The 72,089-nt window shown below is 37.4% G+C and overlaps 2 protein-coding genes and 1 pseudogene across 3 annotated transcripts; 1 reads left to right on the top strand and 2 right to left on the bottom strand.

Moving 5' to 3' along the window:
• Nucleotides 1-19,842: 19,842 nt before the first annotated feature.
• LOC100807478 (DNA ligase 1) lies at nt 19,843-26,439 on the top strand. Of its 2 annotated transcripts, XM_014773744.2 has the most exons (6): nt 19,869-20,118; nt 20,434-21,200; nt 21,330-21,754; nt 24,596-24,706; nt 24,901-25,050; nt 26,087-26,439. In XM_014773744.2, exons 2-6 carry the CDS (start codon nt 20,444-20,446, stop codon nt 26,231-26,233), a joined length of 1,590 nt encoding a protein of 529 aa, XP_014629230.1. In that variant the 5' UTR covers nt 19,869-20,118; nt 20,434-20,443; the 3' UTR covers nt 26,234-26,439. The 2 variants fall into 2 exon arrangements, with proteins under 2 accessions (XP_006573167.1, XP_014629230.1); XM_006573104.3 differs by having other exon boundaries at nt 19,843-20,118; nt 20,434-21,754.
• Nucleotides 26,440-36,886: 10,447 nt separating this feature from the next.
• Nucleotides 36,887-37,608, bottom strand: LOC106799479 (uncharacterized mitochondrial protein AtMg00860-like). Its single transcript, XM_014778130.1, has 2 exons — nt 37,359-37,608; nt 36,887-37,251 (listed from the first exon to the last, which is right to left on the bottom strand). Exons 1-2 carry the CDS (start codon nt 37,606-37,608, stop codon nt 36,887-36,889), a joined length of 615 nt encoding a protein of 204 aa, XP_014633616.1.
• A 34,474-nt stretch (nt 37,609-72,082) lies between these two features.
• Nucleotides 72,083-72,089, bottom strand: part of LOC100806412 (probable protein S-acyltransferase 7) — a 3,356-nt pseudogene continuing 3,349 nt past the window's right edge.

The following is a 72,089-nucleotide window of genomic DNA, read 5'->3' as shown; positions in this document are numbered from 1 at the left end:
TCTTCACTTAGGCTCTTGCAAGAGTTATGACTACTATAGGCGACATGTTTTTCTCTTTTCATTTCTTTCATTATTTTTCTTCTTTCTTCCTCTCTTATTTTCTCTCTTTCATCTTGACTTATTTCTTCCACTCTTTTTTTACCTTTTTCTTTTCACTATTGTTTTTCTTTCCACAACTTAAGGGATCTCAACTCATCTAATATCTTATACAAGGGGTCCTTAGGAGTAGAACCCTCACCATTAACACTAGATGAAGAATGAAGACTCATGTTGGTTCCTAAGTTATGGTTCTTTCTTGTTGGGAGTTTGAAAACAAAAGGTAAAATAAACTATGGTTGAAACTAGCCAAAATAAACACTAAAAGAGGTGTGAAAGATAAGGTAAAAACTAATTGGTAAAAGGCAAGCTATCTAGGCGGTTTGACAATGGAGGGTAAAGGAAATAAGCTATGAAAATAAGCAAGAAATTAAAGTGCAAGAAATGCAAACTAGGCGGATCCTAGGAGTGTTTGGATGACCTCATTTAAGGTTCCCAACAAAACACTCACTATCCTAAGGGGAAATTGCCTAAAATTATTACACACAAATGGAAGTAGGGTGACCTAGCGGAGGCTCCCAACTTACTTCCAATGAAAGGCCTTTTTGTTACAAAATTTGAAAGCAAAGCAAATTGCCAATTACAAAATTACAAAGAAAAAAGTCCTCAATTGTGGTGGCTATTCTCTCTTTAGTGTTTCACTCAATTTGGAGTGCTTCTTAGTCCAATAGCTCTTAAGGTGGTTGGCCCCTTGCTTCTTGACTCAAATTCTTCAAGATATGGCACCAATCCTCCTTTCCAATTCCCTATATGGCAACTCACAAGCAAGGAAACAAAGAGACAAGCAATAACCAAAGACCAAAAAAAAATGAAATGAAAGCTAAACCAATAGAGTTTTAACAAGACAAATTTCCAAGGATTATTCAACAATTAAAGCAATGAAAAGCACAAAAAAGCAAGCTAGGACTCAAAGAGAAACCTAGAATGGCTCTAGAGTAGAGTAGAAAAACTCTAAAAAAAAAGACTCAAGAAACCTCTAGTTTTGGCACTTGTTTTCACAATAATTTTCAATTGAAATTTCAGAACTAGGATTGGTATAAAATAGGCACCAATTATAGAACAAAGTTTGAGCCAAAACAACAAGCACACTTTCCTTTCACTTTTTTTTTTCCTGGACACTGATTTTTCTGCCAACTTGTGAGATTTTTCTTATTTTTTCCTTTAATCCAAATCGCTTGGTTCTTTTTTTATAATTTTGGTCCAGATGTCTAAAAAATTCAGTAAAATATTCAGCTCAAAAAACGTAGTGACCAATTCCCAGTAATTTATACAAGTTTGTATGTTCAAGCTGTCAGCACCAGCGATTTCAACCTAGAAATCAAGAGTAGTGTTTATGTTGCTTAAGGCTTGGATAGTTACAATTTGTGTTTGCTTATGCTCAATTATCTTGAATAACACAATTAAAGAGAGCTTAAGACTTATTTTGATTCACAAATCCAGCCACAACTCAGCACCACAACTCAACTTCATCATAGGCATCATGTAGGAAACCTAGAAAGCAAAAAAAAAAGTTCAAGAACAAGACTACTTCTAGGAATTGATTTAGAACATGTTATGAACTAAATAACATGCATGCATTAGACTCAAAATTAAAAAGATAGGCTAAGAGTGACAAGAATACATGAACAAATGTATCTAGAATTCAATCAACAAAATAAAATTCAAAACAAACTTAGAACATAATGTGACAATTACTATGACTAAACATGACTCTAAGACAACATAGATTAAGTGATTTACACTTAGATTTTTGTGTTTTTTTTTCTAATCAATATTTTGGAACAAAATTTAGATCTAAAGGTTCAGCACAAGAATATTATGAATGAAAAATGATAGAACCTAAAATCAACACAAAAACAAAGATTCAAGAGTAGATCTACAAAATTTGAACCATAGAAATGCAAGAACAAGTGTTGATCTAAGATTTAATCGGTTTTTTTTAATCTACTCTAAACAGCACCAAACCACAAGACAATGGAGGATATACATGGAGAATAAGATGAAGAACAAGGAATTAAAGAGAATTCACCGAACAAAAAGATAGAGGAAGCAAAAGAACATCACCTAGATGAAGATGCTCTTGATACCACATGATGCAAGCTCCATTGGAGCTTGTAGGCCTAGGATCTTCTTCATCAATGGATTCCTTTGCTTCTTGGAAGATGAATGGCAGCGGAATGGAGAAAGGGAGAGAGAGAGGAGACGCCACTTCAAGGAGAAGATGAGTCTAGAAGAAGCTCACCACTATAGGAGGCCATGGATAAGAGCTTGGAGGAAGAAGGAGATGAATGAAGGGAGAGGGAGAGAAGAGCACGAAATTTTGTGCTCTAAATGAGCTTTGAAATCTGAAGTTTAATATTCAAATTGAAATTCTGATACTGGGGACAGATGTCGTACCGGATGTCACGACATCACGCTTCAGAACATGCAGATTATGTGTGTCCGTATGAACAGATTAAACAAGTAAATAACACAAGAGAATTGTTAACCCAGTTCGGTGCAACCTCACCTACATCTGGGGGCTACCAAGCCAGGGAGGAAATCCACTAAATAGTGTTAGTTCAAGGTCTAACAGCCACTGTTTACAACCTTCTCACCTAACCACTACCCGTGCGATCTCTACCTAAGAGCCACTCTTAGATATGAGAAACCCCGCTCACTCCCTCTCAAACACTCTCCCGTGTTTACAATTAAATCAAAGACACACCAGAGATCAACTCTGAACAAAAGAGATCAACTCTACACACTAGAGATCAACTCTACACACTAGAGATCAACTCTACACACTCAGGTCCAACACTTGATGTTAGGGTACCATCAAGGTGGCTCACAAAACACTCAAGTCCCAAAACTCACAAAATAACTCTTCAATCCCGGACTTGGTACAGAACTCGTGCAGCCTCCATGATTATATAGCAATGTGCGTTTCTGGGCTGCAACGGCTTGTGCTGGAGGAGATCTATCATTCTTCCTGAAAATCTGCAGTTAAAGAACTAAAAGATATAGTTTGATCTTTTAGTTTTTATCTTTAATCTTTAATCCCTGAACGAACTCTTCTACTTTGAAATTCGAACTTTAATTATCTTTTAATTCGTTCCAGAAGATAGATCATCTAATCTCTTGCTAACTGCACAATAATCTGTTAAAGATATAACAGATTTATGTGTCCAGTATTTTCGGGCAAGATGTCAGGACATCGTATCCGACATCGTGGATCCTGCAGCTTCAATGCTTCATTTGACATTTTATCTTGACTTATGCATTGTGCAACAACTCCAGTATTTTCGGGAAGGATGTCAGGACATTGTATCCGACATCGTGGATCCTGCAACTTCAATTCTTCATTTGACATTTTATCTTGCCTTGTGCATTGTGCAGCCCGATCTTATTCCTTGACATAACGTTGGACATTATGTGCAGCAACTCCAGCTTTCCTTCATTGTCTAAGTGCTTATGTTTTAACAAAATCTTAGCCAATCTTTTAAAACTCCGTAGAGCTAAGCACTAACAATCTCCCCCTTTGGCAAATTTTGTCTAAAACATACTTAGACACTTCCTGAGCAGGTACGAGCAGTTATGCAAGTGGGATCAGCAACTTTCATTATCAGAGTAATCAAGCACAGCGGAAATTCTTCAAGTTGCAAATCTACAAGTCTTCTCCAGGATGTCAAGACATCTCACGTGACATCAGCTTTCTGCTTCTGCTCCCCCTGTCTTCATGCTTACTGCAGCATCTTCTATCAGCTACTAGTCTTTTCCAGGATGTCAAGACATCTCATGTGACATCCGCTTTCTGCTCCCCCTGTCTTCATGCTCTTACTGCAGCATCTTCTATCAGCTTCTAGTAGCTTACATCAGTCATCATCAGCAGCAGCAGTCTCCCCCTCAAGATCATATTCATACAACTCCCCCTCAAAATCATGAATCATGCATACATCGTATCCTACTGTCATACATCATACATAGTATCCTACTACTCAAAATCATGCATAATAGCAAGCATAATACTATTACTCCCCCTTTTTAGACAGAATTTGACAAAAGTAGAATGCATGAACTTAAGGTGCAAATATTACAGACCAATAGTAAATCATTGTTCAAAGGGACATGCCCTTATAGCTAGTAAAAGCAAAAAAATAAAGGTCTGATGGTCATGGGGTGGCTTCAGAATCATCATCTGAATCAGTATCCTCTGCTGCATCTTCCTCTTCCTCAGCAGCTTCTTCTTCTTCCTCGGCTGCTTCTTCTTCTTCCTCAGCTGCTTCACCATCATCAATGCCACTTTCTGAGAGCCTTTTGATCAGCCGTTCTAGCTCCATTTTCTTCTCTGTGGTGGCTTTGATGGTTGCTTCCAGCACCTTGCATGTGTCCTTGAGTTCAGCAATCAAGGCATCCTTGGACACAGCACCTGAAGCAGCTTTCCCTGATGTCGAGACAATGTCTGGGACATGTGTCCCCTCAAACAATTTGTAATGCAGGGATAGAGGAGATTCTCTCTTCATCACAGAGTCAGTGTAGTTTAACATATTGGGATGTTGACTCAACATAATGCCACACAATACAGTTGGGAAGGCAATGGGTAATTTAACAGCAAATGATTCTGAATGCTTAACAGTTTGATCAAAAATATAGTTTCCAAAATTAAATTTGGATTTGGTTCCAACAGCATACAGAAATTTACCCAAACCTGTGGCAACAGTGGAAGTATGATTGGTGGGTACCCAGTTTGCAGCGCCAATCCTATGCAGAATTGCATACTTCACACTCAGCTTCCCTGCAGAAAGCTTCCCTTTCTTTGGCCAATGCTGGACTTGTTTGGCAGTGATTTCCTTGGCAATTTGATGTTCAGAGACAGTAATATCAACCACTCCTTCAGTAGGTCTGCCCAGGTACTTGTTGATCACAGCAGGGGAGAATCTAACACACTTTCCTCTGACAAACACCTTTTGATACTCATCACTCTTTCTGTTTGTTATGTCAGAGGGAATGTTGACAATGAATTCCCTGACTAGGCTTTCATAACAGTCTCCCAACTTGGTAACTGTCTTCAGTAGTCCAGCAGCCTTGATGAGTTCCATGGTCTCCTTGCAATCCAAGGCATTTCTTCCCAGTTCTCTTTCAACAGCAAGCCTTCGTTGATATACCAATTTCCACCTTTCAGCATTGCCAATGGAGTGGAATGAGATGTTGTCCAATGGTGCATCAGGGACATTTTCAGGCACCTTTTTCCCAGATTTCTTGGCCCTCTTTGATGTCGAGACATCTAGTTCGACATCATCATCAGAATCAGATGAAGAAATTTCTTTCCTCTTCTTGGAAGGGATTGCAACTTTGCTCCATCTGGATGTGGTAGGAGTGATTGGTGTGCTCTTCTTCTGTGCCATAGTCTTGATTCGTCCAGACCTCTTGATGGGAGTTTTACCCTTTCGGCTTTGTAACCTTTCTGCAATGCCAGGTGCCAACCTGTTGGCAATGGGTTCCTCATCAGATTCTACTTCTTCCAGGTCAATGAGGTCACCTGGAGCAGGTTCTGGTGCCCGTGGTGCAGGGGTCTCCTTTGTGGCTGGATCCTCTTTCTCTGTTGATTCCTCTTTGCTGGGTGAAGAGACGGCTTCAGCATTTGGTGTGGAAGATGTTGGAACATCTTTCTCAGCATCAGGCACAGAAACATTTGGGGTGGAAGATGTTGGAACATCTTTCTCAGCATCAGGCACAGAAGCATCTTTCAGAATGCTACTCACAATACTCGGATCTTCTTATCCATCTCCGGGTTTACTTCCCTAGGACTTGTTGCAGGGCTAGGGTTTTCAGCAATCTTCACTCCCTGTTGTCTTCTGGGAACCAGTTTTTCAGGACCAGGGGCTTGACCAGGAATCACTTGTATGGGTTGGATATGGAAATCAGGTTGTTCCTGGATTGATGGTGCTTTGGTGGATGATGGAGATGATGGTACAGCGGGTGAACCAGGAGCTGAAGTTTCTTTTGGTGAGGTAGCCATGGAAAAGCAGAGCGTTTGGAATGGTTTAGCAAATTTCTGAGAGCTGTTGGGGAATGCTGAAAACGAGATTACCACGAAAATATAAGTTTGAATGAGGAATGTAGAGGGACGTGTGAAGCAACGGTCGAATTTGCTTTGGTTCAGTAGTGAACGTGCTATTAATGTTAAGTGATTCGTTTGGGCACGTTCAGATATCAGTAGTTGCTACAATTCCTCTAGCAGACAAATGCCCAGCTTGCCCCTCAGTTTTTCAAACTGTTTTGCATCCAATGCCTTTGTGAAAATATCTGCTATTTGTTCCTCAGTGTCAACATGCTCCAGTGTGATAACTTTATCATCAACAAGCTCTCTGATATAGTGATGTCTAATGTCAATGTGCTTGGTTCTGCTGTGTTGCACAGGATTTTTAGAAATATTAATAGCACTCAAGTTGTCACAGTATAATGTCATGACATCTTGTTCGACATTGTACTCCTTGAGCATCTGCTTCATCCAAACTAGTTGTGAACAGCTGCTTCCTGCTGCAATATACTCTGCTTCTGCGGTAGATAGGGACACACAGTTCTGCTTCTTGCTGAACCATGAAATAAGATTGTTGCCCAGATAGAAGCATCCACCAGAAGTGCTTTTTCTGTCATCTGCACTTCCAGCCCAATCAGCATCACAATACCCAACCAGCATTGAATCTGAACAATGACAGTACATAATCCCATAGTCACTGGTGCCATTTACATATTTCAGGATTCTCTTTACTTGAGTCAAGTGACTTATCTTAGGATTGGCTTGATATCTTGCACAAACACCTACTGCATAGGTGATGTCGGGTCTGCTAGTTGTTAAATATAGTAAGCTCCCAATCATGCTTCTGTACAGACTTTGATCAACACTGGTGCCAGCTTCATCTTTTGACAGCTTCAAGTGAGTAGGTGCAGGTGTTCTTTTATGGCTGGCATTCTCCATCCCAAACTTCTTGACAATGTTCTTTGCATACCTGCTTTGTGAGAGGAATATGGAGTCTTCCATCTGCTTCACTTGGAGTCCCAGAAAATAAGTCAGCTCTCTAACAAGACTCATCTCAAATTCAGATTGCATCTGTTGAACAAAATGTCGAAGCATCTCATTCGACATCCCTCCAAACACAATGTCATCAACATATATCTGTGCTATCATCAAGTTATCAGCATCATGTTTGACAAAGAGAGTCTTGTCAATTCCTCCCTTCCTATACCCTTGCTGAGTAAGGAATTCTGTTAGCCTTTCATACCAAGCTCTTGGAGCTTGCTTCAATCCATAGAGAGCCTTCTTGAGCCTGTATACATGATCTGGATGAGTTGGATCTACAAATCCCTTTGGCTGCTCCACGTAGGCTTCTTCATTCAAGTATCCATTCAGAAACGCGCTCTTCACATCCATTTGGTACAGCTTGAATTTGAGGATGCAAGCTACACCAAGTAACAATCTGATGGACTCAAGTCTAGCAACTGGAGCGAAAGTTTCATCAAAGTCTACACCTTCAATCTGAGTGTAGCCTTGAGCAACAAGTCTGGCCTTGTTTCTGGTTATAACACCTTCTTCATTGGTTTTGTTCTTGAAGATCCACTTGGTGCCAATCACATTAGTTCCCTCGGGTCTCGGAACTAGCTCCCAGACTTCATTCCTTTTGAATTGCTCCAATTCTTCTTGCATAGCATTGATCCAGAACTCATCAGTCAGTGCCTCTTTCACATTCTTGGGCTCAATTTTGGAGACAAAACATGAGTTGGAGACAATCTCAATCTCCCTTGATCTTGTAGTGACTCCTCTGTTTGGATCTCCTATAATCAGCTCCTTGGGGTGCATCTTCTGGATTCGAATGGAGGGTCTCTTGTCAGGTTGGTTGATGTTTGATTCATCTGTAGCAGAATCAGAGTTTTCTGCATTTTCTACACTTTTAGCTGTATCTGCTACATTGTCTCCCGATGTTCTGACATCTTCTTCGACATCCTTCTTTCTTGCTGGAGTTAGATCATCAACAACCACATTGATGGATTCCATCACAGTTCTGGTTCTGGAATTGAATACTCTATATGCTCTGCTGTTTGTAGAGTATCCCAGGAATATTCCTGCATCACTCTTGGGATCCATCTTCCTCCTTTGCTCTCTATCTGCCAAAATGTAACATGGACTTCCAAAGATGTGGAAGTGCTTGACTGTTGGCTTCCTCCCTTTCCAGATTTCATACAGTGTGGTTGGAGTCCCTCTTCTCAGTGTGACTCTGTTGTGGATGTAGCATGATGTGTTCATGGCTTCAGCCCAGAGATTATAGGGAAGTTCTTTGGCATGAAGCATGACCCTAGCAGCCTCTTGCAAAGTCCTGTTTTTCCTCTCAACTATGCCATTCTGTTGTGGTGTAATGGCTGCAGAGAACTCATGAGTGATGCCTTCAGATGTGCAGAATTCAGTAAACCTGCTGTTTTCAAACTCTCTGCCATGGTCACTCCTGATTCTCTTGATGACACAGTCTTTTTCTCTTTGAAGTCTTAGGCTCAACTCCTTGAATACTTCAAAGGTGTCTGATTTCTCTCTGATAAAGTTGACCCAGGTAAATCTGGAGAAATCATCCACAACAACATAGGCATACCTCTTTCCTCCAAGGCTTTCAACTTGCATAGGCCCCATCAAGTCCATGTGAAGTAGTTCCAGCACCCTGGAAGTGGTCTGATGTTGAAGCTTCTGGTGGGACATCTTGACTTGCTTTCCAATCTGACATTCACCACAGATTCTGCCTTCTTCTATTTTCAGATTGGGAATGCCTCTAACAGCACCTTTGTCAATGATTTTCTTCATGCCTCTTAAGTGCAGATGTCCAAATCTTTGATGCCATATTCTGACTTCATCTTCTTTGGAGGATAGACATGTGGAGGAGTAACTGGTTTCTTGAGGTGTCCATAGGTAGCAGTTGTCCTTTGATCTGCTGCCCTTCATTAGAACTTCACTCTTCTCATTTGTCACCAAGCATTCTGACTTTGTGAAGTTTACATTGAATCCTTCATCACACAGCTGACTGATGCTGATCAAGTTTGCAGTCAGTCCCTTCACCAGCAGTACTTTGTCCAGACTAGGAAGTCCATCATGAGCTAGCTTTCCCATTCCAGTGATCTTTCCTTTAGAGCCATCTCCAAATGTCACATAGCTAGTGGAGCAAGGTTCAATGTTCACCAGGAATTCTTCAACTCCTGTCATGTGTCTGGAACAGCCGCTATCTAGGTACCAATCTTCCTTAGCTGATGCTCTAAGTGAAGTATGAACAACAAGACTAACAGTCTTGTGTTTTGGAACCCACATCATCTTCCTTCCACTGCTGCTCCCTTGAGTTCCATGATGTGGATGGCCATGTAAATGATAGCAAAAGGGCTTTATGTGACCATACCTGCCACAGTAGTGACACCTCCACTTCTTTCTTTTGCTCCTTTTCTGCTGTGTTCCATGATGTCGAGACCGATGTTGTGACATCGTGGCTCCAGTGCTGTTTTTGGCAGGAACAAATTCTGTCATGGTTGTTCTGCCAGCAGACTTAGGATTAAACCCAAGTCCTCTCTGGTTTCCAACATTCTTCCCAAGCTGTAGCACCTCATCAAGCACATCTGAGCCTTTATTCAGCATCTTTATTGACTTTGTCATATTTTCCAGTTTAGAATTCAGAAGGCCAACTTCTCCTTTAAGCTCAGAGATCTCCTCTTCATGTGCCTCCTTTTCAGCCTCCAGATTTGCAATGACCTTCTTCAGTTGTGCTTCTTGCTGAAGAATCTTCTCACTTTTGATGCATAGTTCTCTATAGGATGTGGCAAGCTCATCAAAAGTGATTTCACTGTCTGTATCACTTGAATCTTCAGCAGATTCAAATCTCCCAGTGAGTGCATTTACATCTCTGTCAGAATCACTTTCTTGTTCACTCTCTGTATCATCAGACCGACATACAGAAAGTCCTTTCCTCTGCTTCTTGAGATGAGTGGGACATTCAGCTATGATGTGTCCATAGCCTTCACACCCATGGCATTGAATTCCTTTGCTGTGACTGGGCTTTTCATCTGACCTTTTCTGGTATTTGCTACATTTCCTGATGTCGAAAGGGATGTTCTGGACATGTGGTTTCTGCCTCCTGTCCATTCTGTTTAGCACTTTGTTGAACTGCTTTCCAAGGAGCACAACTGCCTTAGTCAGACCTTCATCAGTATCCAGGTCATACTCATCTTCTTCTTCATCATTGGACACGAACGCCAAGTTCTTGCTCTTCTTTTCAGCCCTATCCGAGAGTCCTAGCTCAAAGGTTTGAAGGGAACCAATGAGTTCATCTACTCTCATGTTGCAAATGTCTTGGGCCTCCTCTATTGCAGTGACTTTCATGTCAAATCTCTTAGGCAAGGATCTGAGGATCTTTCTCACCAGCTTTTCATCTGTCATTCTCTCTCCCAAGGCAGTGCAAGCATTGGCAATTTCAAGAATGTTCATGTGGAAGTCATGAATACATTCTTCCTCCTTCATCTTCAGATTTTCGAATTTTGTAGCCAAGAGTTGCAATCTGGACATCTTCACTTTGGAGGTTCCTTCATGAGTGGTTTTCAGGATCTCCCATGCATCTTTGGCCACTGTGCATGTGTTGATCAGTCTGAAGATATTCTTGTCAACTCCATTGAATAGAGCATTCAAGGCTTTGGAGTTTCCAAGTGCCAATTCGTCTTCTTCTTTAGTCCAGTCTTCTTCTGGCTTCAATTCATTAGAGGGCTTTCCTTCTGTGTCCAGCATCTTGGGATGTTCCCAGCCTTTGATGACAGCTTTCCAGGTTCTGCTATCCAGTGATTTGAGGAAGGCCACCATTCTTGCTTTCCAGTATTCATAGTTGGTTCCATCAAGAATTGGTGGTCTGTTCACTGGTCCTCCTTCTTTCTCCATGTTCATCAGAATTTATCTCCCTAGATCTCACTCAGTGATTTCGAGTGCCTGCTCTGATACCAATTGAAATTCTGATACTGGGGACAGATGTCGTACCGGATGTCACGACATCACGCTTCAGAACATGCAGATTATGTGTGTCCGTATGAACAGATTAAACAAGTAAATAACACAAGAGAATTGTTAACCCAGTTCGGTGCAACCTCACCTACATCTGGGGGCTACCAAGCCAGGGAGGAAATCCACTAAAATAGTGTTAGTTCAAGGTCTAACAGCCACTGTTTACAACCTTCTCACCTAACCACTACCCGTGCGATCTCTACCTAAGAGCCACTCTTAGATATGAGAAACCCCGCTCACTCCCTCTCAAACACTCTCCCGTGTTTACAATTAAATCAAAGACACACCAGAGATCAACTCTGAACAAAAGAGATCAACTCTACACACTAGAGATCAACTCTACACACTAGAGATCAACTCTACACACTAGAGATCAACTCTACACACTCAGGTCCAACACTTGATGTTAGGGTACCATCAAGGTGGCTCACAAAACACTCAAGTCCCAAAACTCACAAAATAACTCTTCAATCCCGGACTTGGTACAGAACTCGTGCAGCCTCCATGATTATATAGCAATGTGCGTTTCTGGGCTGCAACGGCTTGTGCTGGAGGAGATCTATCATTCTTCCTGAAAATCTGCAGTTAAAGAACTAAAAGATACAGTTTGATCTTTTAGTTTTTATCTTTAATCTTTAATCCCTGAACGAACTCTTCTACTTTGAAATTCGAACTTTAATTATCTTTTAATTCGTTCCAGAAGATAGATCATCTAATCTCTTGCTAACTGCACAATAATCTGTTAAAGATATAACAGATTTATGTGTCCAGTATTTTCGGGCAAGATGTCAGGACATCGTATCCGACATCGTGGATCCTGCAGCTTCAATGCTTCATTTGACATTTTATCTTAACTTATGCATTGTGCAGCAACTCCAGTATTTTCGGGCAGGATGTCAGGACATTGTATCCGACATCGTGGATCCTGCAACTTCAATTCTTCATTTGACATTTTATCTTGCCTTGTGCATTGTGCAGCCCGATCTTATTCCTTGACATAACGTTGGACATTATGTGCAGCAACTCCAGCTTTCCTTCATTGTCTAAGTGCTTATGTTTTAACAAAATCTTAGCCAATCTTTTAAAACTCCGTAGAGCTAAGCACTAACACAAATCATCAAAGTTGAAAAAAAAATGCACACACATGACATCTATTTATAGCCTAAGTGTCACACAAAATTGGAGGGAAATTCAAATTTCACTTGAATTTGAAATTGAATTTGTGGAGCCAAAATTTCACTAATTATGATTAGTGAATTTTAGTTATGGTTCAGCCCACTAATCCAAGATCAATTCCAAGATTCTCCACTAAGTGTGCTTGGGTGTCATGAGGCATGAAAAGCATGAAGGACATGCACAAAGTGTGACTATATGATGTGGCAATGGGGTGTAGTAAGCAAATGCTCACCTCCCCCTCTAAAATTTAATTGGATTGGGCTTCTACCAATTCAATTAAATTTATTTCCAACCACACACATCAAATATCCACTTAGTGCATGTGAAATTACAAAACTACCCCTAATACAAAAACTAGTCTAGGTGCCCTAAAATACAAGGGCTGAAAAATCTTATATTTCTAAGGTACCCTACCTACATTATGGAGCCCTAAATACAAGGCCCAAAAATAATGAAACCTTAATCTAATATTTACAAAGATAAGTGGGCCCGTACTTAGCCCATGGGCCCAAAATCTACCCTAAGGCTCATAAGAACCCTAGGGCCTTCTCTTGCATCTCTGGCCCAATCTACTTGGAGTTTTCTATCCAATGCCCTTGCTGGGTAGGATTGCATCACTTGAGAGATGGAGTGATACACAAGAGAGAGAGAGTGATAATTCTAATCAGTTAACTATTTATGTTTCTCCTAGTGTTCAACCCTTATTGCAGAAATTTAAAGATGTTTTTCCCAAGGAGATTCCTCATGGACTACCACCTTCAAGAAGCATAGAACATCAAGTTGATCTCCTTCCAGAAGCTTCATTGCCTAACAGGCCAATTTGCAACAGCAAGCCCCAAGAGACTCAGCATAAAGATGCACAGGCCAAAGTTAAGTATGTGAAAAGATTGTATGACCAAGTGAAGGTGCAAATTGCAAAGAAGAATGAAAGCTATGCCAAGCAAGCCAACAAGAAAAGGAAGGAAGTGGTACTTGAACCCGGTGATGATCCTGGACATTTGAGGGCAAATGTTTTCCAAGAAGGAGGGAATGATGAGAATCCTGAAACTGACCAAATACAGGCTAAAGGCCCAAGTGGAGAAGGACAAAGCCCCCGAGTGGAGAAGGATGAAGACCCAAGTGGAGAAGGATGAAGGCCCAGAGGCAGAGACACTATCAAGACTATTAATTGTTGCTAAAGGCCCAGATTAATTTGAAGGCCCATAATAAATATGTTCTAATTTTTTATTTATAATTTTTTTTGGCCCAAACTGTTTTGAAGGCCCATGTCTATTTTTATCTTTTTGTTCAGATACACTATAAGTATTGGTTTTTGTTTTCAATAAGAAACTTTTGGCATTTTCATAAAATTTGGTGAGAGCTTCTCTCTAGGTTCCTTGTTGAACCAATCTTAGACTTATCAAGGTAATCTTTGTGGCGTCTACCCTGACTTATCTTCCTTCACTGGAAGTGGCGTCATCCAAATCTTCGTAGCCTGTATCAAGCGATCCGCTCCTAGTTAGAATCACATCAATTGTGACCCCAGCATGAAAGGCAAATGAGTGTTTAGCTTTTGAATTCTATGAAATGAAGCTTGCCTTAATTTGATCTCTTCTTTATAGGTAAATAGCTTCATTCTAAGCGCAAGTCCATGGTCTGATAACTCCCAGTCTTGAAAATTCAAACTTTCTTCAAGTGCCTCCAAGATGATCTTCGTTGTCTGAAACATCTCTCCAATCTTGGTGCAATCCCATGGAAGAACAACATTGAGGGCACAAATGAGACCCATCAACTGCTGAAGATCCATGGGAGTTAAGAAATGCATCCCAGCAAACTTAGCCTCTCTACTTTTCCATATGCTTGCACCATGAGGATACACCTTTCTGTCTATAGGTTGATGCTAAAACATCATACTATTAGGGTTAGGAGTAGCATTCTGCCTTGGAGGGAACTCTTTGATCACTGGTTCCCGATCTCCATATACGCCCAGTGCATACTCTTCTTCTTTAGAAAAGATATCCTAAGATGAATAAGAGAAATGGTCAATACCTAAAAAACCTACCTTCTAGATCTTGGTGAGATCGAGCTTTTCCAGCTTCATTTTCTACATCTTTGGATGAAGAATGTGAGTCCTAATGTCACCACTTTCTTTCCAGACTTTGTTGCAAGTTTGCCATTCCAGAACTCTGTATCCTTTGAAACCATGATACCATATGGTGTGAAGATTTGGATGCACTTTAATGTCTTGTTGCTTCTGAATAGGTGGTCTTGAAGGCAAAATCCATGTTGTGGCTTCCTGTTCAGCTGGCTTCATCAGTCTGTAGTTAAGTCTATGAAAGAGTTCTATGAACCTTATGGGCTTTTCAGACATCATCAACTCTTTCCATGCCTTTAGCTGCTCCTTCATTACTTTTATGGAGACAGATTCTGGTGCTCCATAAATTTCTTCTAATCGCTTGAGCATGTTTTCATTTGCTATATCGGATTAAGCAACAAAGAGTTGTTCATCAACATCAAATACTAGCCTAGGACTAATAGGAGTAGCTCCAGGGTTTTTCTCAATGATATCATCATCCAACATTTCTCATAATCTGAGTGAATAAAATTCCAAAGGGAACAAGGTTCCTCTTTACCTTGGGGTTGAACCTGTCCTTGAAGGCCTGCATCCAATAGAAGAAGATGATTTCAAGCAAATTCACTTTTCCTCCTACCATGACCCTGTACATGCAGAATCTGTCCTTGTCACTCACATAGTTTTGCAACCTCAGTCTAGGCATCACCATGTTAAACAAGAAATTATGAATCAGTCTGCACATATAAGTAAGATTTGCAGTCTTGTGAAAGTTGATCATCACCTTTTTATCGTCTGTTACAGGTTGTGGAGTACCATAAAGCATGATATTCACAGACTTCTGGGTTATTTCCTTTTCCTAGTCCTTGTAAAAAACTAGACCTTCTTCAACATAACTAGACGTAGCAACAATGGTTGTTGGCAAGATCACCACTTCTTTCCCTTTGATGGTGCCTCTCATATTAACATCATTTTGCCTTGCAATCCCCCATAACAAGGCATATTGATCATAATGCCATGAACTAAATTTCTCAAGGAAGCTAGTCCATCCAACATGATCAATCAGTCCTTGATGGGGAAATCCTCTTCTTCTAGTTTTTGAAGTCCACCCATTGTCCAGGAATGAAAGAATACAAAGGGAAGACATTCTTGGCCTCATCTTCAGTGTTGATTCCAGGGATCACAACAGCTTCACTCCTTTTTGGTGCCATTATTTCACAAAGATAAAAAAAATTTGTAAGCAAAGATGAAATTTTTGAAAGTTTGAGTTCTTAGGTACAAGTAAACAAACAAATAGCTCTGAGAGTTCAAGATTTCAAAAAAATCTCTTGAATTCCAGCCTTTCATATGTTTGCAAAAAAGCACAATAATAGATCAAATCGTATTTAATGTATTTCAAAAATTGTTTCTCAATCATGGTGAAAAGGGCAACACACGTCTTTTAAGAGAAGGAAAAATATTTTTTTCTTTATGAACATGCTTCCTCTTCCATTTGTACACTTGAACACATGTTAGATCCAACTTATAAAAAAGAGACTTTGAGATTATGTTATCATCTGAAACAGTGTGGCATATCTTGTTAGTTTGATAAGGTAACCATATTCAAATGTTCTATTATATAAACAAATTGATCTTTAGACAAAGGCTTAGTAAAGATATTGGCCCATTGATGATCTGTATCTACAAACTTTATATCAAAAACACCTTTTTGTACATAATAATGAATGAAATGGTATTTTTATCTTTGTATGTTTAGCCTTTGAATGTTATATATGGTTTTTAGATAGATTGATTGCATTAGTGTTGTCACAATATACTGGTATATTATTCTCAAAACTAGAATAATCCTCTTACTGATACTTTACCCACAATAGTTGTGAGCAACAACTTGCAACAAACACTTACTTAGCTTTGTTCTAGATAGAACAATGAAGTTCTGCTTCTTATTTGTCCAAGATATCAAATAAGGTCCAATATAATGACATCCACCACTTGTACTTTTTCGTTCAACTTTATTTGCTGCATAGTTTGCATCACAGTATCCTACTAACATGAAATCTTGATTTTTCTTAAAGAACAAACTTTGGTTAGTAGTACCTACTAGATAGCATAAGATACTCTTAACAACTTTGTGATGTGACTCTTGAGGATTAGACTGAAATCTAGCACACAAATATACACTATACATAATATCGGGTTTACTGATAGTCAGATATAGAAGTGAGCCAATTATACCCCTGTAGATTGTCTGATCTGCCAGTTTACTTGATTCGTCTCTGCTTAGAGGATTGGAAGCATGCATAAGTATTTCCATTGGTTTGACACCTTTCATCTTGAACTTCTTCAGAAGCTCTTTAGTGTATTTTTTATTGATGTATGTATATTCGTTTACTATCTTTCTTGATTTGAAGCCTAGAAAGAACTTAAGTTCTCCCATCATGCTGATTTCGAACTCACTCTTCATTAGATCAGAGAAATCCTTGCATAGAGATTTCATTAGTAGCTCCAAAAATGATACCATAAACAATTTGAGCTATAATGAAATCTTTGCCAACTTCTCTTATGAAAAGAGTAGTATCTATCTACTTTGTCTCTCATAAAACAATTTTCTAAAAGAAAAGAGCTCAGTTTGTCACACCAAGCATGCAGTGCCTATTTTAAACCATACAAAGCCTTTTTGAGTTTGAAAACATGGTCTGGAAGTGTATGATCTTCAAACCTGAGAGGTTGTTTCACTTACACTTCTTCTTCTATAAAGCCATTTACGAAATCACTTTTAACATCCACTTGAAAAGGCTTTATACTTTTATAAGTAGCAAAGGCAAGCATGATTCTTATAGCTTCAAGTCTAACAACAGGAGCAAAGGTTTATGTGAAATCTATACCTTCTTGCTAGTTATAGCCTTAAACTACTAACCTAGCTTTGTTTCTTACCACTTTACCTTGTTCATCTAGTTTATTTCTAAAACCCATCTTGTCCTAATGATGCTTTTGTTTCAGGTTTGGGAACAAGTGTCCAAACATCATTTTTGGTGAATTGATGAAGTTTTTATTCCATTGATTCAATCATCATTTGTCGGTGCTTCATCTATGGTCTTAGGTTCTATTTTAGACACAAGAGCACAAGAAACAAGAGCACAAGACACAAGATCTTTGAGATAGACTATGAGTTAGAAGATGATGCTCCTTTTTCTAGACCTAGGCCAGACTTGTCATGAGGATGTTGATTGAATTTTAACAGCATGGTTAAAGTGTTAGAGCTTTCCAAAAACTTCCCAAAATCTTTAGTAAGACATGGGATCTCCTTTCTTAGTTTTTTAATTGTTGGCTAGCTTATCGTCTGAACTGCTACTCTTCTCATTCTGAGTCATCCTAGGTGACCATCAGACTTTTCTTTCTCTTGTTACCAAAGTGTTTCTTTCTCTTTAATTGAAGACACTCAACCTTCATAATTAACCAAACGAAACCTAGCAACAAACACAAAAGCGATAAGAAGTACTATAGAAGAAGAAAAAGAGACCTTATAAAGATTAATGAGATTCTTCCACTTACATTTGCATTATTTTGGGCTTCTCCTGAAGCCTTTCTCCCCTATCTTTGCACTTACCACTTCCCAGAGCATCTTGTTCCGTGTAATGCCCTTGATTGTTGATTTCTCAACTTCTTGGTGGCTCACACACTAAGACACTTCACATGATGACATTTCATTCAACATCCTTATTGGTCAAAACCCTTTATAGGTAACCATTTATGAGACCTTGACAATCAACTCTTCTTCTTCTTCCAGGGTCAATGACTATTCCCACAAGCCAATAGTGAAATTTTGAGCATGCTTTGCCCTCACTCACATGCGCGGGAAATTTCCCAGAAAGCCACCCATCCTATAATTATTCCATGACAAACATGCTTAACTAAGGAATTATTAAGCGATGATCTATCTAAAAGTATATGCATCTTGTTGGTATAGGTAATGCCAATTAATTCCTTTAAGACATCCTCAACTGTATAGTCCCATACCTGTATAACCACTAGATCTCTCTCATTCCGGTGTGATTCGTTTGAGGCATTACACACTAGCTTATGCTTGGTTCGTTCTCAGACTATACTGTACTGGGAGAAAGGTTTGCTCTTCTGCCATTTGTAACATGCTTAATTGTCAACTTCTTGGCGGCTTACACACTATGACACTTCATATGGTGTTACTTCACTCAACATCCTTGTTAGTCAGAACTCTTAATAGGTAACCCTTTTTGAGACCTCAATATTCAACTCTGGCTTCTTTCGAGGTTAGTGATTGTCCCCACAAAGTAACATGACGCTTTTCAGTATGCTTTGTTCTCATCACACGCTTTACAGAAAACTTCTAGAAGGTCACCCATTCCATTATTGCTCCAAGCCAGACACACTTAAAGATGAAATTTTTAAGTGATGGGCTACCAAAAAGTAGATGCATCTTGTTGGCATAGGTAATACCAATTAATTTTTTAAGTCATCCTCAACTGTACAATCTCATACCTACATAGCCTCTAGATCCATTTCATTCAAGTGTGATTTGCCTGGGGTGTTACATTCTGCTCCAGAGGATCCCTTAGAAAAAAGTCAAAGACTAATCCCTCAAGGTACTAAGATTCATCTAAGTGGTTGTTCTCTCTCAAGAGATGCTAAATTTGAATATAAAAAATCTAAAAAAGGAAAAAATGAAATTAAGGGATCTATTTTTTAGATTAATTTTTACTTTTTAATGCATTAATAGTGTAAATTTTATTATTATTAACTAATTAAAAATTATTTCAATTATAACTTTTTTATTATAAAAGTTTAATTAATTAGTATAAATAAACTTTACACTATTAATATATTCTAATTAAATTGTTAATTTATACATACATCCAAATTATATTTAACACTCAAAAAAAAATATTTACATCAAAATTAAGTCTATATATTTCAAAATCAACCGATTCATGTAAGATATTGATATGTGTAAAAATAAGTTGGAATAAAAAAAACTAGGGATAAAGGTTAATCCCCTAGGATTTTACACCGTGCTTACGTTATTCGAAACCAACTCTCTAGCGTAACCATCCCCCTCATGTAGCAACCCTTCTTCTTTAATTCCCATTCTCAATTTCTCGTCTCAATGTAAATAGATAATTATACCATACAAATAATTGAATAAATCAAAATCGAAGAGGAAATACAAATGAAATAATGGAGAATGGTTAGTGAGTGGTGACATGATATTGGTTAGTAGGTCAATTTTAATATGTATAATGTTGTGTTATTGTAGTAAAAATTAATTTAGTGGGACTGAAGTAAATGCAAAACAGAAAAAAACAAAGATTAAAGAAAATTAATTATTATTACTAATTGAATATTATTAAAAATAAAATAGTCTAAAAATATGGAGAACAAAAGCACATAAACATAATTGTATCTCCTTTATACATTACATTGATATTGATATAAATATAGATATTATAAAATATAAAAGGGTGTATACGTTTGCGCGTTAGAAGAAAAACAAAAATCAAGAAGCGTGCTCGGAAATCCAAAGCCAAATTTGAAATTACCTCATGTGTTCGCGTTCTGGGTTGACCCACCCCTCCTTCCGTTTCCAGCACAATCTCTAGTTTTTTTTTTCTTCGCTCTATAGCCAATTTGCAATTGAAATTGCAATTTCACAATCTCTCTCTCTTCTCGTGAGCTTTCTACGGTTTCGTCGATCAACCCCTCTTGTTTTATGGAGGTAGGGTTTACGTTTTCACTCTTTATTCTCCCCAATTCCCTCGAATTTGTTCGATTCGATGCATATTCTACCTTTTCACTCTAGCTTAATTAGGGTTTTGGTTCGGGTTGTTTGAGTAGATTATGGTCGATAGGGTAACGGATAGTGTGTGGAATACATGAACGCGTGATGAAACCGTTAATTTCTTTCAAGTAGAATTTTGATATGACCAAGTATTTGTTTGCTTTATTACTTTGATTTTCTGATATTGTAGATTGGAGAATGGTGATGATTTGCTGAATAATTATTTGTGTAATTGTGATGCTTGGTGTGCAGGTATAGATAGATGATGGGAAAACATGTCTCAAGAGAGCACTTTCAACCCAGGGCGTGTTCTGGGAAGAAAGAGAATTTAAAACATACCGTGTTTATTGATGTAGATGATCAAGTTGATGATGTGGATGTGGATGTGACGATCATAGATTACGAAGAGTTCATGTCTAAATTGCATGGATCTAGTGCGCCGAGTACAGACAGGGTATGTACGCCACAGAGTGTTATTAGCATTGATGATGACGACAGCGACGATGAAAGTGATGATGCAGAGATTCCCGGAGTTGTTGCTGGAGGTGTTGGGGAATTGGATAGCGATGCCTGTTCTAGTGAAAGGTCTTCTCCTGACCCAAGTGGCATGCGGAATTCTGTACACGTGGATGTTGATGATGATAGTGGTGTCTGTGAAAAGGTGACTGAATCTGACAAGCTAAAAAGTAGGAAAGCAAGTTCTGCAAATGGTATTGGCGGATGTCGCCATGGTATTGATTGGGGTGACAGTGAGTCATCAGAGAGTGATTGCTCTGATTGTGAACTCATGGATCGTGAACAGTGGGAAAAGATTTCACTTAAGAGAAAGCGCAGTGCGTTTAATGATCAACCTTGTTATGATGAGCATGGTAGTTCTTCTGGATTACATTGTAATAATAATGTATACGTTGATGTTGATGAGGAAAATATGACTGAAGAGAATGCTGGAGGCCCAGCATATTCTGGTCCCACCCATGGTGAATATGTTAAGGAGAATCAATCTTCCTTTTCTGTTAGAGGTGATAGTCAAGTAGATAATCAATCTTCCTTTCCTGTTAAGGGTGATAGTCAAGTAGAAAATTTTTTCATGGATTCTGATGAGAAAGCCGAGTGGGAAACTTTTAAATCTTCTTTGTTTGAATCTACAGAGGAAATGAAATCATTGCATCAAAGTTCTGATATTGAGCATGGAAGAAGTACTAGAAGCAAAGATTTCTCTACCTACACCCAGTATAATAATAACTACAATTTCTGTAGAGCTGTTACTGGTGTTTCAAGGAGCCAAGAAGCATGTGAAAGGCAGTTTAGCAATACTGGATCTACACTGAAGAGCAACTTATTTGATTTGAATTCTGAATGTGCCTCTGATGATGAAGGACAGGTTAATTGTGATGGGCTTGCTTCAAGTGATCAAGATTGTGGTCTTATTGCTTCAAATGATCAAGATTGTGGTCTTACTGCTTCAAATGAGAAAGATATAATTAATGAAAGAGAAAAGCTTAAGGAGACTGATGAATATAAACAAGCAATGGAAGAGGAATGGGCATCTAGGCAGCGACAATTGCAAATTCAGGTGATACACATATCCCATTATTTAAATATTTTATGAGCATTTTTGGGTAAGAGGTTTATAAACAGTTATTGAATAAGAGCTTATGAGTATAGTACTAGTGTTATAAGCACTTTATTCAACAAGTTTATTTTGATGGGACAAGCATAGGAACATGACTTGTGACCTTCTTATAAGCTATCTTTGATAAGTTCCACAAATAAGCTAAAAGGCGTTTATGTTCAAGTATTCATAACTCATAAGCCACTTTCACTAGCTTAATCAAATGGTTTGAATTTTAAGCTTAGGTGCTTATATATGATAATCCTGGTGGGGAGCCCTTCCAAAGCAACCCTTCAATTTATGCCCTTAGATGCATTGGTCCTTCAAATGTGAGTGCTTAGTGGTCTCACAAATTGAGGAGGGGCAGATTGGTTGTACATCACTATCTGAGTCAAACACTTTTTCAGCTGAAGTGCTTATATGATAAGATAAGCCCAAATTAGCTCAATGGAAACTCTTCCAAGTGCCCCCTCTATCTGTTTCAATTTATGCCCTTAGATGTCTTGGCTCTTTGAAATGTGTCCCGGGGGGGGGGGGGGGGGGATCTCACAAGTTGACGAGGAGCCAATTGGTTGTGTAAATGGCAATTCCCTTTAAATGTCTAATTTATTGTTTAGAGAGATCAATCTTCTTTACATTTTAAGCTTTGTTGGTGTTTGGACTTCAGATTTAGTGCATGTTTGGAAGTGTTTATTTATGGAATGACCACTTATTTTGCATAAGCTCTCTCACAAAGCTGCAAAAATAGTGATTATTTTCTCAAGATAAACTGAACCAAACATGCGCTACAAAGAGAAAAAATTGCTAAGGGAAGATAAGTTTCCTTAGGGCTTGTTTGGATAAAATTTTTCAAAAACAATTATAGGAGAAGAAAATAAGAAAAAAATATGTGAAAAAGCTTCTCCATAAGCCAAAATTAACTTATGCATAAGCTAATTTGTAGAAACTCTCATATTAGCTTCTCCAAAACTTGATTTTTAGCTTACGTATAAGTTAATTTTAGTTTATGGAGAAGCTTTTTCCTTGTTTTCTTCTCGTGTAAGTGCTTTTAGAGAAGTTTATCCAAACAAACCCCAAGTCCTAAACAATAAAGTTGAACGGAAAACAACCAAGTAAAAAGGAAAACAAGTGGAGCTAGGTTGCATAGTTGTCATGTCTGTAATTTTGTTTAAGAAATCCCACTAAAAAGGCCATATGTGTTCATGTTATCAAAGCAAAACACTTAATCTTCCCAAATTGAGTGTTGGGCCAAAGAAACCTTAAAAATGTAGAGTTTAATCAAATGCACCAAAGTGTGGCATAACTGCATGGTATAAACTCTTGCTTTTATAACTGCATCATAATATGCAGGCCTTCTGAAATTGAATAAACGGACTTTCCAGTTGTTAGAACACACGCTCACAAAACAGAGTAAAGGGAGAGAGAGAAATGGGTGCTGAACAGAACTTTATTTCTTACTGTTTACCACATGTACATCATCACTATAGTACACCGTTACAAGTAGTTAGTTAACAACCTACTAACTACCTAACTAACATATAACACTAACTGAATTATCCACAACACCAACAGTTAGGGGTGGCCACCGATCCAGATCAATCTAATAACCCAGTGATTCCGAACCGATCCAAACCGAAAAGTCTGGATTGGTTCGGATCGGATTGAAAAATTGCAAATCTGATGAGTTTGGATTGGATCTCGAATTTCACTTTTAAAAATCCGATCTGATCCACCCGATTACTTAGTATGTTTTGTTTTATTTTATTTTATTTTTTTAACCTTAAGAGTTTAGGCTTTTTAGCCCAACCCAATTGTATTGTGCTTTTTCATTTGAAAGCTACAGATTAATTATTATTACAATTATAATATAAGACATGGTTTAATTTTTAACTTGGAATGAAATATGTTTCATATTAGACTAGTAGGTAAAAAATAGTTTTTGAGTTAAATGTATTAAATTGCATACTATTAGAATCACTTTCCCAATTTAAAAAAAAAAACCATTTTTTTAATTATTTTAATAATACATCTGATGACCCGATTTGATCCCAACTGGTTATACTCGGATTGGTTCGGATCAGATTGCAAACTTAAAATAGGAAAAATTCAATCTAAACCATTTAAAATTGATTGGATCAGATCAAAAAATGCCACAGATCCTTTCCAGTCTGACCCGTGGCTACCCCTACCAACAATGCCCTTTTAGGTTACTGGATACAAATATGTTTGACAAAATGAAGTAACCATGGTTGGGACATACCAACCTAATGTGTTTTTTTTAATGGACATATCTCGCCCAGCCAAGTTTACATTTGCTTTCAGAACCACCAACCAGCGTTGTTCTTGTTTGTTTCTTTTTTCTCTTTCTATTGTTATAACTAATCGATATGGTTTAGGGGGCATTTGGAAGAGCTTTTATGGAGCTTATTTGAGCTTATGAATATGGTTTATGACTTGTATAAGTTCTTTTTAACTTATTTCAATATGTTTCTTGGTGAAGCTTATCAAAATGATGAGACCTCTTTAGTTTATTTCAATAAATTTCAATTTACTTCATGGTTAAGTTTATTAAAGAAGTTATCATGTGATAAGAGGTTATTGAATAAGCACTTAATCAAATACTTATCATTAATCTTTTGTCATGTCTACCCTAACACTTTCTACATTTTGGATGTTGCTCACCTAGTTGTACTATACTTGATTTATCTATAATTGCTTATGTTTTGGACACCTTGCTATTATGATTATGATATAGTTGTGTATTTCCTTAAACTGAGATTATGTGTGCTTATTCTTTTACAGGCAGAGGAAGCACAGAGGTTACGCAAAAGAAGAAAGGCTGAAAAGCGTTTACTGGATATGCAAAGAAGGCAAAAAGAACGCATTGAAGAAGTGAGAGAGACACAGAAGAAGGTTGCAATTATGTCTTTAATTTATATTGAAATTGTTTCTGTTGTTAATTATCCTTCAGTTTACCTTTTAGAATTTCCTTTCTCTTCTAATTATTTGACCAGTTGAATGTCTCCTTTGATGCTCAGTGTGGACATAATGGAATCATGGAAAGTTTGTAGTAACTGATTATTTCTCTTTCAATCTGCCAAATTCAGGATGAAGAAGTTATGAACCTGAAAGAGCAATTGCGGGTTGAAATACAGAAGGGGCTTAATCAATTGGAGATGCGATGCCATGATATGCCCTCACTGCTTCGTGGCTTAGGAATACAAGTAGGAGGAAGCTTTATCCCTTTGCCAAATGAGGCAAGTTGTGTTTATATATTGTTTTTCAATAATATATTATTCTCTATCTCACTTAACAGTTTAGAGACTCTGCATTGTTTGAGTGCTATGCTATATTTTTATATTATTCAAAATGAAATTACTTAAACATACAAGTAAATTTTGAGATCATGGGTGCTATTAAATATTTTCTATTAAGAAAACTAGTCAGCCAATACTCCTCTGACAAAAATTGTACAAAAATTCTTGCCTTTATGCAAGTTACATTAATTTTTGCTTCACTGATGCTTTGGATGCTATTAATACTTAAGCTAGCCCTCCTCCTAAAACTGTTGTAGTAAAACTTTTTGTCAAATTTCATTATCACGACCCTTCCCCACCTAAACTTTTTATATTTTGAATTAATGGCCTTTGGCATCATTATCCATTAAAGAAAAAACTTTGGGCCTTTCTTAAAATGATTTTCAAGAGACAAATGCAAATTGAGAAAGGGTAGTGAATCTGTGGTGGTGGTTTTGTAAAGTTCAGTGCCTGCTGGCCATCTTTCTTTAAGTTTCATTTTTCCACATTTGGGGCCATTTTGTTTGAACTTAACATAAGCAAATTTAAAATAAGCGCTTTTTCAAAAAGTGCTTATTTAGTAGGCAGATAGGATTTGCTTTTCAAAATAAACGGAAAACTGCTTTTTTTTTTAGCAGAAGTAGTTTAGACAAATACAGTAAAAAAACAGAAAGTTGCTTATTTTATTAAAATAAGTGCTTTTTGTAACAAATAAGTTTAAAAAAACTAGCCCTTGATTTTAAATAACTATACGAGATTCAAAATCATCAACATGTTTAACATCATACGTCTGTCCCTTCTCAAGGTTTAGTTTAATTTTAAGTGTTATCTATAATGGATTTGTCAGCTAATTGTGGTTCTGACTTCTGATCAGATGTTTGTCTGTCTCTAGGTTTAGTTTAAGTATTGCCCATAATGGATTTTTCTGACTTCTGATCTATCAAATCCCTTTGCTCTGTGTTTGATGCTAATGTTTTTCTGTTGATGGTCCTTTCAGGTGCATGCAGCCTATAAACGTGCCTTGCTTAAGTTTCATCCAGACCGTGCATCAAAAACTGACGTACGTGCACAGGTTGAGGCTGAGGAGAAGTTCAAGCTCATCTCTCGCTGGAAGGAAAAGTTTGCGATGACTTCATGTCACTAAATGCTAACAACCGAATAAATATGGTTGTTGGTATTTGGTGTTTTAATTGAAGTGTTTTTACTTCAAAGCTTATTTGTTGGTATTCTTATCTAACTGTATCTATTAGTCTCCCCTCCTTTGCCCCCAAAATTTACAGAAGATAATAGGTTAATGGACTAGAATATGTGAAAGGTTTTATTTCTTATAAAAATGCCATTTTTTCCGGATGGACAGTATAATTGATATTACTGTCCTCACCTTGATATTTTTTGGGCACATTTTTTTAAAGGAAAATACGTGCATTATTTGAGTTTGAGGACTGCATAACCTCCGCTTAAGACAATTCCATCTAAAAAATACAATGAGGAAAGGATCTGCTAAGAAGCCAAAAGATAAGCTGGATTATTCTCTCACCTACTAAATATGTGGAATGATAAAAATTTCCAGTCTTGCAAGTTAATGGACATTCGTCCAAATTTATAACTAAGTTTGGCCTGCCTTCCTTTTCCTTGAAACAGTATACTACCAGTGGAGGTTCAGATTGAACTCCAACTACTTCCACATAACGTTGCAGCAGTAATTGGAGACCCCAGTGAAGAGCCAAGGCTTTGGTAAGGTCAGGGCTTTTTGAGACCCCAACAAAATAACATAACACCCCACACTGTCTCGGACAATGCGACCAGAACCAATTGAACCATTTCTGAATCCTGTATGAACAGTCATTTTGAATAGGCTTGGCAAAGAAACCCATACTTGTGATTACTCGTTCAAACTTGTCCCAACTTCGAGAGGGAAAATATGCTTTAATCATGATTGAATTCAAATTTGAGTTATACTTACTTTTGAAAGCAAGGGCGGTATTGGGATGATGCTACGTATCCAGTTCCCTAAAAACGGTATAATTGAGATTTTTTATGTTCACAACTTGGGGGAAGGTTTAGGGTGTTATCATCATCCCCACTCCCATCCTTGTCTCCACTTTTGAAAAGCGAAGAAAACTCGACCTAAGGTTAAAAGGATTTTTTTTCTTTTAAAGTTGAGGCTAGTTCGGATGAATATCGTTATATATGAATTTCTCAGTCAAGTCTACACTTCTTTATTAATTATTGCAACAAGTCATTACTAATACTCTACGTGTGGACTTGGCCAAACAAGAAAATTGGAATAATAGATAATAATTCAAGGACATCAAGAAGGAGCTTGAAGCCGGCTACAATACTCAAATAATCAGTCGACTCATATCCATGACAAATACTTGCGAAGTGTTTATGACATTCAGACCTTATATTTAACAATTACTTATAATGGATAAAATTTAAAGATAACACAGTATATTTTAGGTATTTTTATTTCTTAGTCTTATTCTTAAGAATCTTATTATCTTAAGATAAATGCTAACAACATACTTTTTGACACTTTTTTAAGAACACCCTATTATTTGTTTAAATTTTTTGAAAATAAAAAATTTAAGTAAGTCTCACCTCTTATTAAATGACTCTCATGGTTATGTAGTTTTTAATAATTGATAGCACTCTTCTTAGAAGGAGAGTATTACTAACACTCCTCTAGTCTCAATAATCAATGGTGAACTGATCTTAACTCTTAGAAGTTGGTTGTCTCCGGTTAAAGATATTATTGACCATTCAATGCAAAAAAGTTAGACACTATAAAGCAATGAGAACGACTTTTCTATAAAGATAACATATGCTTCTATGGGTAAACTAAGCTTTCACCCCAAAATCCTCTGTTCACCATGAAAGAATCCCACATAGTAGAGTCAAGTAGGTGTGCCATTAGCTTTGTGTTGCATCTCTTTTTTGTTGTTGTTACTATTCTTCCATTTAACCATTTATGGTTCAATTAATGTCCAAAATAAATTCCTCCAAAATTGTGGTTCTAATGAAGCATCACCATTCAATGGAGTAAATTGGATAGGGGATGTTGGATCTAATTTATTGCCTCCAGAGTATGATAGGAGTTCATCTACACTCTTGGTCTCAAACATACACTATTTAGCACCAAAAGTCCCATACCCAATAGCAAGCTCCATTGACTTACTCATACCGTTTCTCCCCTAGCCTGAAATTCATTCGTATTTACTTTCTCTCATCTTCATATCTGATGAATGATGATGAATCCCTCCAAGGCTTATATTAATGTAAAAGTTGGTCCTTACACTCTAGTAAGAAATTTTAACCCACATGTTTATGCAGAAGAGCTCAACTTGGTGTTTTTCACCAAGGATTTCTTAGTCTATACCAGGGAAGAGAAATTAAACATTACTTAGATTCCTTCTCCTTTAATTTCCAATGCATCTGCCTTTGTAAATGGCATTGAGATATTCCTAGATCCCCACAATATATACTTTCCTGGTTCAAAGTTTCTTGTTCCTTACCTTGGGCACCAAGAACCTTTATTTATTGACTATGAACATGTTCTTAAGATGCTTTATTGGGTTAGCATTGGTAGGGTTGCTGTTGAAAATGCTTTTGGAACATGGTTGGATTATTTTAGATATTGTTCTTATAGCTAGATCATGCCTAAGGAAGCAGGAGACCTAGCCAAAAAGCATTTAGTGTGAAGTGTAATCTGTGTCTGCTTAGGTCAACCGTTAGGGGTTTTAGGGGCACACATTGTATCCAAATGACCCTGATCTTCCCATGGTAGTCCATCGTATCTGATCTAGTTGTTACTCTGAGATTCCTGGTCATGTATCATGGGTGGTTACGGTTGCGCATGGGCTAAGGGTCTCGCAACGTGTCTGATAATTGCCAAAAATACTTAACTAAGACATGTGGATTTAGACAATGATCTTATCTTTTTCTTATTTAGGACTATGTTTATGCATTTCTCATGTAAATTGTTAATTTGTAGTTTGTTTTCTTTAACTTGTTATTTTTCTAGATTACATATGCTTATTGATGGATTATTTTGTAGGATATTAAATTGGATTGAATTGCATTTTTGGAGCAAGGTTTAATGAAAGATTGAAGTAAAAATTTTAGCTTAAATGGGCTTAAGTTGGGATTGGAGGGCCGAAATAAAAAGAAAGATACAGAGGAAAATTAGCTTCAACAAAACAGCTTTGGGCTTAAGCTGAATTTAGATAGAGGTACAGAACTGTATAGCTGCAACATCTGTTTAAGCCTGAAATTTTTGGCTTGAGTAAACACTCACTTAAGTACAAATTTTGGGTCTATATAAATACATTCTCTCATTCATTTTGGGGTGATGATTCCTCATTGTGTAAAAACACCTTCTTTACTAATGTTCTTTTTCTCAGACTCCCTTCCTCCATGGTTCTTCCATCTTTCTTGCTTTTGGATTCTATTCATGGAGATGGGTAGCTAAATCATCCATTGTTGGGGTTAAATTGTATCCAAATCTTATCCTCTCCTGTATTTCTTTTGGAATAGTGTTATTTATTCATCTTGTTTTTCAATGTTAGCTTTTTACTCCTATGCTTCATGCTTGTTATGAATTGACCACTCATAGCTTGATTTCTTGGATGAGATTGCTATTGGAAATACTTTCTTTATCTTGAACTGTAGTAATTTCCCCATGAAACCTCGAAGCTAGGAAAAGAATGAGGGGTAATGGTTATCTTTGGGTCATTGAGCTTAAAGAAAGTTTCTTTATTAAATGTGCAAGGGATTGACATTTAATGGAAGAACTTAGGTATTTTCACCTAATGAATTAGGGATTTGAATACTGTTTTTGAACTATCACTAATGTTAACAATGGATTACAAGTTGAATATCTTGTTTTAGTGTAAAGAGAATTTGGTTTAGTGGAATCTAATCCCGCCAACCTTCGTCATCTAGATTTCATGTCTTTTCATTGTGTGTTTATCAAAAATCCCAAAAAGATTGTAAGTTGTACCTTGTTTTACTTAATCTTTATTGTTGACTGTTATGTTCAAATCACCACTGTTTAATTTTTAGTTTAGATAGTAAAAACTTGTGATATTTGCTAAGTATTGTGCAAGTCCTCGTGGGATCGATAACTCTTATTTATTAAATACTAACTAACGACTTGGTATGCTTGCCAACGACCCAACAAGTTTTTTGACGCCGTTGCTGGGGACTTGTGTCTCAATACTAGGCAATTTCATATTTTTCTACTTATCCTGGCTTCATTCCTTCATTCTTTTATTCTTTAGATTTATTTTCCTATTTGTACAGTCTTGTGCTAACCTTGTCCCTTTAGTGTTTTGTCTTTCTTGTTCATGCAAGCTAGGAGCTCAACTGATTCTTTACATTTCGACTCAGAAGTTGAGAAGACAACCAGGATAAACAATAGTTTGACAAGGAAGAGGAAAACACTAGAGAGGCTAGCTAGACAAGAGCCCAATTCACCTGTTTTGCCAAATCTTCCTCTACGATCTATTTAAGAGGAAGAAGAACTCACCATGGCAGTAGAAGAGCCAGGACATCAACGACCAAGATACACTCTACATGACTACCTGTCCAACACTCGGCCATAATATTTTAACATCATTGCTAGGTCGGATATGATGTCTCACAATGTGGAAATGAGGGCATCTCTCATTCAATTGGTCCAACAAAACAAATTCCATGGCTTTGATAATGAAGATCATTATGCCTACCTTACTACCTTTGTTTGTATTTGCAATACATACATACTGTGGATCACTAAGGGCTTTTTAGGCTTGTAACTTGGCTGGGCTAACAAGGAACTCATGTTTTTTCTTGGAAAACAAAATTAGGTTCTAAGAGAGCACCTACCTGATAACCCCTGACTTGTATTTCAAAGACCCAATTGCCTTCTATTCCTAACAGCACACAACATTTATTTGGAACCTAAGTTGCTATCAGCTTTTTATTTGAACACAAGGGTTTTTTTTTTTTACATTGATTTGGTGTTGTAGCAACTCATCATAATTTATTTTTTTGAGTGTGTTGTTTCTTGAAGAAATTTTTTTCACCCAAACCAACATTCCAACTCCCCCAAATTAAGGGTAAATTTGCCTTGACTCGTGCTCTCCTACAACCTAAGATAAGGTGGTCATTAATTTCATTAGGCTCAAGTTTTTTTTTTTTTTTATATAAAAAAAACAATTTACTACATTAGGCTTAACAGGGTGCAAGGGATTCATTTAAATAACAGGTTGGCTATTTGTCTGAGTTGATAAGAACATCAAACAAGACCTTGATCATTTCCACCCTATGTATGTACTCAAACAATCTAAGAATCATGCAAAATCAGGAAATTAAGAATAATCGTTCTCTCATAGTTACAAGGTCATACATCTCACCAGACATTTATGAAGTGCTTGGCTTACCATACCATAATTTCTATTTGGACTTGCTAACCTCTTCACTCTTGTGTTTCGATTCATAATTCATCACTTTCCAATAACTCCTGCTCACAAGAATCAAAACTTTCACAACTATCTCATTAGTACACAATGTATCTCATGCATCAATTCATTCAGAACAAGTCACAACCACTCATCGATTGCCTATGTCTATAATGCAATTTTATTTTTATTTAATAACTAAAATGAAATAAACTGCTGAAATTAAATTATCATTACTGAAAAAGAAAGTTCATTGAATTTAAAGAAAAAAAAATACCAAAAGAAATAAATAAAAAGAAAAGAAAGAAAGAAAAATCCTGGTTCAGCTTCAGTCCTGTACTGCTATATGATCTGCGGCATAATCAGTATCAGCTCCGACATCTGTAGCATCTCCGACGCCAGAGGTATCACCCCCCATCAGAAGAGGGCTGGACTCCCGGCCACGTCACTCACTGGATTAAGTCCTTTGGCGTCATCAGTGGAGGATCCATGGCGAGGTGGAGAGACAACTGATGCATGTTCTCGATGATCAGGCGCTGGTCGTGATAGATACATTGCATCATCTAAGTGAGGGGCTCCTGTTGGGCTGAGGAGGAAGAGGAAGGTTGGCTGGTGCCAGGTGGACCTGATGGTGGCGAAATTGGTGGCAGTGGTGGCGATGGTGCATCCTGAGTAGTGTGGGCCCGAACTCGACTTGGACCTGGAAAAGTGATAGAAGAATCTGCTGGATTCCAACAGTTCTTCTTAGTGTAAGCTAAGTTGATCACCGGGTTGAGGGACTCGTATGTCAGTGTGTCCAAGTAGACTCCCTGATGGTCACAAAGTGCGGTAATCAGAGCTGGGAAACCGAGTCGGGACGTACTAGACTGGGCTATCTGAGTAATCTGTTGTGAAATGAAGCTTCTCACATCCATGTTCGTCTTCATCACGAGCCCATAGATCTGGCGAGCCCGATCGACATTAATGTCGGATGTATGAAAGGTCGGTGAGAGGTTGATGTATGAAAGCACACTCCAAGTCTGTGCCAAGGTGGTGAGGTCCTTCTGCAGAATCTTCCACGACGCTCCCTCGACATTCAGCTAGAATTGCCCTCTTGGTGTGCAGAACTTGGCCGCGATTGGCCTTATAGTCTGGGTAAGAGTGGAGGTACTGGGAGTAAGTGGGCAGCTGCTCCCCCTCAACGAGGATGACTGGGGTCCCCAGAAACTCATTCAACATCTGCGTGTCGAATTGAATGGTCCTCCCCCTCAACATGCACGTCTTCGGCGAGCCATCCTCCGGATCATAGACGTTGGAGTAAAACTCCTTCGCCAGGGCCACATCGATTTGCTTCTCTGGAAGCCTGGTTAGTCGTTTGTGCCAGTAACGCCTGTGGAGCATGCCATAAAACTCATCATACATCCCTGGGGCGAGCTCTACGTTCCTCTTCGGAAGGATGTTCCAGAGATGAACGTTATCTTGATATCGGTGCCATGCCGTCTCTATAGCGAACCGAGAGGAATCCCAGGTGGAATCCTCTCTATATGTTTGGCTTGGTCCAGTTCGGCGTCTCCTAGAAGCCATTTGCGAAAACCATGTAAAAAACAAAATTTTGTTAGTACATAGCAAAAAGGGGGTGCAAAAAGAAAAATTGCCAAATGACTGGGCACTAAGTCGCCAGTGGGTAGTTATCACCAATGTACTATGAGGGCTTAGCACGAGGACCCGTGCTAAACCTTCCCCTGACACTGGGGCTTAGCGTGAGACTGCACGCTAAGCCCATGCATGAACACAAAAGGACTCAGTGGGGCTTAGCGCAAGACTGTGCGCTAAGCCCATGCATGAATGTTCAACCAAAAACCCAGAAATGCATGAGACTCTAGAATTCACTTAGCACAGTAGGGGAACTTAGTGCATTAATCCTATTTTTCCAGAAGTTCAAGCACGTGCTAAGCTGCCAATGGGGCGCTTAGCGCGTTCATCCAGTAAGCCCAGAAATTTGAGCTCGGGCTAAGCCACTAGTGGGTGCTTAGCGCGTTCACCGAAAACCTAGAAACTTGATGTTGCCTAGATCGTAAGAACTCACCAAGCCATGAGATGGGCTTAGCGAGCTTAACAGGGTGTGAGTTAAACATGCATGTTTGAAATTTTTTTATCTTACCAAATATAAGCAAAATGCAAGTATGGGAATGCAGAAAATGTTATAGAAGCAGAGGAATGCAATGAGTGCACAAGAGTGAAATGAAAATGCGTAAAGATTAACAGAGGGAGAGAATGGTTATAGTCTCAGGTGATTTTTCAACTTCCAGTAGTTATGAGTCACACACTTAGCGCGAGCGTGGCGCTTAGTGCGCAACTTGACATGACAATTGCATTTATGGAGTTGGCGCTTAGCGTGTAGGATGTGCCAAGTGCCTGATGGGCGTGAGTCCCTTGATCTTCTCTTCAGTCAGTGGTCTCGACACTTAGTAGGCAGCCTGGGCTTAGCGCCTGCTTTCCTTGGACGCGCTTAGCGCCTGAAGCTTCTTCTTAAATTCATCACAATCTTCCATCATCAACCTGCAACATCACTCAAATTGATTAATACCCTCCCTTTTTCAGAAAACAAGTTTTTTTTTTCAATAATACAATCAACAAAACATAAAATAAGACAACAAAAATTCCTAGGTTGCCTCCCAGTAAGCATTTCTTTAACGTCACTAGCTTGATGCTGGATCCCTCATGGGTCCAGGAGATAGATGACGCTGGCCAGTCTCCCTAGGTGTCCCCCATTATAGGCCTTCAAGCATTGTCCATTTACGATCTAGCTTCTCTCTAGTTCACTTAAAGTTGGATCAATGATTTCCATTGCTCCATGTGGCTGGACGTCTTTTATCACAAAGGGTCCTGACCATTTTGACTTGAGCTTTCCTGGAAAGAGCCTGAGTCTTGAATTGAAAAGCAGCACTTGTTGGCTAGGCTGTAAATTCTTCTTTTGTAGCTTCTTGTCATGGTACGCCTTTATCCTTTGCTTGTAGATCCTGGCTGATTCATAGGCATTTAATCTCATATCTTCTAGTTCCAGCATCTGCAGTCTCTGCTTCTCATCAGACAAGGATTCATCAAAGTTCAACCGTTTGAGGGCCCAGTAAGCCTTGTGCTCCAATTCCATCTGAAAGGGTGAGAGGCCTATAGAAGTCTTGTATGCAGTCCCGTAAGCCCACAAGGCATCATCTAGTTTCACTGCCCAATCTTTCCTTGAAGAAGCGACGGTCTTGTCCAGGATTCTCTTCATCTCTCTGTTTGACACTTCTGCTTGACCATTGGTTTGAGGATGATAAGGAGAGGCCACCTTATGTTTGACATTATAATGCCCTAAAACCTTATGTAGTTGTACATTGCAGAAGTGCATGCCTCCATCACTGATCAACACTCTGGGAACTCCAAAATGAGAAAAGATATTCTTCTTCAAAAATTTAATCACGGTCCTAACATCATTTTGTGGAGTGGTTATGGCTTCCACCCACTTAGACACATAATCAACAACTACCAGGATGTAGATATTCCTGTATGGGGACGGTAGAGGCCCTAGAAAATCAATCCCCCAGTAGTCAAAAACCTCTAACTCAATGATGTTCTGCAAAGGCATCGCGTTGCTCCTTGAAATTCCCTCTGTTCTTTGGCATTAATCACAACGAAGTGCATGGTCACGAGCATCTCTGAGTATGGATGGCCAGAAAAATCCAGCCTAAAGTATCCTGACAGCTGTCCTATCTCCACTGTAATGGCCTCCATAAGGTGAGCTATGACAGTGCCAAAGTATGTTTTGGGCTTCCTCCCTCATTACACACCTCCTCAGCAAGTTATTTGCTCCAACTTTGAACAGATATGGTGATGTAGCTCTATGTGGAGCTTGTAGGCCTTGGATCTTCTTCATCAATGGAGTCCTTTGCTTCTTGAAGATCAATGGCAGTGGAATGGAGAATGATGAAAAGTGATTGGAGATGCCACTTCAAGGAGAAGATGAGTCAAGAACAAGCTCACCACCATAGGAAGCCATGGATAAGAGCTTGAAGGTAGGAGAAGATGAGTGAAGGGAGAGGGAGAGAAGGGGCACAAAATTTATGCCTCAAATGAGGTCTAAACTTTGAAGTGTATTTTCTCAAATTATCAAAGTTGAAAAAATACACACACAAGGCCTTTATTTATAGCTTAAGTGTCACACAAAATTGGAGGAAAATTTGAATTTCTATTCAAATTTCACTTGAATTTGAATTTGAATTTGTGGAGCCAAAATTTCACTAATTATGATTAGTGAATTTTAGTTATGGTTCAGCCCACTAGTCCAAGATCAAGTCCAAGATTCTCCGCTAAGTGTGCTTAGGTGTCATGAGTCATGTAAAACATGAAAGACATGCACAAAGTGTGACTATATGATGTGACAATGAGGTGTAACAAGAAAATGCTCACCTCCCCCTTAGGCTGGTCCAAAATTTAATTGGATTGGGCTTTTCCCAATTCAATTAAATTTCTCTCCCAACACATACATCAAATAGTGCACTTAATGCATGTGAAATTAAAAAACTACCCCTAATACAAAAACTAGTTTAGGTGCCCTAAAATACAAGGGCTGAAAAATCCTACATTACTAGGTTACCCTCCCTACACTATGGAGCCCTAAATACAAAGCCCAAAACTAATGAAACCCTAGTCTAATATGTACAAAGATAAGTGGGCTCATACTTAGCCCATGGGCCCAAAATCTACCCTAAGGCTCATGAGAACCCTAGGGCCTTCTCCTGCATCTTTGGCCCAATCTTATTGGAGTCTTCTATCCAATGCCCTTGGGGTGTAAGATTACATCATTTGGATCATCCTAGATGTACAAGTGGATATCATGTAGAAACTTCTTCCGTTGGTGCCAATTGAGATCCTATGGAATGACCCACGTAACTTTGTAGTTGGCGATGTCTGCGAACCAGGGCCTTTCAGCTGCAGCTAAGAGGAATTCATCTGGAAATTTTCCCCTTACTTCTTTCTCTTTCTGTGTCACTTCTTCATTCACTAACTAAGAGAGATAGTCAACTACTACATTCTCGGATCCCTTCTTATCTCCGATGACGATGTCGAACTCTTGAATCAACAGGACTCATCTTATCAACCTTGGCTTTGAATCTGCCTTGGTGAAAAGATATTTGATGGTTGCATGATCTGTGAAGATAAGAACTTTGGACCCCACCAGATAAGACCATAACTTCTCTAAGGCATAGACGATGTCCAATCAAGACTTTGCAGGCATATTATATGGCATGGAATATCTTGTCTCGCCGCTGTCCTAGAGCTGCACCCATAACATAGTCACTAACATCACACATCAGCTCGAACTCCTTGCTTCAGTCAGGTGCAACCATTATTGGGGTAGATACAAGCTTCTCCTTCAAAGTTTGAAAGGCTTCTAGGCATTCCTCATCAAGCTTGAAGACTGCATCCTTGTTTAGAAAGTTGCTCAATGGTCTAGCTATCTTCGAGAAGTCCTTGATGAACCTTCGATAGAAACCTACATGTCCAAGAAAACTTCTGATACCCTTGGCATTTACTGGTGGTGGTAACTTCTCGATGACATCAATTTTTGCTTTATCCACCTCAATGCCTCGGGCTAAAATTTTGTGGCCCAACACTATCTCTTCTTGAACCATGAAGTGACACTTCTCCCAATTTAGCACCAGATTGGTCTCAACACATCTTCGCTGCACTAGCTCTAGATTCATCAAGCAAGAATCAAAGGAAGGTTTGAAGACTAAGAAATCATCCATGAAGACTTCTATGCACTTCTATACCATGTCAGCAAAGATGGCTAGCATGCACCTCTGGAAAGTGGCTGGTGCATTACATAACCCAAATGACATCCTTTTGTAGGCAAAGACACCAAAAGAGCATTAAAAGTCATCTTCTCTTGGTCCTTGGGATCCACTGAAATCTGATTATATCTTGAGCACTCGTCCAAGAAATAGTATAAGGATTGTCCTACTAGCTGCTCCAACATCTGATCCATGAAATGCAAAGGAAAATGGTCTTTCCTTATCGCCTCATTGAGCTTCCGGTAGTCGATGCACATCTTTCATCCCGTGACAGTTCGAGTAGGAATAAAATCATTCTTTTCATTACGGATGACTTTCATACCTCCTTTCTTCAGCACCACCTGGACTAGACTCACCTATGCATTGTCTGAAATAGGGTAGATGAGTCCAGCCTCAAGTAACTTGAGGACTTCCTTCCTTACTTCTTCCTTCATGGATGAATTGAGTCTTCTCTGTGGCTGTCTCACTGGTCTATACTCCTCCTCCATCATGATCTTGTGCATGCAATAAGCAGGGATGATTCCCTTGAGATCTAAAATGTGTCACCCAATAGCCTCCTTGTGCTTCCTGAGAATTTCCATCAACTGAGCTTCCTCTTTTGATGATATGTCACTGCTGTTCACAATCGGCTTGACTTCCTTCTCCTCTAGAAAGGCATACTTCAGGTGCGTGGGTAGGGTCTTCAACTCCAACTTTGGATTTTCTGGAGGACTGTCCTTCTTTAAATCTTCAACATCTTCCTATGCATTAATCTCCTTTAATCTCTCCAAGTCTTCTAGATAGGCTTCCAGATCTCTCTCCTCCTTATTGGTTAGGCAATCAACTACATTTATCAAAGCCTTTTCCAATGGTGAGTGAGTAGCCAAGTGTTGCATAGTGTGGTTTGCCTCTTGTTCAATTGCCTTCACCTTGAAGCATGACTAGTTATTGTTGGGATGCTTAAATGCTTCAAAGAGGTTAAAGGTTACCTTCTGATCATCCACGCTCAGCTCTAAGTTTCCGTTCCCGATGTCCACCATGCATTTGGTAGTCATCATGAATGGTCGCCCTAGGATCAAGGGAATCTCTTCATCTTCCTCAATGCCCATGATTACAAAGTCCACCGAAAAAGTGAAGTGGCAGACTTTGACCAGGACGTCTTTTACCACTCCAAATGGTCTTATGATGGAGCAGTCTGTTAGCTAGAGTGTCATCCTTGTAAGGTCAATCTTCAAGTTCCCTATTCTCTTGCACATGGAAAGCGATATTAGATTGATACTTGCTCCTAAGTCAATAAGAGCCTTACCTATGGATACATTCCCAATAGAATATGGGAGGGTGACACTTCCTGGATCTTTGAACTTGGGAGGCAGCTTCTGAATTACTGCACTGCAATTGCCTCCTACCATAATGGTTTCACTGTTGATGTACTTTCCCTTTTTTGTGAGGAGGTAATTTAGGAACTTTGTGTACAGTGGCATCTGCTATAGGGCGTCTTCAAAAGGGATAGTAATCTCTAGCTTCTGGAAGATTTCAAGGAACCGCTTGAAGTAGCACTCCTTGTCCTTCTTTGATGGCACTAGAGGGTACGACGCCTCCTTTGGTGAGGCTGGTGGTATCTCTCTTCTGGTCTCCCGAGCTAATTGACTCTTGGTCTTAGGGATTAAGACCCCATCTTTCGTCTTCTCCCCCTCATCATCTTCTGTTGGATCAAGTGGCCTCAAAATGATTTAGAAGGGGGGGGGGGGGGGTTGAATTAATTATTCCTAAACCTTTACTAATTAAAAATTTACTCTTCTAAGGCTTTTACTATGTTGTTAAGTAAATGAAGAATAGAAAAGAAACTTAACCAAAAGTAAAAGCGGGAATTAAAATGCACAGCGGAAAGTAAAAGAGTAGGGAAGAAGGAGACAAACACACAAGAGTTTTTATACTGGTTCGGCAACAACCCGTGCCTACATCCAGTCCCCAAGCGACCTGCGGTCCTTGAGATTTCTTTTCCAACCTTGTAAAAATCCTTTTACAAGCAAAGATCCACAAGGGATGTACCCTCCCTTGTTCTCTTTGAACCTAGTGGATGTACTCTCACTAGAACTGATCCACAAGAGATGTACCCTCTCTTGTTCTCAGTCAACAACCCAAGTAGATGTACCCTCTACTTGAACCACAAAGGATGTACCCTCCAATGTGTTAAGACAAAGATCTCAGGCGGATAAACCTTTGATACTTTATGAATGGGGATACAAAAGAATTCTTAGGCGGTTAGTCCTTTGAACACTTTTGTATAAGGGAAAGGGAAGAATCAAAAGAATTCTCAAATTGTATCGTTTTGAATTCTTTGACAAGGGAGAAGGGAGACACAAAAGAATTCAGGCGGTTAGTCCTTTGTTCTTTTGGAAAAGGGAGAAGAGAGACACAAAAAGAATTCAGGCAGTTAGTCCTTGGTGAATTCTTTTTGGCAAAGGGAGAAGAGAATGAAAAGGATGAATAGCACAAGTTTTCAAGGTTTGGAAAACCAGAAAACTTTGGAAAGCTTTTGGCAAAAGGAAGAAGAAGAAGAAGTTTAAAGAGATGCAAAAGTTGTAAAGGATTGTATTGTAAAGGTTGTTCAAGATAATTGAAATGAAAAACAAAGCTTTGCTTTTATAGACTCTTCATGTTTGGTCAAGAGAACCATTTAGAAGAGTTATGACTTTTAGAAAAACTTAAAACTAATTTGAAAAAGTAAAAAACCATTTGAAGAGTTACATCTTTTGTTTTATTCAGAAACAATCACTGGTAATCGATTACCAAATCAGTGTAATCGATTACACAAAGCTTTTATGTGAAAGGATGTGACTCTTCACATTTGAATTTGAATTTCAACATTCAAAGGCACTGGTAATCGATTACCAAAACATTGTAATCGATTACAACTTTTTGAAATCAATTGGAACATTGTAAATTCATTTGAAAACTTTTTTCAAATTCATTTTGCTACTGGTAATCGATTACAATAATCTGGTAATCGATTACCAGAGAGTAAAAACTCTTTGGTAAACATGTTTTGAGAAAAATCCATGTGCTACTCAATTTTTGAAAAAAGCTTTTCATACTTATCTTGATTAAGTCTTCTATTGATTCTTGAATCTTGAGTCTTGAATCTTGATCTTGATTCTTGAAAGCTTGATCCTTGAATCTTGATTCTTGAAATCAACTTTCCTCTTGAATCTTGAAGTGTTCTTCAACTTTCCTCTTGAATCTTGAAGTGTTCTTGATTCTATCTTTGAACATCTTGAACTCATTCTTTGATTGACCTTTGAGCTTTTTGTCATCACCTTTGTCATCATCTTTGTTATCATCAAAACATCTTTGAATCAATCTTGATTCATCATGAAGCTTTTCTTCTACATCTTCTTCCTCTTTGGTCGCATCCTGCAATACTTTGTCAGCTTCAGCGTCCTCCTGCTTTTGGCTTTGGGTAATGACTGCCTTGCATTCCTCCTTGGGGTTCTTCTCAGTGTTGGCCCCGAAGGTTCTAGTGGGCTTTTCAGCCATTTGCTTAGCTAATTGGCCCACCTGCACCTCCAAATTCTTGATTCCTGAATCATTACTCTTCTGGTGTGATGCGATAGTTTGTATGAACTGTATCAGCAATTCCTCCAACTTGGTGGTTTTCTCCTGTAAGCTGGGTTCTTGACTAAGAGGCGGATGAGATGAACCTCCTTGGTTGAAATTATTCCCTGGATGGGATCTCCAACATTGGCCCTGCAAAAAATTACCTCTCTGATAGAATACCGATGGTCCTCCTTGATGGAATCCTTGATGATTTTGACTTCCCATGTAGTTGACCTTGTTGGCTGCGTCGTCTTGGACCATGCATGAACTTGACTCATGAGCACCCCCATAAATGTTGCATCCCCCACTGTGCATGGCTGGAGGAGTTTGCACTGCATGTAGATGTTGAGGAAGGTTACTCAGAGTTGCTGTAAGAGTCTAAGGTCTTGGCCAAGAGCTTGTTTTGAGCCAACATAGCATCTTGAGAAGTGAGCTCAAGACGACTTTTCTTTGTAGGCGTGTAGGCTCGATCACGAAGGATGGCGTGATCACTAGTTGCCATATTCTCTATCAGTTCCATGGCTTCTTCTGGAGTCTTGAGCTTGATCTTCCCACCGGTGGAGGCATCGAGTAGCTGCTTAGAGTGGGGTCACAAGCCATCAATGAAGATGTTGAGTTGGATTGGCTCGCTGAACCCATGTGTAGGAGTCTTTCAGAGTAACCCATGGAAGTGATCAAGTGCTTCACTCAGCGATTCGCCAGGGTGTTGGTGGAAGGATGAGATTTCCACCTTACCCTCAACGGTCTTGGACTCTGGAAAGTATTTCTTCAGGAACTTCTCCACCACCTCTTCCCATGTCTGTAGGTTATTACCCTTGAACGAGTAAAGCCATCTTTTTGCTTCACCGGCCAAGGATAAAGATAATAAGTTGAGGCGGATGGCGTCTTCTGGCACTCCTACTATCTTCATCGTGTTCTAGATCTTGATGTATGTGGCCAGATGTACGTACAGATCTTCACTCGATAAGTTGTGAAACAGATTCCCCTGGATCAGCTGGATGAGGGAATGTGGATATGAGATGTTGGTCGCTTGCACGTCCGGTCTGGCTATGTTGGTGAAGTATTGAGGTGTAGCAAAGCTAGAGTATTCCTCTAGCGTCATCCTCTGTGGACGGTCCTCTGCCATGATGTGTTCTTCAGAGAAAGGATGTGGTCTGGTCACAAAAGAGGGATAAAATAATTCAAATGAAGATTCTGTCTCTCCTTGATTAATCTGCACCTCTTGTTGCTCTCTCCTTCTTCTTGCAGCTTTGTTCCTTCTGCAAGCTGCTTTGATCTCTAGGTTCAAGGGAACAAGATTTCCCCTTGCAGCTATACCTCACATACAAGAAAGAGAAACAATATCGTGCAGGTTATCAAGATAAAAGAACTAAAAATATAGAAAAAAGAATAAAGAATTTTTTTTTTCAGATTGGGATATGTGACAACCAAGTACGAAGGACAAAGTCTCCGAAAACGACACCAAAAACATGTTAACTGATTGGCAAGTGTACCAATTTTATCACAAGTAGTAAACATTAAACGGAAGACTGAGTGTCGAGTCCACAAGGACTTTGTTTGTACTTGCGTTGGTAAATACCCAATTTGTAAGAAATAAAGAAATTGAATTTAAAATGGCAAGAATAATAAAATAAACAAGATGAGTGCAAAAGATGATTTCATAATGCAATTATGTTGGGACCTAGCTGTAGATGCAATTGCCTTTGATGTTTTGATGATGATCATGATGATGTGTTGCAATTGATGCAAATGGGCTTTTCAAGATTAAATTCAAGACAATACTTCAAGATTACAAGTCACAACATCAAGATGATCACTAGAATATTAGGAAGGGAATTCCTAATTGAATTAGCAAAGGTTTGGCCAAGTGATTTAAATTAAAAAAGTGTTTCTCAAAGGTTTTACTCTCTGGTAATCGATTACCAGAGGATGTAATCGATTACCAGTGGCCAAATACGTTTTATAACAGCTACAAAAATTTGAATTCGAAATTTTAGATTGTGTAATCGATTACACAATTTTGGTAATCGATTACCAGCAGTTAGTAAACGTTTTAATTCAAATTTTAAAAGCTGTAATCGATTACACAATTACTGTAATCGATTACCAGAAAGGATTTTCAGAAAAATAATTTCAAGAGTCATAACTTTTCAAAGGCTTTATTAATGACCATCAATGGTCTATATATATGTGACTTAAACACGAAATTGCTCAGAGATTTTCAGAACAACAAAGTGCTTATCCTCTCAAAGAGCAAATTCATTTTATCCTCTTAAGAATTCCTTGGCCAATTCAATTGCAATTCATTAAGGAATTATTTGAGTGCTCAATCTGTAAAATCCATCTCTTTCTAGAGAGCTTTGTTCTTTTTCTTCTTCTCATTCTCTAAGGGATTAAGAGACTGTGAGTCTCTTGTTGTAAAGGATCTCTAAACACAAAGGAAGGATTGTCCTTGTGTGTTTAGAACTTGTAAAAGGGATTTACAAGATAGTGGAACTCTCAAGCGGGTTGCTTGGGGACTGGACGTAGGCACAAGGGTGTGGCCGAACCAGTATAAAACTGAGTTTGCATTTTCTCTTCCCTTAATCTCCTTTATTTATTATTGCTTTATATTCATATTCAAATTGTTTCATTTGAATTAATATTTAAGAAGATTGTCATTAAGGGAATTCAGAACTTGAGTAAAAAGTGAAATAGAATTTAATTAGGGGAAATAGTTTGGAATATCTTAATTCAACCCCCCCCCCTTCTTAAGATATCTGAGGCCACTTGTCTAACAAGTGGTATCAGAGCTTCATTCTTGTATAAAGTTTAGAAGCTTCAAGAAAAAGATGGCCTCAGCAAATTCCTTATTTCCAGAAGGGAATTCTGTCAATAGACCTCCAATCTTTAATGGAGAGGGTTACCACTACTGGAAAACCCGAATGCAAATTTTTTTTGAGGCAATAGATCTAAATATCTGGGAAGCCATAGAAATAGGGCCTTATATACCCACCACAGTAGAAAGAGTTTCAATAGATGGTAGTTCATCAAGTGAAAGCATAACCATAGAAAAACCTAGAGATAGATGGTCTGAAGAGGATAGAAAACGAGTACAATACAACTTAAAAGCCAAAAACATAATAACATCTGCCCTAGGAATGGATGAATATTTCAGGGTTTCAAATTGTAAGAGTGCTAAGGAAATGTGGGACACTCTTCGATTAACACATGAAGGAACTACAGATGTTAAAAGATCTAGGATAAATGCACTAACTCATGAGTATGAATTATTTAGAATGAATGCAAATGAAAATATTCAGAGTATGCAAAAGAGATTTACACATATAGTAAATCATCTAGTAGCCTTAGGCAAAGAATTTCAAAATGAGGATCTTATAAACAAGGTGTTAAGATGTTTAAGTAGAGAATGGCAACCCAAAGTAACGGCCATTTCTGAATCAAGAGATTTGTCTAACATGTCTCTTGCCACTTTATTTGGAAAGTTGCAGGAACACGAGATGGAACTATTGAGATTGCACCAAAATGAAGAAAATGACAAGAAAAAGAAAGGAATTGCTCTTAAAGCATCATCCTCAATTCAAGAAGAAAGTGATCAGGATAATGATCCAGATGATGATGATGATTTAAGTCTTTTTGTAAAAAGATTCAACAAGTTCCTTAAAGTAAGAGGAAATCAGAGGCGACCAAATTTTAAATCAAAAAGAAGGACAGAAAATTCATCCTCTACTCTAAAATGCTTTGAATGCAATCAACCTGGACATCTGAGGGTTGATTGTCCCATCTTCAAGAAAAAGATGGAAAAATCTGAGAAGAAAAATCATAGTGAAAAGAAACTAAAGAAAGCATACATCACATGGGATGAAAATGATTTTGGAATCCTCTGAAGATTCTGAAAATGAAGAGATAAATCTCTGCCTTATGGCCAAAAGTTACGAAAGTGATGAAGAGGTAACATCTTCAAACAACTTATCTATTTCTTTTGATGAATTGCAAGATGCATTTGCTGATTTGCATAAAGAATCAATTAAACTTGCAAAATTAGTTTCATCATCAAAGAAAACAATTTCAAATTTAGAAAATGAAATTTCTAAATTAAACAAAGAATTAGATCTTCTTAGGAATGAAGTCTCAATCTCTAAAACAAATGAAAAAGTTAATATCTCCACTATTAATGACAAGAAAATAACAGATTCTTGTAGTTGTTGTGATAAATATGTAAAAGAAATTAAAGAGTTGAAAAATTCACTTGCAAAATTTTCATATAGTAGAAATAATTAAGATGTTATATTAAGTAAACAAAGATATGTGTCTAATAAAAATGGACTAGGGTATAAATCCGAAAAACTACAAAAGGTTCATAAAAACTTTTCCACTTCCACACAAAAATGTAATTCTAATTCTATCACTTGTTTTTACTGTGGAAGAAGAGGACATGGCATATCAACTTGCTACTTCAAGAAAAATTACAGTAACATTAAAATGATATGGGTCCCAAAAGGATCCTTAGTTTATACTAACATGCAAGGACCCAATAAAATTTGGGTACCTAAGTCAAAAACTTGATTATGCAGGTATCTTTGAGAAAGAAGTGGTACATAGATAGCGGATGCTCAAAACATATGACTGGAGATGCATCAAATTTTACACATATATCTCCAAAGAAAAGCGGGCATGTAACATATGGTGACAACAACAAAGGTAGAATTCTTGGAGTGGGTAAAATAGGTACAAATTCTTCAAACTCCAATTAAAATGTTCTACTTGTTGAAGGCCTTAAGCACAGCCTGCTTAGCGTTAGTCAACTATGTGACAAAGGCTATCTAGTATCATTTGATTCTCAGAAATGTCTTATAGAACATAAGCATGACATTAATATAAAGCATGTAGGACATAGAGTCAATAATGTTTACATGATAGACTTAAGCATAAAACAAGAAAACAATCATTGCTTTCTTAGTAAAGATAATGATCCATGGTTATGGCATAAAAGAATTGCTCACATAAACATGGATCACTTAAATAAGTTAATTTCAAAAGATTTAGTAGTTGGTTTGCCTAAATTGAAATTTGAAAAAGATAAACTATGCGATGCATGTCAAAAGGGCAAACAAACAAGAGTCTCATTCAAACCTAAAAATGTTGTTTCAACCACTCGACCATTACAGTTATTGCATATGGATCTATTTGGTCCATCTAGAACCATGAGTTTTGGAGGAAATTACTATGCTCTAGTTATAGTTGATGATTTCTCTAGATATACTTGGACATTATTTATTACACATAAAAGTGATTCATTCCAAGCATTTAGGAAACTTGCTAAAGTCATACAAAACAAGAAAAATCTCAAGATTGCATCCATTAGAAGTGATCATGGGGGTGAATTTGAAAATAAAGATTTTGAATTATTTTGTGATGAACATGGTATTGAACACAATTTTTCTGCACCTAGAACCCCTCAACAAAATGGAGTTGTTGAGAGGAAAAATAGGTCATTGGAAGAAATTGCAAGAACTTTATTAAATGATACTTCTCTTCCAAAGTATTTTTGGGCTGAAGCTGTCAATACTGCATGTTACATCATGAATAGGACCTTGATAAGACCTATTTTAAAGAAAACCCCATATGAGTTATTTAATGGTAGAAAACCTAATATCTCTCATCTACATGTTTTTGGTTGCAAGTGCTTTGTACTTAATAATGGTAAAGATAATCTAGGAAAATTCGATGCAAAATTTGATGAAGGCATTTTTCTTGGATATTCATTACAAAGCAAAGCATATAGGATATATAATAAGAGAACTATGAACATCGAGGAATCCATTCATGTTACCTTTGATGAATCTAATGCCATATTGTCAAGAAAGAATATGCTAGATGACATTGCAGATTCTTTAGAACATATGAACATTCATGAACAAAATTCCAAAGGAAATGATAAAGGAAACAATGAAGATCCTCCAGAAGAAGTCAAATCCAATGATGAACTTCCAAGAGAATGGAAAGCTTCAAGAGATCATCCCCTCTACAACATTATTGGTGATATCTCAAAAGGGGTAACAACTAGACACTCTCTTAAAGATTTATGCAATAATATGGCTTTTGTATCCATGATTGAACCTAAAAATATAAAAGAAGCCATAATAGATGATAATTGGATCATTGCCATGCAAGAAGAATTAAACCAATTTGAAAGAAATAATGTGTGGAAATTAGTAGAAAAACCTGAAAATTATCCTATCATAGGAACAAAATGGGTTTTTAGAAATAAATTAGATGAACATGGTATAATTATTAGAAATAAAGCCAGTTAGTAGCAAAAGGGTATAATCAAGAAGAAGGAATAGACTATGAAGAAACATATGCTCCTGTTGCAAGATTAGAAGCCATTAGAATGCTATTGGCATATGCATCCATTATGAATTTTAAACTTTATCAAATGGATGTTAAGAGTGCCTTTCTAAATGGCTTAATTCAAGAAGAGGTATATGTTGAACAACCCCCTGGTTTTGAAATTCCTGATAAACCAAACCATGTTTATAAATTACAAAAGGCTCTTTATGGTTTGAAACAAGCCCCTAGGGCATGGTATGAACGATTAAGCAATTTTCTTCTAGAAAAAGATTTCTCCAGAGGTAAAGTGGATACCACATTGTTCATAAAGAGAAAGCATAATGATATTTTGTTGGTTCAAATATATGTTGATGATATAATTTTTGGATCCACTAATGATTCATTGTGCAAGGAGTTTTCCCTTGATATGCAAAGTGAATTTGAAATGTCAATGATGGGAGAACTAAAGTACTTTCTGGGATTACAAATCAAGCAAACTCAAGAAGGTATATTCATCAATCAATCCAAATACTGCAAGGAATTGATCAAAAGATTTGGGATGGATAGTGCAAAACACATGTCTACACCGATGAGCACTAATTGTTACTTAGATAAAGATGAATCTGGTCAGTCTATAGACATAAAACAATATCGAGGTATGATCGGATCTCTTCTTTATTTATCTGCTAGTAGACCTGATATTATGTTTAGTGTATGCATGTGTGCTAGGTTTCAATCCAACCCCAAACAATCACATTTAAGTGCAGTAAAGAGAATCATGAGATATCTATTAGGAACAATCAATTTAGGATTATGGTATCCTAAGAATTCAACATGTAACTTAATAGGATATTCTGATTCTGATTTTGCCGGATCTAAAACTGGTAGAAAAAGTACAAGTGGAACTTTTCAATTTATTGGATCGGCTCTTGTCTCATGGCATAGTAAGAAACAAAACAGTGTTGCTTTATCTACTGCTGAAGCGGAGTATATCTCTGCTGGTAGTTGTTGTGCACAGATTTTATGGATGAAGCAACAATTATCTGACTATGGCATCATTCTTGATCGCATACCTATTAAGTGTGATAATACTAGTGCCATAAATCTATCCAAAAACCCAGTTCAACACTCTAGAACTAAACATATAGAGATTAGACACCACTTTCTTAGAGATCATGTCCTAAAGGGAGATTGTGTATTAGAATTTGTTGATACTAAGAATCAACTTGCTGATATTTTCACTAAACCTCTCCCCAAGGAAGTGTTCTTCTCTATGAGAAGAGAATTAGGTCTCTTAGATGTAAGAGATTTAGAAAAATAGGGATTGATTGGTTGATTGAATGGTTGATTGATTGGTTGATTTACTCTTACCTTTTGATTGTAGATGATTTTGTTTGATCTTGTTTAAATTCTTGTTTTTATGATAGAATTTATGATTTCTTGTGTATATAATAATTGAATGATTGAATTTAGTGTATTATTAGTGAAAATTAGTCATATAGGATGTATTTGAGCATAAATATAGATATTCTCTTAAGAAACTAGCCTAGGATAGGCTCTAGTAATCGATTACCATCCAGTGTAATCGATTACACATGAACAGGCAGCCTGTAATCGATTACAACATCCTGTAATCGATTACCAGAAGGCTTATTGGGCCTGTAATCGATTACAATGCGTCATCTTCTATAAATACTCACGAAATCAGAGCTGCTGCGCAGCCAAAGCATCCTCCACGTTTTCCACCATACCTAGAACTTCAAACCTTCGATTCTCACTCAATTCTTCACCAAATCACGTCCCGTAAAGCCCAATCTTCCTCTTTTTCACTCCTCTTTCACTTCCATCGATCAAAATCCAGAAAAACTTCATCAAATGGCAGAGCCATCAAAGAAGAGAAAGGGATCATCCTCCACCGCTACCGCTGCTGCCCATCGCCGTCACGGCCCATCCGGATCACCCACAGCACCTATTCCTCCTTCTTTGTCATCTCCAAGATCATCAACACTGTTTTCATCCGATGATCAACGTCTACGGTACCTTTCTCAGTTTTCTTCTAGAATAATCTTAGACCCTAAGTACCTAGACGTAGAGTTCTTTAATGATGAAACGTTTGATTGCTATCAAGTGTTTCAAAATTCTGGTCTTGTTGATTTCATGTCATTAAAATTGCCATATTATCCTGAACTTGTAAAGGTCTTCTACTGCAATTTAAAAATTCAGGATGGTATTATTATGTCTGAGGTGCATGGTACTTCTATGGTCATTGATCAGCCACTTTTCTTTTCTTTGACTCATTTACCCAGTCAAGGTGCACCTTTTGAGGGCACCATTGTTGATGACTGGAAATTCGATTATTCGAGTCATGATGCTCGTCGCATGGTTTGCAATGATCAAGCTGAAATGACCGGTAGATTGTTGGCCGGGTCATTAACTTTTGATAATCGCATCATGCATTATATCATGGTTAGAATTTTGCTTCCTCGGTCTCCAAATTTAGCACAAGCCTCTGAGGAGGATTTGATTCTTATGTGGGCTTTTCTTACCGGTCGTCAGATCGACTGGGCCCATTTGGTTCGGTACCGAATGCATAAGGCATTACGGGCCAATGCACCTCTTCCTTATCCATATTTTGATTACTCTGTTTTTGCGTCATTTTCAAATTCCGCTTGATGATGAACCCTTTGTTCAAGTCAAGCGTTCCTTTGCAATTGGTGCTGGTGCAGTGACCTCCTTTGGGTATCGTAAAGATCGGAATGGACAATGGCTGAAGAAGGATGCACTCCCTCCTCAAGATGAACGTACTCCTTCACCTCCTCCTCAACGTGAAGATTCTGCACTCATGAATGAAGTCCTCTCCGAATTACGGGGTCTTCGTTCTTATGTTGGTGACCGCTTCGACTCGTTGGATTCACGCTTTGCCGGTATGGACATTCATCTTACACAGCTTGAAGAGGATGTCGGATACATTCGTTAGAGTTTCGATCTTCCACCACCACCTCCGTCTTCTTAGATTTTAGTTTCTGATTATTTATCTTTTATAAGCCGTGTATTTTGGCTTTTAGTTTCTTAGAATTTACATTATTATGCTAAGTACTTTGCTTATTTATCTTGTGGTTTTTTAAATTTCAGTCTTGGATGTTTTGTGGTTGTTGACATTTTCGGTTATTTGGATTCTGGTTTGATTATTTCTTCTTTGTGAGTTTGGCTTCTTGTGTTTTATACTCTGATATTTATATATTTTTCTACTCCTTTGTCATATCTGTGTTGATTTCCGAGTTCTTTGGATTTTTGATGTTGCCAAAGGGGGAGAAAAGGTTGTAGAAAAAGCTTAAGAAAAAGCTTAACAAACTTAGAAATCAAGTGATCATGAATTCCGAAATATAGGGGGAGTAAACGCATGCACTTTTTATCTATATACAATTGCTTGCTGTTTGCTTGAATCTTGATTTCAGGTATTGTATTGTCATCATCAAAAAGGGGGAGATTGTAGATGCAATTGCCTTTGATGTTTTGATGATGATCATGATGATGTGTTGCAATTGATGCAAATGGGCTTTTCAAGATTAAATTCAAGACAATACTTCAAGATTACAAGTCACAACATCAAGATGATAACTAGAATATTAGGAAGGGAATTCCTAATTGAATTAGCAAAGGTTTGGCCAAGTGATTTAAATTAAAAAAGTGTTTCTCAAAGGTTTTACTCTCTGGTAATCGATTACCAGAGGATGTAATCGATTACCAGTGGCCAAATACGTTTTATAACAGCTACAAAAATTTGAATTCGAAATTTTAGACTGTGTAATCGATTACACAATTTTGGTAATCGATTACCAGCAGTTAGTAAACGTTTTAATTCAAATTTTAAAAGCTGTAATCGATTACACAATTACTGTAATCGATTACCAGAAAGGATTTTCAGAAAAATAATTTCAAGAGTCACAACTTTTCAAAGGCTTTATTAATGACCATCAATGGTCTATATATATGTGACTTAAACACGAAATTGCTCCGAGATTTTCAGAACAAAAAAGTGCTTATCCTCTCAAAGAGCAAATTCATTTTATCCTCTTAAGAATTCCTTGGCCAATTCAATTGCAATTCATTAAGGAATTATTTGAGTGCTCAATCTGTAAAATCCATCTCTTTCTAGAGAGATTTGTTCTTTTTCTTCTTCTCATTCTCTAAGGGATTAAGAGACTGTGAGTCTCTTGTTGTAAAGGATCTCTAAACACAAAGGAAGGATTGTCCTTGTGTGTTTAGAACTTGTAAAAGGGATTTACAAGATAGTGGAACTCTCAAGCGGGTTGCTTGGGGACTAGACGTAGGCACAAGGGTGTGGCCGAACCAGTATAAAACTGAATTTGCATTTTCTCTTCCCTTAATCTCCTTTATTTATTATTGCTTTATATTCATATTCAAATTGTTTCATTTGAATTAATATTTAAGAAGATTGTCATTAAGGGAATTCAGAACTTGAGTAAAAAGTGAAATAGAATTTAATTAGGGGAAATAGTTTGGAATATCTTAATTCAACCCCCCCCCCCCCCCCTCTTAAGATATCTGAGGCCACTTGTCTAACACTAGCATGCCTAACTATCCTTGATGAAATATTAGTGTTTTTATCTATTAACTATTTTCCCAATTTCCACCTACATCTGTTAAGATACTCAACCCTGATCCCTCATGATAAAAAGCCTAATTTATGTATTCTTTCTCCCAAATCCCTTTGCAAAGATTGAATCATAAATTGCATAAGTATGAAGATGTATGCAGAGGCACAATAAAGTCACTCTATCCCTAATAATGCATTGTTGAGTTTCCCTTCCCCAGTTTTTGAGACATTACCATTTTCCAATGTATAACCCCTAAAAACAAATGCATGGATGGCCAAACCACACAATAGAGATGAAGAGTAGAAAAGAGACAATAGAAATTGAAATTGAATTAATAGATAAGAAGAGCAATTACATTACAAGGGCATTGGCTGCTAGTCTCCCAACAGAGGGGGTTTAGCCTCTTATAGCCATGAGAGGCTTTACATTTCAGAGGCTAATAGAAGAAGGGGCTAGATGAATAATAGCAAGAAAATGGGGAATGGCTAAGAAAAGAGGGTTTCCAGTAAGGGAGAGGCTCAAACTTTTGATTTCTTCACTAGAGAGCTCTGAGACTCAGTGTGTCTTTCCCTTTTGCTTTCTCCTCCTTATATAGGCTCTAGGTAGCTTAATTTTCACGCCGACTTTGTGCTTAGCGTGAGTTCTCACGCTAAGCACGCCTTTGGGCTTCGTTGTGGGCTTTTTCGTGCGTTAAGCCTGAGCTGTGCACTAAGTGCGAGCGCACGCTAAGCGAGCTGTCCACTTCTTCAATTTTTTCTTCCACTTTTTGCCTTAATTTCCCTTTAAAGCACTTGAATTCTTTTTCTCTTGACTTATGCTGATAAAAAATAGCAAAAATGTTAATTTCTTCATTGTTTCAATAAAAGAAATAATAAAGTAAAGAAATTACACCCATTTATTAGCCAAAATTGGTTATCAAATTAGCTCATATTTTGCAGTTATCACCTACCTTACTAGCTTTGTTCGTATTTGCAATACGGTGACGGTTCATCAAGTGGATGATAATTTAATAGGTATTAGTCTTTTCCCATTTTCACTTGCCGACAAGGCTGAGCATTGGTACCATGCTATTCCTCCCAACATTCCTTTGACATGGGATGAACTTTGTGATAAGTTCTTGCATAAATTTTTCCCTCAATATAAAATCAATCAAAGGAAGACAACTATTGCTACTTTCACTCAAGGAGTTGATGAGCCACTTTGTGAAGATTGGGAGCAATTTAATAGTCTATTGAGACAATGTCCAACTCATGGCCTTGATGATGGAGGTCAAATTAACACTTTCTTGGTGGGGTTAAGACCTCAAACTAAGCTTATGGCCTTGATGTGGCCTATAATGACTATAAGATTCATCATAATAGACCTCTCACTCCTGCGCAAAAGACATGAGTCCTTGAGTTAAGTTCTCATGATGCAATCTTGGCCCGAAACAAGTTACTCACTCAACAACTTGATGCACTTACCAAGAAAATTTAAAAAATTCCTCAATTCCAAAGTATGCAAGCTACTCAATCTAGTGCTCAACAAGTTTTAAGTTGTGCTCTTTGTGGTGGTGGTGACCCAAGTGATCAATGCTTCATGCTATGTGGCTCCCAAGAAGAAATAAATTATATGGAAAGTCAAAACTGGAAAGGAAATTTTGGCAATCCTCCCTACAATAATGCTTTAATCAAGGTTGGAGGAACAACAACAACCATGGTCGGAAGCAAGATGTCGGTTCATCCAGTAGACCACCACCTCATGGTAATCAAGCTCAACAAGGTCGACAATATCAACCTCTTCATCAAGACCATACTTCTAAGTTGGAGGATACTCTCAATCAATCCATGCAAATCTCTATCACCAACCAAAAGAATACAAATGCTTCTATAAAAAACCTTGAGGTGCAAATGGGACAAATTGCCAAGGAAATGGAAAAGCTCAAAAGTGGATCACTCTCCGCCAACACTCAAACTAATCCCAAGGATCAATGCAATCCCATCACCACAAGGAGAGGTACGTTGGTAGGTGACTTGAGTAGAGAGAAAAATGAGCAAGAGGTTGCAGTTGAAGAAATCATTGAGGATGAGATGAGTAAGTTTGAGGAAGAGACTAAAAAAAATGGAAGTGAGAAAAAGAGTGAGGATAGCAAAAAAATGAGAGTAAGAAAAAAGAGAGTGAGAATGAGGTAGTGAAGTGTAAGGGGGAGTTGAGAACAAGGAGTCAAATAGCTAAAGAAAAGAAGAATGTGGTAGTGAATCCTCCTGCCAAGGATCTCCCATATCCACATGCTTTTACAAGGAAGGACAAAGAAAGGTAATATGCAAGGTTTCTAGAGATTTTCAAAAGAATGGAAGTCAATGTTCCTTTTTTAGAAGCTCTGGAGAAAATGCCTACCTATGTCAAGTTTATGAAAGAGATTCTCACCAAGTAGAGATTCATTGAGCAAGATACAATTCAATTGTCTGCTTGGTGTAGTGCCTTCTTCCTAATGGATTTGCCACCAAAACTCCAAGATCCGGGTAGCTTCACAATTCCAATAACTATTGGAGATCTCAAGGTAGGTAAAACTTTACTTGACCTTGGAGCTAGGATTAATCTCATGCCTCTCTCCTTATTGGCAAAGATTGGTGATCTTGATCTTAAGCCTACTTGGATAACCCTCCAATTAGCGGGCATCTCCATTAAGCGTCTATATGGTGTTCTTAAGGATGCACTTGTCAAGTTGGATAAATTCATTTTTTGTACCGACTTTGTAGTGATGGACATGGAAGAAGACTCTGAAATGCCCCTTATTTTGGGAAGAACCTTCATGAACACGACCAAGATTTTGGTTAACGTGTATGATGATAAGTAAAACTTTAACTGAATGATGAAGAGATCACATTCAATGTGTTTGAGTCCATGAATCACCCAAAAGATGAGAAATCCTATTTCCGGATGGATATTATTAATGGAGCTTTTATCCACTCCAAGAAGCAATTATCTAATACTTTACCTCTTGAGAAAACCATTATAGATGCATTTGAAGCTCTCAATGAGGAAGAGGAAAAAGAAATTGAAGAATGCTTGAAAGACCTTGACACTTTGAAGGAAATTTCTTTGGAAGAAGAAATCCTTTAAGAATTGAAGAAAGATGAGAAAGTGGAGGCAGCTAAGCTTGAGTTGAAAATCATGCCTCCACATTTGAAGTATGTGTTTGTTGAAAAAAATGGTAGCAAACCTGTCATTATTAATAGTTCTTTATCTACTTCGAAGGAGGAAAGATTGATTGAAATCTTGAAGGCTAATAAAGGAGCTATAGGTTGGTCTATCTCCAACTTGAAATGGGAAGAATTTTGAAAGGAATGAGATGCCACTTCAGGACATCCTTGAAATGGAAGTCTTTGACTGTTAGGGTATTGATTTTGTAAGCCTCTTGCCTTCATCTTACTCCAATGAATACATTCTAGTGGTTGTTGATTATGTTTCAAAATGGGTGGAAGTTTTTGCCACTCCTAAAAGTGATGCCAAGGCAGTCATCGAATTTCTTAAGAATATCTTCTCCTACTTTGGAGTTCCAAAAGTGTTCATAAGTGATGGAAGGACTAAATTTTGCAATTCACAACTGAAGAAAGTCTTGGAACATTACAACGTTAGACACAAAATAGCTTCTCCCTACCATTCTCAGACCAATGGCCAAGCCAAGGTATCCAATAGAGAAATCAAGAAGGTCCTTGACAAGACTGTTGCTTCTTCAAGAAAGGATTGGGCTATAAAGCTTGATGATTCCTTATGGGCCTATAGGACTGCATTCAAGACGCCAATTGACTTATCTCCTTTCCAAATTGTGAATGGAAAATCTTGTCATCTTTCGGTGGAATTGGAGAATAAAGCCTATTGGGCTCTCAAGCAAAAAGTGAAGGCCTACCATGATAAAAAGTGGTGAAAATGGATTTTAGGCTTGAACAATAGGGGCTTTTATTCAATTCCAGGCTCAAGTTGTTTCCTGGAAAATTGAAGTTTAAGTGGTCTGATCCTTTTGTGATCAAGGAAGCCATACCTTATGGTGCAATTGAGTTGGAAGATCCCTCATCCTAAAGAAATTGGGTAGTGAATGGACAAAGGCTTAAACCTTAGTTAGGGGGTGAAGCTGAAAGGCTCACAACAATTCTTCATCTCAATGACTCTTGAGGTCTTCAGTATGTTATGCTCGTGACGTTAAACAAGTGCTAATTGGGAGGCAACCCAATTCTCCACTCTTTCCTTTTGGTGTGTCTTTTATGTTTTTACTTAGTTTTAGCCTTTGTTGTTGTTGTATGTGCTTTTTGATTATGTGTTGTTAGCTAGTTTTGATTTTAATTGCTTAGAAGGTTTGACATAATAGTTAGTTTCAATTGTTAGCATTCTTGGATTTGTGTTTGAAGTTTCATTTGGTAGTTGGAGTTAGTTGGGTGCTTTTATGATGAATAATTCCTTTTATGGTTCATTTTCAAGGCTTGTGATGATTTTGGGTTTGAACTATGAAAATTGAGTTGGTTATGATAGTGTTTTCAAGTTAATGTTTTCAATTAAAGACATTGTTATGTTTTGACCTAATTTCACTTGATACTTATCTATTGATTACTTGCATTCAAACTCAAGTTTTGTATGAATTGGAAGGTAATTCATGTGTTTTGATGTTTATTTTAGCATTTCTCTTTAGGCTTGGATTTGATTTCAAAATTTTTTCTAAGTTTTGTTTCTACTCAAAGTGACCAAGTAAACCTTTATGACTTTAAGTCCAATTATGCAGAAAAGAACTCCATTCTGGTGCAAATTCTCTTTTTCTGCATAATTTGTTTAAGCTAGAAAAAAATTGGCTTCATCACCAACCTTGGGAGCACAAGTTTGCATTCTGTTTGTTTTTTGCCTTAGCACAAAACAAAATGGCTTAAGCTTGAGCCCCTGGACAAAGTTATTTTAATTCTAATTGTTTCAATTACTCTCTGTCCAAAATTGGATCAAGCAAATGAGAAAACGCTCAAACTCGTTAAAAAAACATGTTTTTAATGTATTTTACCTTTTTCCAATACCACTTCTTTTATTCCCCAATCTTCTTTTCCAATCATGTTTGAAACCCCAACCTTCTCCTTTTCGTGAAACCCTCACTCCCAGCCTTCTTCTCTCTTCTCTCTCTCTCTCTCTCTCTCTCTCTCTATCTCACGACTAACCCCTATCTCACCCAACCTTCGTCTGCATGCATCGCTGCAAATGTCGGCCAGCCACCTTGCTCTGCCTCGTCTTGATTGTTCACTCCATTTTGAGCCATTCACGATTCTAGTGTACAAAACCCACAACCAAACTGCAACACCCTCATTTTTTCTCACTCGGTCCCGTAATCTTTTTCCCTTTTAACTTTTGTGTTATGAGTTTTGGTCGAACCCAGTGATTGGGGTGTGTCGTGGGTATTTGATTTTCAATTGTAGTTTCTTTTGTGTTTAGGGTAAGGGGTAACATAATGAAATTGGGCTCATGAACTAGGTTTTGTTTTTGAAATTTTTTGGGGCTTTAACTGTTTCTCTGAGTGGTGATTGTGCTTGTTGATAATTTGATGCTTTTATACCCACATGCTGAGACAAATTATGAGTGATTTTTGTTTTGTCTATTTCACTTGTGTCCATGTGGATTTGATATGGTGTTGATTTGGGACCACAACAGGATTCTAGTGCTTTGAATTATTTAATAGACTGATTTGGGACCACTAGTGGACTGTTATGCTGACAAGTTTTATTTTATTCATGTGTTTGTCTCTTTTGGACTTGAAATTCAATTGTTTACTTTTTAAATCCTTGCACATGTGTTTCTGTGTTTGTAGTTAATTGCACTATCTTCTGGGACCTCACTTGGGTCCATATGTTGTGTAATTTGTTTGTTCTCTATGTTTTGTTATTTTAAGTTTGGAAAATTTGTGTGGGTCTAGTTCCTATTTAAAAGTGTTCCCTTGTCACTGCCTAATTGTTTTTAGTCCTTTTTCTTATCTTGGTGCTTATAACATGTGTTCATTTTTCCTTTGCAAGCTCACTGTGCTATCCCTATGGCATTGTCCTTTGTTGTTTTCTGTTTTGTAGGATGGCATGCACCAGAATGCCTTTCCAAGCAATTGGCCATAAAAAAAAATCTGTTCGCCAAGCAGCTGCTGCTAGCAAAAGACAAACTGTTGAAAGGAACAAATATGGACAACCTCCTCCTATAGTTGAAGTTGACTCTAACAGCTCCCATGAATAGTTTCAGCCATCACCACTAGTTCAGTCCTCACCACCACCGCCGCCACCACGGCCAGTTCAGCCTCCAGAGCTAGCTCCTGTGGAACCTCCCATGGTGAAGAAATTCTTGCATCAAAGTGTTGAAGCTCATTTTAAGGAGTTGCTCCCTAGGAAGTTTCATCTTAAGAGCGAGGTGAAGCTAGAACCCGGGGAACTCCAACAATTTCAAGACACCATTGAGAAAAGAAAGTGGAATAAGCTACTTAGTTTCCCTCTAAAATATAACGAAAAGTTGGTGCATGAGTTTTACTCCAATGCTCTACCTAAGTAAGAGACTGGCTGCTTTAGGACTTCAATGGTGCATGGTACTCGGGTGAGATATGATGTAGTTACCATAAACAAATTCCTAGGGACTGATTTTCAAGATCCCAAGGCACAAAGTTGTAATTACTTCAAGTTAAAGGACAAAGATGATTTTGACCCAAACAAGCTAGCTATGGTGCTTTGTATTCCTGGAAAATATTTTGTTAAAGAAAAGGAGAGCAACAAAGCATACAAATTCAAGAGGAATGCATTAAGGACAATCAGTCAGATTTGGATGTCCTTTGCATTCTCAAACATTGCTCCCACCTTGCACACTTCCAACCTCAACAAACAACACGTACCTCACATCTATTGCATCTCGCTGATATCTCTATTAACATAGGGAAAGTAATTTTTTTACAAAATTCATAGCCTTGCTTTGTCCAAAAATTCTGGGGAGGAGGATTCAACTGACAAGCCTTTAGGATTTCTCACTTTGATCACTGCTCTTTGTGCCCATCAAAAGGCCAAAATGTATGTTCCTCCTCTGAAGTCTCTCAAGAAACCCATCACCAGGAAGAAGATTTAGTAGAATTTTGTCAATAAAAATGATGTCAATCAGCCTTATGTTCCTCCTTCTCTGCCTCTTTCATCCCAGCCTCCTATAGTTGATCAAATGTTGACAGCTATCCATCATGGTCTTCAAAGCTTAAATGCTTCCTCTTTAAGGCCTAACCCTAATTTTGATGCATTTTTGGCTTGACCAAGAGACTAACCTTCTTCTAGGGGCGGGGATGGTGGACCCTTTTCAATGAAAATTGTGGTTGTACCAGAGGAAGGAAATCAGTCTCATCATGATGAGGAATGGGCTAAAGTGTCAAATGCAAGAGAGAAGGGTGTTAAAGGTGCTAATGATGATGGACCAAGAGAGGAAAAATATGGGTGTGCTAGTGTTTTTGGGGCCAACTGATTGTTGAGCAGGGGGACTAGCTGTGGACCCCACATTTTGACTTTTAACTTAATTGCTATCATTTTATTGTTTTGGTATTGTTGTTTAGTTGTGTTGAACTTGTAGTCGATGTTAGTATTTGTATTGTTAGTGCATGTCATTTAATTTGGGTTATATTTAGTTTGGTATTGTTTAAGTTAACATTAGTTTATGGTTAGTTACGATTTTTGTTCTTGTTTCATTGAGTTTAGAAAAATTTCATCCAACCTTTATTCTTGCATGCTGTGAAAACTTTGGGATTGTGGACTTTGAATTAATTTGAAGCATGTGATTGGATTTTTGGTTAGTATAGCTTGGATACTCTTGTAAAATTCAAAGTGCTCAATGACTGTGGCATGAAGTTCTTGTTGCTTGTGAATACTTTAGACCCTAAAGAGGGATGAGTGTGTTTCTTGGACTGAGTTGATATACATGTGAGTTCCACCATTGGAGTTAATACATTGGTTTTGTTGATTCTTTCTTTTGACTATCTTGCACCCATGTTGGATATGATCAAGGCATGTTTTTGTTTATAAGTCACTAAGCCAAAAAGCCAAACCATTCTTGATTTTTCCCTTGTACCACTGCCAGACCCTAATTTCATCTGGGTATGATGTTTTATTATTCACCTGTGATGTTTTGATCATTGTCGGTCAAATTATGGTGTTTGGCACCGGTTACAGCATGAAGCCAAGGATCACTCTGGGTTTTGATCAAGAAAACAAAAATATACAAGGGAAAGGGGCAAAAGGGTCATTTTGTGGACTTTTCTAGACCTAAGCTCACCCAGGCTAGCATCTGGCTCGCCTAGGCCATGAAATGCCTTCAGGCCTAAGCATCCAGCTCGCCTGGGTGAGCTTTCCCTGCTCCAAATGGCCTTTTCCTATAAATAGCCATGCTGGGGGAGGGGGTTAGAGGTTCAAAACATCTGTGGAGGAAGAAAAGATGAAGGAAGAGGAAGAAAAAAATGAAAAAAGTGAAGCCGAGGTGCTACCGAATTGTAACCGTGGATCATTCCCTGCACCGTTTCTCTTGCTAGCCTTGTACCTTGTGCAATTGTCAGTTAGTTTTTCTTCCTTTTCTTTTCTTAAGAGTTGAATATAATCCATGTACCCTTATGGGTTCTCTCTGACATTATGTATGTATTCATCTCCTCCCTTTCTTCATTGGTAATTTTATTTTATTTGTAAGATTTAATTCTAGCCGATCACTAGTGCCGCGAAATCACTTTCTATGCTTTTGTGAGACTAGAAATTAATAAATACAAATAAATGAAAAGGAAATCAATTCATAAACCCAAACTTCTTTTTATCAAATATCACTTGAGATCATTTCAAGGTCCAACGTCTTAGCGATTCTCTCCGCTTTTCAAAATTTAAAACGTCGTTTCAAGGTCCAACACCTTAACGACTCTTTGTTCGCGATTAAAATAAATCTTTCAAAAAATATAAAATCAATTTAACATATAAACATTCAGAATTAAAGAACTACGTAGGTATGATTTCCTCATTGTACCTGGGGATACGTAGGAGCAAGGGCAACACCCTTATCGACTCGAAAAAATAAAAAATAATGTAATAAAAGCAATTCACCGCTCTTGGGAAAATAAATAATTTTGAAGTCATATTTTGCACACTCGATTAAAGGTTGTCGCGGGGGTGCTAATACCTTCCCAATGCGTAAACAACTCCCGAACCCTTCTTTTCAAGATTCGCAGACCTCTTTTTGGTTTTTCTAATGTTTTTCTTAAATAAACGTTGGTGGCGAATCCCACTTATTTTCTCCCTAGGAGACGAACGTGATTTTATTTATTTATTTGCTTTTGTTGTCTTGTCGTGAGGTAGGTTGCGACAACCACCTTTGAGCCTAAATATGAAAAATTATTTTTTCTTGAATCCCCAAAGCCAAAAGAGAAAAATGACTTTCTTCACCATTAGGATAGGAGAGCAATTGTTGAATGAATAGGGTTTCATTTAAGTTTGGGGGATTTGTGTGTATGCAATGTGGGTTTTGATTAATGAAGTTTAAACTCATGTTTTTTCTTGTAAAAAAAGGATTGTTACTTAATGTATTTCTCTCTTCTCTTAAAAAAAGAGAATAAAAATGTTGAGAAGAAGAGAAGAAGAAAAAAAAAAAGATAAATAAATATCAAGCAAACTTCATGGTGACAAGTGCTTAAACTGTTTGTTGATATATCATAATCTTAGGTGTTAATTCTTTTAGGTTTCTCTTTTGTTTAAGAGAAAGAGAGATAAAAGATTTGACGTAATTCAGGGTATAATTACTATCTTAGCCTTTTGGTGCTTTATGTGATTTAGAAGGAACCATGCTTTCTTTGTAGCCTGACCACATCACAAGCTTTAAAAGTCCTTATTGATTCAACTGTGTCTGCTTGAATTTTGTTGAATTTGAGAAGTATAGCAAAACTAAATTGTGCAACTCTAATGTGTGTGATTGAGAGACAAACACTTGAGTGCACTTGTGAGTGAGTGAAACACTTGATCAGTGAGGAGTGTGTTCTTCTTGCATTAATGATTAATTGCCATTCTTGTTGTTCTCCTTGAATTTTGAGCTTGTATATCCTTGCTATGGTCTCCTAAGGAGGACATCACTGTGAATAATTAAGTCCTTGTCCCATTCCTTTTTGATGATCTTGGTTTTGAAAAATGCATGTGTTGGATATGTTAGGATAGAATTGATCTCAACTCATGTCAATGTTTTAGTCTTAGCATTAGTAGTTTTGATTTATGTCTTATTGTTCATTTACTTTTTCTTGAGGACAAAGAAAGTTACAAGTTTGGGGGAGTTGATAATTGTAAAAAATGCTTAACTAAGACATGTGGATTTAGGCAATTATCTTATCTTTTTTCTTATTTAGGACTTTGTTTATGCCTTTTTTATGTAAATTATTAATTTGTAGTTTGTTTTCTTTAACTTGTTATTTTGCTAGATTGCATATGCTTATTGATGGACTATTTTGTAGGATATTGAATTGGATTGAATTGCATTTTGGAGCAAGGTTTAGTGAAAGTTTGAAGTGAAAATTTCAGTTCAAATGGACTTAAGTTGGGATTGGAGGGCCCAAATTGAAGTTTCTTTTTGGAGAAGATAAAAAAGAATGCTGCAAAGGAAAATTAGCTTTAGCAAAACAGCTTTTGGCTTAAGCTGAATTTAGAAAGCAATGTAGGACTGTATAGCTGCAGTATTTGTTTAAGCCCAAATTTTTTGGCTTGAGCAGACACTCACTTAAGTACAGATTTTTGGGTTTGTATATATAGATTCTCTTGTTCATTTTGGGAGGACGCTTCCTCATTGTGTAAAAACATCTTTTTTAATAAAGTTCTTTTTCTCTAACTCTTTTTTTTCATTATTCTTCCATCTTTCTTGTTTTTGGATGCTATTCATGGATATGGGTAGTTAAGCCATCCGTCGTTGGGGTTAGATTATATCCGAACCTTATGCTCTCATGTATTTCTTTTGAAATAGTGTTATATATTCATTTTGTTCTTAAATGTTAGCTTTTTACTTCTACACTTCATGATTGTTATGGATTGACCACTCATAGCTTGATTTCTTGGATGAGATTGCTATTGGAAAATATTTTCTTTATCTTGAATTGTGGAAAATTACCCATTAAACCTTAGAGCTACCAATATGATGAGGGGTAATGGTTATCTTTGAGTCATTGAGCTTAAAGTAAGTTTCTTTGTTAAATATGCAAGGGACATGGAGGAACTTAGGTCTTTTCACCTAAGGAATCAGGGATTAGAATACCGTTTTTGAACTGTGATTGATATTAATATTGGATTACAAGTTGAATATCATGTTTCAGCGTAAAGAGAGTTTGATTCGGCAAAATCTAACCCTGGAAACCTTTGTCATTTGAGTTTCATATGATTTTATTATGTGTTTATAAAAAATCCCAAAAATATTATAACTTGTAGCTTTTTTTTACTTAATCTTTATTGTTAAATGCTATGTTCAAATCATGATTGTTTAATTTTTTAGTTTAGATAGTAAAAAACTTATGATATTTTTTTAGTATTGTGCAAGTTTTCATGGGAACAATAACTCTTATTTATCAAATATTACTTGATGAATTGGTATGCTTGCCAACGACCCAATAGTGTGACAAGGAATAGAGTTGACCGAATGCTTATGAACAGTCAGATGTCGAGTGCGTCATCAAGAAAAGGTTTGATGAGGGGTTACACAATCCCGAGTGCGTAAGCACGAATGGACTAGAGTACCACGAGACTGGTCGGCCGCTGAAGGGGTACAAATACATATCTGGTTCACAATATGGAAGTGTCCTTGGTATAAGGTATCATGCCGTTAGCATGGATTACACCAGTTTGACTTCAAAGGATCACCATTATTCAACACAAAAAAGCTGTATTGGACTATGACAACTATGAGTTTCCATGTGGATTCTAGATTCACATACCTTGTTAGGATTCATTTCTGTGAGATCTCTGTAGAGGTAACGTAGGAAAACATGGACATAGTTGCTTTTGCTGGTGAAGCACTTACTCCTTTACACAGGGACTATGTTGTTATGGTTCCTTAGGAAAGTTGAAAAGATTTGTGGATCGCACTTCACCCTAACTCAGAGTCAAAACCAAAATATGTTGATGCCATACTGAATGGAATTGAGATCATGAAGATAGTGATAGCAATCATAGTCTTATGGCAATATTCCAATTGAGAAAGGAATAAAAGGAAAATGAAAGTTCCATATCTCATTATTGTGGCTGGTGATACTTTAGGTACCATTTTGGGACTGCTCTAGTGCTCTTTACATTTTTCTTTCTTATCCGTAGAACACGGAAAAAATTAAAGTGGGAAACTTCTCATATACTCCTATCAAATTCCACTACAATAAGCCATAAAAACATTCAACAAACAGTGACCTTAGGTCATTGCCATCAATTCACATTAGCAGAGATCAACATAGCCACCAACAACTTCATTGAAGCTCTTGTCATTTGTATTGTCTGGGGTCCACAAAATTGACATGGCGCTTCAATATGCACGTTAGCCCTCCATGTCAGTCCTAGCACAGGAGCACAGACACACCTTCCTTAGTAGTCGGGATACTGGGCTGACAGGTTATCACTAAACACCTCAATAGTTGAATATTAATGATAATGTTACAATTCTTTTATCAAGATGCAAGTACTTAATTATCTATAAGAGACAAATTATTTATAAGCTACGATTTATCTACTAGCTATTATCTACAAGTTAGGAATTATATACAAAAGTTGTTGCAGCTCGTACAATCAAGACCCGAAGCTCCTATCTCACACCATAAATACCAGGTTCTATCTCACCCTTTTAATTCCATACTCAACTCACTTATCTACTTAATTGAGCGTCAGAGTCCTTTATTTTGAAGGTCCCCCCTCGTGTTCTCGTAGTAAAGGGTACCTGTAGTCCAACATAGGAGATCGTAGAGCCCATTTTGGCTACATTGACCTTGATGTTAGTCCGCTCCAGATTTTGGTAAGTACATTTGGAGCCTACCGTGGGGCCGCAGTAAAAATTTCCCTGTGCTTTTTTCACCAACGGTTAGCACGCAGTCTGGCCCCAAATGTGAGACACCTCTAGAGAGCTCTAATCCTCCCCCCAACAACCCTAATAGACAATGACACTCTCCAACAACTCTAAACACATATTACGGAGATGGAGTGATGCCATGAGGAGGAACTCAAAAAGCTGAAGGCTGACTACGACCATTTGGAGGCTTATGTGAGACGCTTTAGGGCAACGAGTACTCTGCCTGCACGATTTACAAACATACTTTGGGGGAGCCACGCCCCCGATAAGCTATCAACACATAGGATGACCATGATACCTCACACGTACATCACTATGAGGGAAGGATGACTCAGTGACATCCTTTTGTTGATCGAATTATGAACGCCGATCTGCCCTTAAGTTGGAAATCACTTAACCTAGAGAGTTATGATGGATCTACCGATCCAGATGAGCACCTTGATGCTTTCCTCACCAGGCTAATCTCTACACCAACGACATATAATCCTATGTCGAGTCTTCCCTACATCCTTTAAGGAGGTAGCATTGACATGGTACGGAAGACACAAAGTCAGTCAGAGTTCTTTGCTCTGGTCTGTATCCTATGCTCCACATCAATTAGTATCACTAGAAGTATAAACGTGATCTAGGGAGATACTGGGTGAGAAGAGGAGGAAGACAGCATCCATTGCAAGATAGCTGGAGTTGGAACTGGTGAAGCTGAAGAAGAATGAGGCGGGGCCACCAAGTACTCGTATTCGCCGCACCAGCACTAAGCAAAGGCATAATAGTGATGGAAGGAGGAGCCATGACAGGAGCGGCCAAAGGGACCTACGCAGCAACCACGGTAGATGGGGAGACAAAAACCTCCTAAGCAGGCAAGGAAATGGGTGTTGGAGAAACGGGAGCAACAATAATAGCCTGGACGACCAAGGAAACTGAAGTATACAACACACACCCATTTTGAAGAAAAATGAAATGCCCCTCTTCAATGCACCCTTTAACGGTAAGAAAGGGTAGAATTGTCAAATACAGGAATTTTTCACATGGAATGTCTGACTTTGCTTGCAAAACGAAAATTGTGTCCACCCTATACAACTTAGCAGAAACACCCTGCTCAACCGGGTTTCTAGTAGTGGTGCAATCAAATGTTGACAAAACTAATCAGAGTTACTATGGAGATTCGAAGTTATGCTATCTGACCTCTGATGGGATGCATGAAGGACTTGTGCCTCTTCGTATGTTCTTGTTGTTAGTAAAAGAACTGATAATTGGTTATATCATGTCTATCAGAAGGGTAACATTCTATTTTTTTTGAACAAATTGGCAGGGAAAGATGGGCCCATTCACGATGCTCAGTGGTCATATTTTGGCTTGGAATTTGCTGTTGTATATGGGTGTATCCTTTTCTCTATGGTATATACAATATGGAGATAAACGCTGGTACTAAAGTTTCCTCTATTTGATATTTGTCGAAGATCCATTAACATGGCATACTAGGCTAGTTTTGATACTTTATACAATAACAATACTTATGGTAAAATCATGAACCCCATTTTGGATGAAACACACATTTATTTTGGGGTGATTTTATGTTCGTGATAGGAAATGCTTTCAAAAATACATTAGAGTTGCTTCTTTCTATCTCTCTTCTATTTGAAAAGTGTAATCCCTCTTAAATATGGTTTTTGATATGCCATAATATACCAAACTGGACTAGATATTTTATGCATAGTGATTGTCTTATTGATGCCTTGTGAATCGTACATTTTTAAGAAGTCATATGATGGGTGTTTTGTGTCCTCATTATATTAATCACTTTTTAAGTTTTTTTAGAGATCTCTTGAATGTTTCACTTTTCCTTAACTTGTTTTAGTTATGCCTGCTAAAGCAACTATGTTGGACAAGAAGTGCAATCCTCTACTAGAGCTTGGAATTGGTTCTTACAACACTATTCATTGGAACCCAAAAGGGAAATGTATCCTTGGCTGATGAATTGACATTCTTTGTATTTAGTCAAATAAATTTTAAACACTTATCCAACATAAGATTTCTTTCTTTTCTTTCTCTTTTAAATTTTTAAAGGCCCTAAGGGTTTTTGGGTAGGGTTGGAAATTTGAAGTGATTCTATATTCTTATGACATAAGCATCTAAATATGGGTTCCTTGATTGCTAGCTTCCAGTTTTGTGTTTGGCTGGCTTTGGTAACTTGCTTGGTTATATGTAATGTTCTGACTATTTGAATCATTATGCTCTATTTTGATTTTTCCTTTCTTATGAAAAAGATTTGATGTGTGATGACTAGGATTACTGATTCACCTTGTTGAAAAACAAATTATGACTTACAATCATTTTTAGAGTATAAGACTCACTTTAAGGGTGTGTTTGGATAAACAACTTAAATGCTTACTCAATAACCTCTTATTACAAAAGGACTTATTACCATATATTTGACCATGAAACTTATTGGAATAAGCTAAAAAATAAGTCACACCAAGAAACTTATTGGGATAAGCTAGAAAGAACTTATGGTAGTTATAAGCTATTTTGATAAACTCAAATGAGCTCTTCCAAACATCCCCTAAAATGTTATATTGTCGGTGTCTTTGGTCTTAGTACTAAGTGAATCTCTTTCTTTTCTCCATTTCATTTTCATTTATTTTTTAATGATTAATGATGTGTGGTTTCTTATTTTCAGTGCATCTTTGGTTCAACTTATTTTGAAGAAATAATCACTTGATTTTGCTAGCTTCTCAAAAGAAAGAAAGTGATTATTTCCCAAAAATAGTGGTTCTCAAAGATTCACGTAGCATTTTTTAGTTAGTAAAACAATAAATTGAAGTATTTATTGTACTTCCATATGTTTCATGCTCAAATCCATGCAAGATTGCAAACATGCTTCATATGTAACAACTTGGAACCACTAATAGACTTAATATGGTTTTCATGCTTATGTGCTAGGTATTATGAGATTACATTGATACGAAATAACTTAGAGCCACTAAGGCTGAATGGTCTGTGACTAGTGAATGGTCTCTGGATGGGTGCTATTTCATGACAACTACAACAACTCCAAGGCTTCAAGTTGACAATGGGTATGTAATATATGGCCATTAGAGTAAAATGCCTAAAAACATGCAATCTTCTAACCGTGGGCACATTATTTTTTTGTTAGTGTAAAATGTCATCCTGATCAGCCACTTTATCTGTTCCCGTTGATTTGATCATAAATACTCATAATTTATAGGAGAACATTTTAGTGATTGTAATATGTTAGTTTCCACTTTTTTGGTGGTCATAGTCTTATTCACAAAAAGAGGCCTTTGTGCTATATTTTATTTTCTTTTATTGAATGATCAAGATTTTTCATTACAATGGGTCATTGTACTTCAAGAATATATTTGACAAATTGTACTAGATCAATAGTGTCTTGAACTTTTGCTAATTAATTGTTTTTTTTACCAACTTTTCACGGATGTTATTGAATTGTATGCAAACTATTTTTAGGTTGATTGGAAACTAGAGTCACTTAGTATGTTTGGTGATATTGCCGAATTAATTAAGTCTCTAAATTTGGTATAATATGAAGATAAAAAAAGCATCAAATATTTCTTTTAGTTGAGTTGTATGTTTTGTTCTTTTAAGACCATCGACTAATTGCATGTCAAGGACCACCAAAGTCAACTAGACTTCTAAAAATGCCTCTTTTACCAACCCCACAACACATAGATTCGAGAGATAAAAAAAATTAATCTTGGGATTCCTTTTGGATACTACTTTTTCTTGTGGGTTACTTCTTGTGAGTGGTACTATTTCTTTTATTAGTATTCAACATTGTTTATTTTTATTGCTCTCCTGATAATTAGGAAAAGTATTAATGACAATTATATTTTTTATTAGATATTATTGGTTAATAATTATATAATATTATTATTGATTGACATTTTTTAATAAGATATTATTTCACTATTGGACAAAGCATTTTCTAGGTCGATTAAAAGACACATTCGACATCGGTTATTAACCGTCGTCATAGGCGACGTCATAGAAAGTCTTCACTTTCTACGATGGTTCCATAAAAAAATCATCTTAGATAACTTTCTAAGACGATACTTAGTTAAAAATTATCTTAGAAGGATACATTTCTAAGACGGTCCTTAGATAAAAAATGTTTTAGAAGGATAGACTTTCTAAGATGGTTTTTCAGCGAACCGTCTTAGAATGTATTTTTTAAAAAAAAATTAAAATAAATTGAGAATTCTAAGAAGGTTTTTAGAATGTATTCTAAGACGGTTTTTCAGAGAATAATCTTAGAATGTATTTTTTTAAAAATATTTTGAGGATTCTGAGACGGTTTTTTTGGAAAAACCATCTTAGAATGTCTTTTTTTGAAAAAAATTAAAAATTCAAATGTACATTCTAAGAAGCATGTATGACAAATCCTGCACTAGATATGATAATTTTCTTATAGAAGTTAAAGCTGAATACTCAGAATCACCATTAAGTACTCAAATATCAAAATATAACAAATTGAAAAAGGAATTGAAAAGATGGATACATTGCATCTTCTCACACTAGACAATGCAAATCCTATGAATTATGGTATGGAAAATAAAAATCAGTAAAACAGGCACCACAAGTGATTACTTTTTCTAAATGGCAGAATCTTAAATGCTTAACAAATCCACAGCCCATACGTTAGAGAATTAAATGAGATTTCTTAGGATACCTTTGAGAGCAATGGAGGATGATGGTTAGGGGATCATCATCATCAATTCAACATGGGCATGCTTAAGCTTATCCTATATCAGCCAAAACATGAACCTTATGCAACCTCAAATAATGTCAATAGTCCAGTTGGAGAACAAAATGTTGAGTGAACAAGCAAGCAATAATATAGGGATACAAAATTCGCTACCCAATATGGAATTGTCTTCTAGCTAATTCCTTTTATTTTATATGTTTTTCATGTCTTTCAGTGCTAGTAGCTAGTATAACTACTAATTGGAATCTACTTATATAAAATAACTTCAATTTTTATTTATGTATATTTAGAAAAAAATATCACATATTGGTTAGATCCTCAAATTCATCTTTTCTATAAATAAAGGAAAAGAATTAGTGTCTTATGTCTATCCACTACAAGAAATATGTTTTTTTACGACACCTATTCTACGACGGTTTTTTATGGAACCGTCTTAGAAAATGAGACAGTGGCATTTTTGTAATTATTCTAATGAAAAATGCATTTTACGACGCACATCCTAAGACAGTTATTGAAAACCGCCTTAGAATGTGTCTTGGTGGCAATCCTATAATTATGTCAAATAAAAATTACAACGGGTTTTAGTAAAAAACCATCGTCATTCTCCGAACAAGTTAAAAGCCCTATGCCTAAACCTTGAACGACTCCTTCACACGCAACCAGAAAACTAGTACAGTCTACCTCTTGAGCTCTCTCGAACTTCCCTGGCTGCCCTCTGTCGATGTCGACCACTTTGCCTTCCCTCAGTGAAGAGCTTTGCTCTGGCGCATGTGTGAGGTGGAGTCGAAGCGCTTTCCAAGTTCCCCGCAGTGAAGCCCTCCCTCGCAACGTCACCCTCTAAGGTCGTTTGTTCATTGTTCCTTTGAATTTATATTCTTGTTTGTTTGCCTATATAGATAAATTGAGTGTGCTCTTCCATGTCTTTTTCTCTCGCAAAGGCCAGTAATCAGCGATAATGGAATCTACCATGATATGGAAATAATGACAATGTCTGTGACCATTGAAACTACAAAATTACGGTTACATAAGTGGTATGTAGAGAGCTTGACCCTAACTTTTAGAGCTTACCCATTTTTCATCATTCCATTGTCTTATTGTCTCACCTATTTCTTTATTTATTTTCTCATTCGTTTAACTTATGAAGAATTTGTTGTCGGTAAACAATAGGGTGCAGGATTATTGGGTCACAAGTGAACAAATTCACCTGATATTGAGTTGAGAACATTGCATGCATTATTAAGTAAATATTTTTTCTTAGAGATAACAACACTAACCACCTCGTTCTACAAGTAAAATTAAAACTTACTTTGATAGGAAAGTGTGAATGCTTAGGCTATTATTTATGTATGTAACTGAAATGCTTCTAAATAAATGTTTCTTATGTCAAGATGATGGACAACCCTTAGGATATTGGATAAGGTAATGTTTTGGCTTCACTAGTTTGGTGCCAATTTGAGTAGTCTAAAAGAGAGTAATAAAATCATGAAAAGTAGGATTCTTAGATTTACCTTTTCCCTAGCTAGCATTGCATGAAGTTCAATGATGAGATTTTCCTCCTCTTGTGAAAATCTCTATTGAAATCAAGGCTTAAATAATTGATCCACCTCAGTCCAAAGCTTTTGCCACACCTCTGCAAACCTACCAATAAAGGACATTGACAAGGTTATTGAGTAGTTTTCTTCCCTTCATTTTTATGCTAGATGGGGTGGTATGTACAAAGCTTGACCACATTAAATATGCCTAAGAAGTTCTCCATCTTCTTCTGGTGACCAAAGACCCTTCCTATATAAGTTGCTGTTTGTAATAGCAAAAGTGCCTTCCCATTTTGTATTGTGGTTTTTTATCCCATTGCATTAATAAGGGGGTGAACTACCTCTCCCATGCTTCCTTTCATGTGATTGTTCACTTAAAATTTGTCCTTTTTCACTCTCTCTGCATATCCAATGGTACAATACTCCTAATTTAGCATGCAGATATTGGTTTCTGAGTTTTTGTTTTTCTCTTCTTGGTGAATGCTTCTCAACATTGGAGGTTTGGAATGTGCTTCTAAACTTCTAATTTAGCAAGAACAATTCAGCTTGATCCACCATTGATTTCCTCCTGGACAAACTCCCAATACTCCAAGTCACTGGCATTCATCCAGAGAAAGCAGCAACTTCCACAGGTGCAAAGGCTAATTAATTGCATAATACAACATATGAAGCAAAGCAAAGCAAATCTCACTCTTAGAACACCAAACAATTTCTTCTTAGAAGCAGAATGCCTACAAAAACACTTACAAACACCTTGCAAATGCCTACAACTCCATATTGCACATAATTTTGTTGTAGAATCACCACATGAACAGTGTAATATATTTTTTTTTTATATAATGCATAAAATCAAATCTTGTAGGTCCTTTGGTCACACT

This window comes from Glycine max, chromosome 1 (assembly GCF_000004515.6).
Source record: "Glycine max cultivar Williams 82 chromosome 1, Glycine_max_v4.0, whole genome shotgun sequence".
In the NCBI taxonomy this organism is placed as follows: domain Eukaryota; kingdom Viridiplantae; phylum Streptophyta; class Magnoliopsida; order Fabales; family Fabaceae; genus Glycine; species Glycine max.
This window is presented reverse-complemented; position numbering and strand designations above follow the sequence as displayed.

Coding starts and splice junctions, on each gene's coding strand:
- LOC100807478 (XM_006573104.3), top strand. CDS start 20,444: ATGATGGGAAAACATGTCTCAAGAGAGCACTTTCAACCCAGGGCGTGT. Junction 24,707..24,900: donor TGAGAGAGACACAGAAGAAG/GTTGCAATTATG, acceptor TGCCAAATTCAG/GATGAAGAAGTTATGAACCT. Junction 25,051..26,086: donor TTATCCCTTTGCCAAATGAG/GCAAGTTGTGTT, acceptor TGGTCCTTTCAG/GTGCATGCAGCCTATAAACG.
- LOC106799479 (XM_014778130.1), bottom strand. CDS start 37,608: ATGTGCATCGACTACCGGAAGCTCAATGAGGCGATAAGGAAAGACCAT. Junction 37,252..37,358: donor GCACCAGCCACTTTCCAGAG/GTGCATGCTAGC, acceptor TGATGAATCTAG/AGCTAGTGCAGCGAAGATGT.